Below are 72,089 nucleotides of genomic sequence, written 5' to 3'. Positions count from 1 at the left end.
CAAATCGCCCATGCACGCTCTGCGGACGACAGTTTCTTGGACGAGTAGGCACATGGTTGGAGTACGCCCTCCGTGTATCGTTGCAACAATACAGCCCCCACCGCGACGTCGCTGGCGTCGACTTGGACCACGTATGGTAGGTCTGGATTGGGGTGCGCCAACACTGGTTCCTTAGCGAACAACGCTTTCAGGGACTCGAACGCCTGTTGGCACGTGGTGGTCCATGCCAACTTCAGCCCCGGACGTGGCTTCTCCCTGGTCTGCCGCGTACGCAACAGGTCCGTCAATGGCAGGGCTATCGCTGCAAAGCCCGGGATGAATTCACAATAGAAGTTCGCAAACCCCAGGAAGCTTTGAAGCTATCGTCGCGTCCGTGGCGCTTGCCACAGCTGCACGGCCTCCACCTTATGAGGGTCCATCTCTATGCCACTTGCCGAAACCCAATACCCCAGGTAATCCAACCTTGTCTTGGGAAACTCACATTTCGTGAGTTTCATGTAGAGACGGGCGGCTAGCAGCTTCCGTAGCACCTGGCGTACAAGGGTAACATGCTCCTCCATGGTCTTAGAATAGATCAGGATGTCGTCAAGGTAAACCAGCACCCCACGGTACAGGTGCTTGTGAAGCACCTGGTTTATAAGTTGCATAAAGACCGCTGGGGCTCCCTGGAGCCCGAACGGCATAACCCGGAACTGGAAACTGCCCAACAGACAGTTGAACACCATCTTCCATTCATCCCCGGCTCTGATCCTCACCCGGTAATACGCCTCTCGTAAATCCAATCTCGTGAAGATGCGACCCGTTGACAGGTGTGTCAGGAGGTCCTTCATGAGGGGCAGCGGATACAGGTGTTCCACGCAGACCGCGTTGACACCACGGAAGTCAACACACAGCCGGAGCGTGCCATCCTTCTTTTCTTGGAACAGTATCGGCGCCGCTATCTTGGACCGGGCGGGTTGGATGAATCCCCTTGCGAGATTTTTATCGATGTAACGCCGCAATTCCTGCATCTCGCGGGGTGTCTTTGGCAGCTTGACACCCAGATCAAGCTCGATGGCGCAGTCCGTTGCTCAGTGGGGAGGCAGGACATCACACTCCCTCTCATCTAACACCTCAGCCAGGTCAGCGTATGCCTGTGGAAAGTGGGCTCCCACCACCCCTTCTGCCCCTTGGATTTTTTCGCTGCTTGGCTGGCCAGAAGGGCCCACATATGCGTGTGGTGGCGGTTGTGGCCCTGTCCCCAACCACAGATGTCGACACCCCCCTTCCCACCATATCGTGGGACCCCACTTGTCGAGCCACATCAGCCCCAGGATTACATGGACGGAACGACAATAAACCGTAATGTCTCCCAATGAATCCCCATCTCCAGATGGATAGGGCTCATCACATGGGTCACCGCCCCCCCCCAGAAGGGACCCATCCACCTGCTGAAAACGGAGAGGGGTTGCTAGTCGCCGCACCTCCAGACGCAACCGGGTAACCACCGTCTGGCTGAGTAAGCACCGGGTACTGCCTGAGTCAATCAGTGCCGGGTAGGCCTCTGTGGGTTGACGAGCACTATTGGAACCGTGAAGGGTACCACCGGGACACTCACCATGGGGTCCTCCTCCTGCTCCTCCTGGCTTTCGTAGGGTTCTGGGTCGTTGGCCACGGGTGTCTCCATCCCCATTGACGGTGTCATCATGAGGGTCGCCATCTGGTGGGCAGCTCTCGAACGCTCCACCGACTTCCGTGCTGTGGCTCCCCTGCCAGGGGGGGTGGCTGCAGCCACACGGGGCACCGGCAAGGGGCACTCGGCCACGCGGTGCCCCGGCTGGTCACACCGGAAGCATCTTATGGTTGGCCTTGTGGGCGGCGCAGGTGGTTTTGCTGCTGGTGCCACGGTCTTCCGGTCCTCCTCCTTCGGCTTATCGGGGATCCTGCGGGGCCCAACTGCCCCCTCTAGCTTCCCCCTACACTCACGCAGCCGAACGTCGAGTTCAACAGCGACACGATACCAGTCCAGCAGTCGCTCGGGCACACCACGCACCACGCACGCCCTGTGCAGCGCCCCGTCCAACCCTGCCTGGAAGTGGTGCACCAGCAGGCGTTCTGGCCAGGAGCGTAGCTTGCGAGCCACTCGGCGAAACTCGCTGACATACTCCGCCGCAGGCCTACCTTGTTGTCGCAACCCCACCACCTCTGCCTCAGCCCTATGGGTACGGGCCACGTCCTCAAACTGCGTACGCAGTGCTTCTAGGAACAGTCCAACGTCGGCCAGCTCCCGGGCGTGCTCCCCGTACAGGTCAGCCGCCCACACCGCAACCTCTCCCTGCAGGCTCGCAGTGATGGCCACCACCATGGCCCATTGGGAGGCGTAGGCTGCACCGTACTGGTCTAGATGGTGGATGGTGTGGCTCAGGAACATGGCGAGCTGATCAGGGTGACCATCGTATGTCACCGGCAGGGGCGGAGGACCCCAGAACAACCCTGGGGCCCAGGACCCCCCCTGGGGCCTGGGCTCCCTCGTACCTGGTGCCTGGTACTGCCCGCTCAATGGCCTGGTGGGAGCCCCGGCCGTCGTTGTCCACCTGGCAGGCTCTGCCTGGTCCAATGCCCCAGAGGGTGGTCGTTCGGCTCGAACGGACCCTGAAGCCGTCGGCTGTGATGGTGGGCCACAGAACCTCGGGCTTGCCAGACGAAAACCAGACTGGCCCGTCTGGCCAGGCGTCGGCCCCTGCAGCGACCACTGCTGCGTCTCACGGCTCGGACCCAAAGGCGACCAAGGTGTGGGTTCCTGACACCCAAACTCCCCAAAACGGTCCCGCAACACGTCCAGCCTATAGGCTCCTGGAGCCGTGGAGTAACTCCACTCCTCGCCTTCCTCCTCCGTCAGCCGCCGCTCTCTCCAGGCCACCACCGAGACCCCTGAGTGGGACTTTCCATGGGCCAAGTCCAGGTGCTCCAGCACAGGACTGTACCACCACTCCCCGCTCCAAGCCCGAGGCCCTTCCTCCCTGCCTCCACTGCTAACGGCCGTGCGCACAACTTCCCTGGTCTTCGGCCGCACCACCGGTTGAGGCCCCTCCGCCACAACCGGGTCAGGCGGTGCTGTGGCTGTAGCCTCCACGGCCCCTTCCCCGTCAGCTGCCAAAGCAAGCCCCTGTGGTTCCTCTGCCATGCCCGAAGCGTAGGTAACAGCAGAAGGAAATCCAAGTGAACGCTGACTTACTGTCACGACGTCCTCAGCGATGAAACACGAACACAACGAAGGTACGGGTGACAAGGTTTATTTCTCCAACACAAACCAAACCGTGGAAAAGTCAGCATTGACGGCTTCCAGCCTCAACGCTCTTTTATCATGCAGTTACGCCTTAACCCCACCCCTTCAGAGCAAACCGGCATCCGCCCACTTCCCCATAAAGGCCCCACCCATCACCCTGCACACCCACAACCTACTGTGTGCGTTGCTGTGGCCCGCCGGGCCATTCCTCAGGTATGTCCTGTCCTTCCGCCTCCCCACGCCCCCCTGGCCGTTCCGGTACTGCAACCGCGTTTTCCCCCGAGTCCGTCTGCACGCCCGGCCGGAGGGAGAGGCAGCGCAGGCATGGCCACCACCCAGTCTGTGGCCGCCAGCGGCAGGTCAGTCCTTCCGGCCGCCTCTCTATCATTCTTCACTCGCCCCGGCTCTGGCTGCATTTGAGAGCTCACAGGGTGCCCCGTTGGTGATGTGTCCACCGGCCGCTAGGTGGACGGCTGGCGGTGTTCCCAGAGGCTGGGTGCAGGCGCAGCCCGCGACTCCGGGTCCGGCCGCCTGGGCACCGGGAGTTCAGCCAGAAATGGCGCACTCACCAGCTGCTTGGCGGCCGCCTGGAGCCGCTCTTGCCGGTCGGTTGTGGGCGTGCCTACCAGCTTCTCGGTTGTGGGCGTGCCCGTCAGCTGATCGGTGGGGACTCGGCACCGCTCCCGTTGAGTGGGCGGGGCTGCACCCATCAGCTGCTTGACGGGGACTCGGCGCCGCTCCCGTTGTTTGGGCGGGGCCGCGCCCATCAGCTGATCAGCGGGAGCTCGGTGCCTCTCCTTCCGGTTGGGGGCGGGTGCGGCTGGCGGCCCCAACGCCGGCTGCTCTAGCGCCGCGTGGTCGATGAGCCCCGGCGCGGCCAGCATGGGCGTCAGCTGGCCAGTACCAGGCTGCTGTGGCCCCGGCAAGTCGGCGGGCACTGGCGACGGCTGGAGGCTGCAGGGGGTTGGAGTCGCTCCCCCGTGCTGGTGTGGAGAGCGGCGTAAGCGGCGTTGTGAGCTAGGACGGGGACGGCGAGGCCCGGACGGTTGGCAAGCCGGCGGGGCTTGACACCATCTTTTCCGTTCCAGAATATATCTCTGTTGCGATCGTTCTTTCAAATATGCTGAAATCTTTGCCATTTCCGCCAGGTTGGAAACTTTCAAAGTTCATTCTTGTATAGTAGGCAGTTCCTCCTTCTTCCAATATTGCGCTACTAAAAGTCTTGCTGCCGTTATTAAATTCAACATCAATTTGGTTTCTATAACAGTACAATCTGTAATAATACCCAACAGAAATAACTGTGGAGAAAACCTTATCTTCTTAAATATTTTCTGCATATTCCACCAAATTTTAATCCAAAAAGCTTTAACTTTTTTACAAGTCCACCATATATGATAATATGTTGCATCATCACAGCCACACCTCCAACATTTAGGCTGGCAGTTCGGATACATACTTGCTAATTTTTTAGGGTCTAAATGCCATCTATAAAACATTTTATAAAAATTCTCTCTTAAATTTTGGGCCTGTGTAAATTTTACATTTCTGACCCAAATCTTTTCCCAAGTATCCATTGTTATAACCTCCTGAAAGTTCTGGGCCCACTTTATCATACAATCTTTAACAAGTTCCATTCCTGAGTCAATTTCTACCAATGCATTATATATCCTTCTTATATGTGCTTGACCTTGATCTCTAATTTGATTTACCAAATTTCCATCAGTTATCGAGATACCAACTTTCTGATCTTCTTTCCATCTTGCTTGTAACTGCCCATACTGGAACCAAGTTTGTACAATCTTTTCTTCTTTTAAAATATTATATGGCTTTAATTGCCATACATTCCTTTCTATCCTTAAAATTTCTTTATATGTAATCACATCATGTTTAAATCCCACATTTATATTTTCTATTGCATGTTTAGGTATTGCCCAAATTGGTATTTTATAATTTAACTTATATCTATATATTTTCCATACTCGCAACAGAGCATACCTTAATATATGTGTCTTAAAAACATTATCCACCTTCTTGTCATACAATAAATACGCATGCCAACCAAATAACAAATCATAACCCTCAAGATTTAATAATCTCCCTTGTGTTAAATTAAACCAATCACTAATTGATGATAAAGCAGCAGCCTCATAATATAATTTAAAATTAGGCATTTTAAGACCACCTCTTTCACGTATGTCTTGCATTATCTTAAATTTAACTCGTGGTCTTTTCCCTGCCCAGACAAATTTATTAATAACTTTCTGCCATTCCTCCAAATTTGAGTCCTTTTTAAGTATAGGTATCATTTGAAACAAAAATAAAAATTTTGGCAAAACATTCATTTTCACTGCTGCAATTCTTCCCAATAAGGATAATTGTAATTTTTTCCAACTATCTAGCTCTTTTTGTATTTTTAACCATAACAATTCATAATTATTTTTGTATAATTTTACATTTGAAGCCGAAAGATATACCCCCAAATATTTAATCTTTTTAACTATTTCAAATCCCATTAACTCTTCTAAAACAACCTTTTGTTCTATAGTCATATTTTTAGACAGTATTTTAGTTTTTTGCGTGTTTATCTTAAATTCCATATGACATTATTATCTCCATCAATTCTAAAACTGAGTAAGTCGGTTGACTTACTGTAATAACCAAGTCATCCGCAAACGCTCTCAATCTATAATCTTGATCTCTTATTTTAATTCCCTTAATTTTATTTGAATCTCGTATTTTAATCAATAATATTTCCAATGTTAAAACAAACAGCAAAGGTGACAACGGACATCCCTGTCTTGTACCCTTTGCAATATTACATGTTTCTGTCAGACTACCATTAACTATTATTTGAGCTGTTTGCTTCTGATATATTGCCCTAATAGGTTGTAAAAAATTATCCCCAAACTCCATTTTCTCCAATGCCTTAAATAAAAATTGCCATTCCAATTGATCAAAGGCTTTTTCGGCATCCAAAAAGATCAGCGCTGCAGAAACCTGGTTATTCCAATAAGTCTACAATATGTCTCACATTACTCTTCATTTGTCTACCACTTATAAATCCAGTTTGGTCACTATGAATCATTTGCTGCATTACCTTCATTAAACTATTTGCTAAGATTTTTGCAAATATCTTATAATCATTGCAACTGGGAAGACCATAGCCTTGACTATATGCAAATTTGTTGACAGGGCGATGTCTCTGCTTTTTAGTGTGCTGTCTAGATTTGCCATGGCTTTCCTCCCCAGGAGCAAGCGTCTTTTAATTTCTTGGCTACAGTCCCCATCTGCATGATCTTGGAGCCCAGGAAAATAAAATCTGTCACTACCTCCATTTCTTCCCCATCTATTTGCCAGGAATTGAGAGGGCCGGATGCCATGATCTTGGTTTTCTTAATGTTAAGTTTCAACCCAACTTTTGCACTCTCCTTCTTCACCCGCAACAAGAGGCTCTTTAGTTCTTCTTCGCTTTCTGCCATTAGAGTGGTATCATCTGCATATCTTAGGTTGTTGATATTTCTTCCGGCAATCTTAATTCCAACTTTTGATTCATCTAGCTCTGCCTTTCTCATGATGTGCTCTGCATATAAGTTAAATAGGCAGGGTGACAGTATACAGCCTTGCCGCACTCCTTTCTCAATTTTGAACCAATCAGTGGTTCCATGTCCAGTTCTCACTGTTGCTTCTTGACCCACATATAGGTTTCTCAAGAGACAAATAAGATGGTCTGGTATGCCCATCTCTTTAAGAACTTGCCAGAGTTTGTTATGATCCACACAATCAAAGGCTTTAGCATAGTCAATGAAGCAGAAGTAGATGTTTTTCTGGAACTCCCTAGCTTTCTCCATGATGCAGCGTATGTTGGCAATTTGATCTCTAGTTCCTCTGCCTCTTCGAAATCCTGCCTGTACTTCTGGTAGTTCTCGATCCACATACTGCTGGAGTCTAGCTTGTAGGATTTTAAGCATAACTTTACTAGCATGTGAAATGAGTGCAATGGTGCGATAGTTTGAACATTCTTTGGCACTGCCTTTCTTTGGAATTGGAATGTAAACTGATCTTTTCCAATCCTGTGGTCACTGTTGAGTTTTCCAAATTTGCTGGCAAATTGAGTGTAGCACTTTTACTGCATTGTCTTTTACTGTAAGATTTTGAATATCTCAGCTGGAATACTGTCACCTCCACTAGCATTGTTGTTGCTCACCTTTTCTAAGGCCCACTTCACTTCACATTCTAGGATGTCTGGCGTGAGGTCAGTGACCATCTCATCGTGGTTATCAGGGACGTTAAGCTCGTTCTTGTATAGTTCTTCTTCTTCTCCAATTTCTTGAAAAGATCTCTGGTCCTCCCTATTCTATTGTTTTCTTCTATTTCTTTGCACTGTTCATTTAAGAAGGCATTCTTATCTCTTCTAGCTATTCTCTGGAATTCTGCATTCAATTGGGTGTATCTTTCTTTTTCTCCCTTGCCTTTCACTTCCCTCCTGTCCTCAGCTATTTGCAAAGCTTCCTCAGACAGCCATTTTGCTTTCTTGCATTTCTTTTTCTTTGGGATGGTTTTAGTTGCTACCTGATGTACAATGTTGTAAACCTCTGTCCATAGTTCTTCAGGCACTCTGTCTATCAGATCTAATTCCTTAAATCTATTTGTCACCTCTACTGTATATTCAACAGGGATATGATTTAATTCATACCTGAGTGGCCTAGTGCTTTTCCCTACTTTCTTCAGTTTAAGCCTAAACTTTGCAATGAGAAGCTCATGGTCTGAGCCACAGTCGGCTCCTGGTCTTGTTTTTACTGACTGTATAGAGCTTCTCCATCTTTGGCTGCAGAGCACATAGTCAATCTGATTTCTGTGTTGACCATCTGGTGATGTCCACGTGTAGAGCCGTCTCTTGGGTTGTTGGAAAAGAGTGTTTATTTTAAATCCCATTTATATCCCGCCCTTCTCTGAAGACTCAGGGTGGCTTACAATTTAAAGCACAAATCAATGTGCTTAGCAATAGCCTTCATTCTATGTATATGCCTGCTTATTAGGGCTTTCGGGGGCCCCAAGCGGCATTATTACAAAGTCAGCTTTTTGCTATGACCATCGTATTCTCTTGACAAAATTCTATTAGCCTGTGCCCTGCTTCATTTTGTACTCCAAGGCCAAACTATTCTGGTTATCTTTTGGCTTCCTACTTTAGCATTCCAATCCCCCATGATGATAAGGACATCATTTTTTGGTGTTAGTTCTATAAGTTGCTTTAGGGCTTCATAGAACTGGTCAATTTCATCCTCTTCAGCACTGGTGGTTGGGGCATGGACTTGGACTACTGTGATATTGAATGCTTTGCCTTGGATTCGAACTGAGATCATTCTGTCGTTTTGAGGATTGTATCCCAGTATTGCTTTTCCTACTCTTTTATTGACTATGAAGGCTACTCCATTTCTTCTGAGGGATTCTTGCCCGCAGTAGTATACCTAATGGTCATCTGAATTAAATTCACCCATTCCTGTCCATTTTAGTTCGCTGATACCTAAGATGTCGATGTTCAGTCTTGTCATCTCTTTTTTGACCACGTCCAGCTTTCCTTGATTCATGGATCTTACGTTCCAGGTTCCTATGGAGAAAAAATCTTTACAACATCGGACTTTCCTTTCACCACCAGACACATCCACAGCTGAGCGTCCTTTCGGCTTTGGCCCAGTCGCTTCATTCTTTCTGGTGCTACTAGTACTAGCCCTCTGCTCTTCCCAGTAGCATATTGGACGCCTTCCGACCTGAGGGGCTCATCTTCCAGCGTCATATCGTTTTGCCTTTTGGTACTGTCCATAGGGTTTTCATGGCAAAGATACTGGAGTGGGTTGCCATTTCCTTCTCCAGTGGATCACGTTTTGTCAGAACTCTCTGCTATGACCTGTCCGTCTTGCGTGGCCCTGCACAGCATAGCTCATAGCTTCATTGAATTACGCAAGCCCCTTCGCCACAACAAGGCAGTAATCCATGAAGGGGGGGAAGATATTAAATGTCTTCAAATACAGTACGTTGAGGATTCAGCCAATCAAATGATTACCATAACACCAGCTGCTACTTTCTACCTAAGCCAGATGGAATTGGAAGAAGAAAAAGACGAGACTGGACTAATGACAACTATATTACATCAAACCTCGAAAATTGAGCTATTAAAGCAACACTTCAATGATTACAAAGGGGACACTTTGTTTGCAAAACTGATATTTGGATGGTCTCCCTGATTTTAAATAATGTGTGTAGGAAGAAAGGGAGACACATTTGAGAATTTAAAGGCACCAATATGGAAGCCTGATTGGCACAAAAAGAAGGCGAGAGTTAGATTTAAAAAATTAGATTTGTCTCTTTCTTGAGATTTGTAAGGATAGAGGTTGAAAAATTTCTTTTAATGGACTAAGGGGAATGTTAAGGATTTGTTGTGCAGAGATCTCCTTGTGCTACCAAAGAGTTGCACAGAGAAGGAAGGGTACTGAGAGCAGCAAGAGTCACATAGTAAATACAAGAGTACACTGAGTTGTAAAAGCAAAAAGTAGTTTACTTTTGAGGTGGTGTAAGAACAAAAATGCACAGTCAAAAATAAACAGTCCAGGTCATACACAATAGCAACAGTCCAAGGAGTAATCCAAAATACAAAGTCTTCTTACCGGTCCAGAGGTCAATACACAGTTCACAGTAACAGAGCAAAAACAGTAATAGTAGAGAGCAGTGAATTCAGAGAGAGAGAAGCTACGTTACTAGCTCCCTCTTATGGCCATGAGAACACTTACACACCCATTGGCCAATTAACACCTTAAAGACATAACATCATGGTTAATATATTTTCAACCCAACATTGTAGGCTAACACCATATGCCTAACAGGGAATCTTTAAAAAATATAAACTGATTTTATATTTAGGTTTTAGATCTTTAAGCGAAAACAAAATTAAGATTCTAGAATATAACTCGGAACTATATTATAGAATCTGGAATGATATAATAAAAGACAACATTTTAATAATTGATGAACTATTAAGAGGACATATAGAATATATTAGTTGTAATGATATAGATATAAATTGATTTTATATTTAACTTTTAGGTGTCTAAGGGAAAGGAAAGTAGGCTATTAGAATTGATTTAGATTATAGAATTTGGAAGGATATAACAAAAGATATTTTTCTAATAATTGGTGAATTGTTAAGATGACAAATAGAATTTACTTGTAAAAAATAAGAATGTTTTAAAATGAACAATGTAAGTTTTGTAGACAGAATAATTATTTTTTATTGAAATAGGGAAATGTGGGTTACCCAAACAATAAGTTTTCTTTTATATATCATAGGCTATTCTAGAATATTCTATTGCAATTAGGTAAAACTTAAAAACAGGAGACTGATATGTATAAGTGAAAATATATTGAAAATTCTTTTAATTGACTAGGCCACAATCAGAAATGTATTAATTTGATTAATTTGATTATGTTATAACTAAAGGAATCGGAGAGGGAATCTTTATTGATGCAACTTGAGCTATTTACAAATAACTTGTTATTTGCTATTGTTTACTTTTGATTACCCAACCACCGTATTGCTTCACAAATATCTGAATGTAAAATTAAAAAAAATAATAAAACTTGTACAAAAAAAATTATATGAATTTTCATGCAGATGTTTCTTTTTGAATAAAAAACCAAACATGCACCCTTGCTTACTTGCACTTGCCATGCTGTAACAAAATTGATAGAAAAAAAGGCAATTTACTCCAATATAAATTTATCTATCTAGGGTCATCCAGCAGTGATTTTATGTTATATTTGCTGAGGTTCTTTAGTCATTCAGTCACTTCCAACAATGACCCAGTGGACATTGCTTTGTGAAGACTATCTGTGAGCAACTGCTTTTTAGAATGTGTGTAAACTCATGCTTGAGCATGTTATCATCTAGTCACCTTGTCTTCCATCAGATTTCCTTAGTTATTTCTAAATTCTGGCCTAGTTGGTGGTGTGGTCAAAACCTTATTGTGGTGGAAACTCCAGCTAGAGTAGGGAGAGGTGTGTAGAGGGGAATGAGCTTAGAGTCCTTGCACAGCAGGAAGCAATGTGGATCTTACCTCCCCCAGAATCCCTAAAATGCTTATCTGGCTGTTCCCAATAGAATGCAGTCAGTCTGGCAAGGTTCTTGTAAATAGGCATGCAGCAATAAAGAAGTAACTTTGATCAGCTTACTGCATCATTCTGGATCCTTGTGCCTGACATTTATTGATATGATATGACATATTTGCAAACATTTCAAGAACAAAAACATTTGTATTTGCTAGAACTAAGATCAAGGGTTGACAACTTTTTCAGGCTCTGGACAGTATGGAAAATCTCGTCCAATGATGATAGAGCCAAACCCCACATTTTAAAAAAAATGGCTGAAATTAATGAGATCACTCAATTTATTGAATTTTGGAAATTTCACAAACACTTATACCTCTGTGAAGTGTCCTCTGAGAAGACCAAAACTGCATGCCTTAATATCTGATATCTTGCAAGATCTCACATCAATACACTGATATTTCAGGTATCTTTAAAAAGGTTTTGTGTTCGCAGACACCATTTTGGGGACATGGATACTTTTTTGCCCATGACCACTAGTAAATGTCTTAGAGTAGATCAATTTTTGGAGTTATCTAATGATCTGTTTAAAGTCAAGATTCCCTCAAGTCAAGCTTGACTCCTGTATAGACATATCCATACAATTTTTTGGCAGCAATTTGGAAATGGTTTGACACTATATTTGGGGTTGCCATGGTCTTGCTCACAGCCTTTTGTTAGTCTTCATCCAAGTACTAAGCAGCCCAAGACAGCTTTGTCTTCAGGGTTCATCCAAACTCAGATAGATGCTGAAGAAGCAAGATGCTATTTAGTCTTAAATTATTGGATGAGTCTATACTTGTGAGGTTGAGCATGTCAATTAAGTTATTTACAAGTTCAGGAAACTAAACCAAATATAGACAGATATTTGTGTGGGGATATAAATGAAGACTGCAAGGTTATGATTACAAACTCTACCCCTTTTGTACCTGCATTTTGAAACTGCATATACAGTATATACCCCTTCATGGATTACTGTCTTGTCATGGCGAAGGGGCTTGCGTAATTCAATGAACCTATCAGCTATGCCATGCAGGGCCACCCAAGATGGACAGGTCACAGCAGAGAGTTCTGACAAAATGTGTTCCACTGGAGAAGGAAATGGCAACACACTCCAGTATCTTTGCCATGAAAACCCCATGGACAGTACCAAAAGAAAAAAAGATATGACGCTGGAAGATGAGCCCCTCAGGTCAGAAAGCATCCAATATGCTACTGGGAAGAGCAGAGGGCTAGTACTAGTAGCGCCAGAAAGAATGAAGCGACTGGGCCAAAGCCGAAAAGACGCTCAGCTGTGGATGTATCTGGTGGTGAAAGGAAAGTCCGATGCTGTAAAGATTTTTTCTCCATAGGAACCTGGAATGTAAGATCCATGAATCAAGGACATGGTCGAACAAGAGATGATAAGATTGAACATCGACATCTTAGGAATCAGCAAACTAAAATGGACAGGAATGGGTGAATTTAATTCAGATGACCATCAGGTATACTACAGCGGGCAAGAATCCCTCAGAAGAAATGGAGTAGCTTTCATAGTCAATAAAAGAGTAGGAAAAGCAATACTGGGATACAATCCCCAAAATGACAGAAAGATCTCAGTTTGAATCCAAGGCAAACCATTCAATATCACAGTAGTCCAAGTCTATGCCCCAACCACCAGTGCTGAAGAGGATGAAATTGACCGGTTCTATGAAGCCCAACAGCACCTTATAGAACTAACAACAAAAAATGATGTCCTTATCATCATGGGGGATTGGAATGCTAAAGTAGGAAGCCAAAAGATAACCGGAATAACAGGCAAGTGTGGCCTTGGAGTACAAAATGAAGCAGGGCACAGGCTGATAGAATTTTGTCAAGAGAATACGATGGTCATAGCAAACACTCTTTTCCAACAACCCAAGAGATGGCTCTACACATGAACATCATCACCAAACGGTCAACACAGAAATCAGATTGACTATGTGCTCTGCAGCCAAAGATGGAGAAGCTCTATACAGTCAGTAAAAACAAAACCAGGAGCTGACTGTGGCTCAGACCATGAGATTCTCGTTGCAAAGTTTAGGCTTAAACTGAAGAAAGTAGGGAAAAGCACTAGGCCACTCAGGTATGAATTAAATCATATCCCTGTTGAATATACTGTAGAGGTGACAAATAGATTTAAGGAATTAGATCTGATAGACAGAGTGCCTGAAGAACTATGGACAGAGGTTCGCAACATTGTACAAGAGGTAGCAACTAAAACCTTCTCAAAGAAAAAGAAATGCAAGAAAGCAAAATGGCTGTCTGAGGAAGCTTTTCAAATAGCTGAGGACAGGAGGGAAGCAAAAGGCAAGGGAGAAAAAGAAAGATACACCCAATTGAATGCAGAATTCCAGAGAATAGCTAGAAGAGATAAGAATGCCTTCTTAAATGAACAGTGCAAAGAAATAGAAGAAAACAATACAATAGGGAGGACCAGAGATCTTTTCAAGAAAATTGGAGAGATGAAGGGAACGTTTCATGCAAAAATGGGCATGATAAAGGACCAAAATGGCAGGGACCTAACAGAGGCAGAAGAGATTAAGAAGAGGTGGCAAAATTACACAGAAGAACTATACAAGAACGAGCTTAACGTCCCTGATAACCATGATGAGATGGTCACTGACCTCACGCCAGACATCCTAGAATGTGAAGTGAAGTGGGCCTTAGAAAAGGTGAGCAATAACAAAGCTAGTGGAGGTGACAGTATTCCAGCTGAGCTATTCAAAATCTTAAAAGACGATGCAGTAAAAGTGTTACACTCAATTTGCCAGCAAATTTGGAAAACTCAACAGTGGCCACAGGATTGGAAAAGATCAGTTTACATTCCAATTCCAAAGAAAGGCAGTGCCAAAGAATGTTCAAACTATCGCACCATTGCACTCATTTCACATGCTAGTAAAGTTATGCTTAAAATCCTACAAGCTAGACTCCAGCAGTATGTAGACTGAGAACTACCAGAAGTACAGGGAGGATTTCGAAGAGGCAGAGGAACTGGAGTTCAAATTGCCAACATACGCTGGATCATGGAGAAAGCTAGGGAGTTCCAGAAAAACATCTACTTCTGCTTCATTGACTATGCCAAAACCTTTGATTGTGTGGATCACAACAAACTGTGGCAAGTTCTTAAAGAGATGGGAGTACTAGACCATCTTATTTGTCTCTTGAGAAACCTATAAGCGGGTCAAGAAGCAACAGTGAGAACTGGACAAAGAACCACTGATTGGTTCAAAACTGGGAAAGGAGTCTGGCAAGGCTGTATACTGTCACCCTGCCTATTTAACTTATCTGCAGAGCTCATCATGAGAAAGGCAGGGCTAGATGAATCAAAAGTTGGAATTAAGATTGCCGGGATAAATATCAACAACCTAAGATATGCAGATGATACCACTCTAATGGCAGAAAGTGAAGAGGAACTAAAGGGCCTCTTGTTGTGAATGAAGAAGGAGAGTGCAAAAGTTGGGTTGAAACTAAACAATAAAAAAACCAAGATCATGGCATCCGGCCCTTTCAATTCCTGGCAAATAGATGGGGAAGAAATGGAGTTAGTGACAGATTTTATTTTCCTGGGCTCCAAGATCACTGCAGATGGGGACTGCAGCCAAGAAATTAAAAGACGCTTGCTCCTGAGGAGGAAAGCCATGGCAAACCTAGACAGTACACTAAAAAGCAGAGACATTACCCTGCCAACAAAAGTGTGTATAGTCAAGACTATGGTCTTCCCAGTTGCAATGTATGGCTGTGAAAGTTGGACCATAAGAAAGGCTGAGTGCCAAAGAATTGAAGCCTTTGAACTATGGTGCTGGAGAAGACTCCTGCGAGTCCCTTGGCCTGCAAGGTGATCAAACCGGTCAGTCCTAGAGGAGATCAACCCTAACTGCTCTTTAGAAGGCCAGATCCTGAAGTTGAAACTCAAATACCTTGGCCAACTTATGAGAAGTAAGGACTCACTGGAGAAGAGCCTAATGCTGGGAAAGGTTGAGGGCAAGAGAGGAAGGGGACGACAGAGAATGAGGTGGCTGGATGGAGTCACTGAAGCAGTAGGCATGAGCCTAAATGGACTCCAGAAGCTGGTAGAGGACAGGAAGGCGTGGAGGAACATTGTCCATGGGGTCGCGATGGGTCAGACACGACTTCGCAACTAACAACAACAAATACAGTATATAAGGTCCAGAGCATCCTTCACTATGTTGAGATATTTGTTTCATTATTTTAACCAAACTGTCAGATTCTATGAAAGTTTCTGCAAATTTGCTCCTCACTTGCTGCTCTGCTTTATATCTAGCAGAGAGAATAAGATCCTTGTCAGATCTGCCATCATACCACTTCAGTTTCACTTTGCATTGATAGCATCCTGCCATAAAAGTAGGGGAGCAATGGGGAGAATGCTAAGGAGGGAAGACAGGAACCAGAACTGCCAACCACAAACAATGGTTGAGTGATCCAAGGACACAAGCATGAGAACAGAATGCAAATACCCACCAAAGAGGTGCCAAACTTTAGGACTGTCACCAAAACACATAATTTGAATACTATTGGACATTGACCAGATGACCAAGGGGGGGAGGACCTGGGAGAAGGGAAAATCTCTGGGTTTATGCAGAAATATTCAGATCTGGCTTTGCTTATGCTGTAACCACCTGGCTTTAGTAAAAGTATACTTTTTCTCTACAAATGGAGCCAAGGGTCTTTCTTTCCTAACTGCCCAAGCTGGGACAGGGCTGACATTAAGCCAGATCTGCAATAACATTCCACCCGGAGACTCACATCTACCGTAGGGACCATACACAGTATGTCCATCCATGAAAGTAAGCAAGAGGAGATGGAGAACTGGGAAGAGGCTGCTTCAAGGAGACAGAGACCCTGGGGGACCACCCAAAGCCCCAGTGGTCCATAGGTATCGGGAATATGGAAGAATGAGAAGAGAAGCCCTTTGGGATGACTTTCTCCTGGGGGAGCTAAGGAAACTGACCATGATCACCACCAGCCCAGGAAGAGTGGAGGGTGACAGAAGGTGAACCGGTCCCCCATGATGTTATATTCGAGCAAGCTTCCTGAGAGATGCCTTTGACTGGCTCTGGGCCTGAGAAACCCAGGAATAGCCAGCACCCTCACAGCTCAGCCGGCTGAAACAGTGACTGCAGCCACCATGGCTCCATTCCCTATGCCACCAGCCTGGGCTGCCCCTCCACAGAGGAGAGAACACAGGCCACCGGACCTGGCGGTGAAATTCAACAGCGACCCAAAACAGCTGGCATTCTTCCTGACCCAGGTGTGGACCTATATGCAGGAGTATGGGACTGACCTGCTGAACAATCCGGCTAAAGTGAGGATTGTCACCATGGCTTTGGAGGGCAAAGCAGCAGAGTTGATTGTGGTCCTCCATGATGACAATGCGGCACTTGCATAACTTTGATAGATTCATGGTGGCCCTGAGGAAGTGGTTCGAAGACACCCCCCTTGCTGACTGAAAGGCCAGAACATTAATCAAGGCCATAAGGCAGGGCAGGCAACCCATCGCTGCCTACATTCAAGAATTCCAGAGCCTGGCATGTAAGTTAGTCAACTGGCCACAGGACATGCTAATCAAGTGTTTCCAAGACAGCTTGAGCAACAAAATCTTCTACCCATGTCTCTCCAGAGGGACACCATGAACCCTTCATGGGTGGTACGTCCTGGCTGATGATATAGAGATTGACCTAGCCAGATACCATGGCTACGCTAGTTGAGAACAGCAACAACCCTTTCTTGTGGAAAAGAAGGAGTTCCAAAGCTGGGGAAGAGAGAACAGAGCCCGTGCTGCTGCTCCACCAGCTGCTTTCACTGTGGCAAACAAGGTCATAGGGCAGCCGACTGGCAAGCACTGTGACCAATGCCCAGTCCCATGCAGTGAGGAAGCAAGGGTCCCACAAAGCCACAAGAGACCACCCTTAAGGGAGCAAAATTTGTTGAGTTCACTCCACTGCCCGGCGATGGTGAGGGAACTCCGACCAAACTCCCCAACCCTGGGACAGAGAGCGACAATGGACAGACGACCCCTTGGTAAGTTGCCCAATAATACCTGTAACAATATAAACCCATGGCATTCTGCCAGCTAGATGGCTCAGTAGCAGGGGGGCTCCTGCAACGTTCATCACAGAACCAGTAAAAATGAAGATGGGGCCCCATGAAGAAACCATCAGTTTTATAGTAGCACCAGGCATGGACAGACCCATAGTGCTAGGCTTACAGTAGCATGGCTACTAAAGTGGAACCCCTCTGTAAATTGGAGGAGACAAATGTTAAAAACCAGGCAGACCCCAGTCAAGGAAGGACTGAAAGTGAAGGTGACCTTGCTCATTAGGAAAGTGAAAGAGGAATTTGTCACGGAAGCACGTGAACAAAGGCAGATCCTCAAATCCCCAAAGAGTATTGGGACTTGCAGGAAGTTTTCAGTGAAAGGGACTCAGACACACTTCCCCCTCATTGCCCCACAGATTGCTCCATAGAGATAGCATCAGGCATGAAATTGCCTAAGCCAATACTGTACTCCATGACCCCAAGGGAATTATATGAACTCCAAGCCTTTATAGACAAGAACCTGGCATGGGGTTTCATTCAACTAGCAAAGTCGTGTATGGCAGCACCCATACTGTTTCAGGAGAAAAAAGACAGGTCCCTTTGCCTGTGTGTAGATTACTGCTGGCTAAATGCCATCTGCATTGAAAACATCTATCCCATTCTGCTAATGAAGGACATGCTAACCCACCTAGCCAAGGGAAGGATTTTTACCAAATTAGACCTAAGAGAAGTGCATCACTGAGTATGCATCAAGGAAGGGGATGAGTAGAAAACAGACTTCAATTGCCACTAGAATGTTTCCAGTTCTGAGTACCGCCCTATGGGCTACAAGGAGTGCCTGCAGTCTTCATGCAATTAAAGAGGTCCTGTATGAGCATTTATATAAAGGGGTCCTAGTTTACCTGGTTGATGTTTTGATTTACACTGATACCATAAAAGAACATGTGATACTGGTTAGAACAGTACTGAAAAAACTGCACCACCCAGCTATACACAAAACTCTCTAAGTGCTGGGGACTTCCGGGTGGCAAGGCTCCGTCGATGGCGGCCGTTTCGACCGTCAGCCCCATTGTTTTCCATTGAACTGCGAAAACAGTGATAATCAGCTGTTTTGCAATTCGGAAACCACCCCTTGGGAGAAGAGGGGAGGGGGAGCATTCAGGTAGGGGTAGAGCTCCCCTAGACCCCTAGAATTGTTATTCTGGGGGTTGAAGGGTGAGAGCTACCCCGGAGCCTGAATTAGCTCCGGACTCGGGGACTCCTCTGTTCCAAGGCTTTGGAACAGAGCAGGACGCTGCAACCATCCCTGCAATCAACATTGTATTTTGGATTACTTGGATGCAGGCAGAGCTGTGCAGGAGAATTTTGAAACAGCAAGTATATGATCTTTAACTCCAGTTTATACTAAAAGGAAGGAAGAAAGATGGTGCAGGAGTGAATTGTCAGTGAAAAATAAAAGGACAAGGAATATATCATAAAATATAAAGACTGAGAAGGAAGAAATTGTGGTTTTTTTTAAGTCACTCTGCGCAAAATATTTGAAATTGGTTTAAAAGTGAATTTAAGGATTTGGATATTTAATAGGGGAGAAACAAAGTTGCAAGCTGAGTGGAAAAGTGAAAGTGCACAACGAAAATTAATTGGGTGTTAAAATGGCTTCTAAACCAGCTAAAGCTTCTGTTCCTAGAAGTGCTGGTGCGTCACCAGTTCAGCATTCTTCACTACAGGCATTGATGCCACCCCCCGTGGCACCTGCACCCGCATTAACATTAAAAGATTTACAAGATGCTTTAAAAAATCAATCTCAGCAAATATCTGAACTTATCAATGAGAAGAATAAAGAAATATGAGAGGACATTTTAGTGGCTTTTCAGGGGCTGGCAGTTTGCATTGAGCGTTTGGATGAACGTGTGGAAGAGGTGTATCAAAATAATTTGCGATTGGATGCTAAAATGTCAGAAGCTGAGAATAAAATGGACAAAACTGAGGACAAGGTGGTTATGATACAATATAGAGATATGGAGTTTGCTTTGAGAATAAGAGGATTGAAAGAGGACCCAAAGGAAAATTTGAAAGTGTTACTGGCAGAAGCTCTGGAACCGATTTTGGGGTGCCAAGCGGAAGAAATTATAGTGGATATAGATAAAATATTTCGTGTTAACTCTTGGATTGCCAGGCAAAGAAAATTACCTAGAGATGTGGTTGTTTATTTTACAAAGAGATCGATCAGAAATGTGATTATTCAAGCTTTTTATAATAATAGATTTAAAGTGGCTGATCAAGAAGTTTTAATCTTGAAAGAAATTCCACCAAGAATTTTAAGGAAAAGGAAAGAAATTACTTTTTTGGCAGATGAATTAAAGAAAAGCCAGCTTCAGTTCAGATGGGAGATACCTGTTGTGACTCAGGGCCAGCCTGTGGTTTCGGCAGCCGGCTCAGACGTGTCGGATGACTCAGATGAGGGGGAGGAGGACCGTGTGGGAGACGAACCGGTTGATGATGGCGTGGAGGCTTGGCAGAGTTCCCAGCCGGGGCCCTCTTCTCAGCTGCGTGAGCCCGATAGTGCGGAAGATGATGACCCACAGCTGGCCCTGTTCAAGGACGCCCGACGCAGGAGGCAGTCGAGCAGGAACAAACAAAGAAAGAATGTGGGACTCCTCGGGAGGAGGCACAGGGAGACCACGCCCTGAGCTCTCTATAAAAGGAGTGTTTGGGGAGGGGCTGGTTGCTGAAAGCAACTTTTCCGCTTGAGAAGACAAGCTCTAGTGTTTTTGTTAACTGCGTAATTAAATCTTGGCAGAAGCCTTTTAGCCTTGGACGCTCTCCAGTCTCTTCTTTTTGAATAGGGGTTTGCTAGAAGAGGGCTGGTTCAGAACAATACCAGTAGGCTTGGTGGTGAATTATTCAGGTACGAGATATCGTCTCAATACAGTTTTGAAGGCACGAGATTTTTATTCTAATATACTGAAAGCAGGTTCTCCGCCATCCCCAGAATTTAAAGGAAGGAAGGAAGATGGAGCGTGACAGACACAAATGGAGAGTATACAGGGAGATGAAGAAGTTATCTCGCAGATGGTTAAAGAACTTCAGCAAACTTTGGAAATGGTGCAGCCCCAGGCATCGTCAGAAGAGGTTAAGGAACAAAGAATGATGCGGGCTGCAACCAGACGAATGAGACAAGAACAAGAAGAACAGAAATGTACAATTATATCTCAAGAATCTACTTATAGTGAAGCAGTGGGAGGAGCGAAACCGAAGAGGCAGGTGCTTGTGGTTTTGCAAGACGCGCTCTGAAAGCTTCAGGTCGCAAAAGTTGGCGACAAAGTTTCTAACCTGGAATGTTAATGGATTAAACTCCCCGCAAAAGAGAAAGAAAGTATTTCAGTATTTGAAACAATTTAAAAATGATGTTGTGTGCTTACAGGAAACGCATATTCGTGTATCAGACCAAAAATATTTGATAAATTCCAGACTGGGTGTACAGTTTAGTGCGTCTGCTTCAGATAAGAAAAATGGAGTAGTTATTTATGTAAAAAAGAATTTAATAGCCAATCTAATTGAAGCTGATAAACAAGGAAGATATGTTATAATTGAACTTTTAATAGAAGGCAAGAAAATACTTTTAGTTGGACTATATGCACCTAATCAACAACAAGGAGAATTTTATAATTTTTTACATAATAAAATAATTCAATGGGATTATAAATCGTGTATTTTGATGGGAGACTGGAATGGCATGCTGGACACACAGAAAGATAAAAAAGGTCTTTTTAAAAGTACTCCAAATCATGCCAGATTGCCTAAATCTTTTTTTTGAGATGAAAGATGATTTGGAATTGAGAGACGTTTGGAGAGAACGAAATTTTGAAGAAAAAGATTTTACTTTTTTTCTGATTGACATCAATCTTTTTCTAGAATTGATTTTGTATTAACTACTAATGATTTTTTTATAGGGTTAAGAAGATCAAGATATGTCCAAGAACTTTATCAGATCATAGTCCAGTATGGTTGGAATTGGATAAGGAGAGGAAAGATAGGAGGTCTTGGAGATTAAATGAAAAATTGTTTAGAAATTTCAAGAAAATGTGGATGAATGTAAAAAACAGATGAAAGAATTTTTTAATATAAATATGTATACGGGTACTCCTATTGAAATGGTTTGGGATGCAAGTAAAGCCTATATGAGAGGAGTGTTAATATATTTGAATAATAAATATAGATGTAGATTGGAATATAAGCGTAAAGAGTTAGAGGAGGAAATCAAGAGGAAAGAGAAGGCTCTAATTTTGAACCCATCTGATAAGAGGGCGAAGGAAGCAATTACTTTGTTAAGAGGTCAGTTTAATATGTTGATGGCAGATCAAGTGGCATCTAACTTACGGTATGTTAAACACAATACTTTTTGTAATGCTAATAAGCCAGGTAGGTGGCTAGCTTATTTGTTAAAGAAAAAACAAAGGTCACGTAACATAGATAAGATAGAATACAAGGGAAAAGAGGTGTTTCAGCAGAATTATATTAAAAAGGCTTTTGTTGAATTTTATTCTAAGTTATATGCTGGGGATAGAATTCAAGGTTTAGATATAGATAGATATTTACAAGAAGTGAATATCCCTGTACTTACACAAGAGCAAAGGGAAGGGATGAATCAATTGATAAATGCTGAAGAAATTATTTTAGCAATCAAACAACTTAAAGTGGGTAAAGCACCAGGAACAGATGGTTTGACTGCCATTTATTATAAAAATTTACAGTTAGAAATGGTGGAACCTCTAAAAGAATTATTTAGAACAATTCAATCTGGAGGACAAGTGCCTCCATCGTGGAAAACAGCTTTTATATCGTTGATTCCAAAGGAAGATCAAGATCTTACCCAAACCAAAAATTACAGACCAATATCGCTTTTAAATACTGATTATAAGATATTTGCTAAACTTTTAGCAAATAGATTAATGAAGGTTATGCAGCAAATGATTCATAGTGACCAAACTGGATTTATAAGTGGTAGACAAATGAAAAATAATGTGAGACATATTGTAGATTTATTGGAATTTTTGGAGAGAAATAACCAGGTCTCTGCAGCGCTGATCTTTTTGGATGCTGAAAAGGCCTTTGATCAATTGAATTGGCAATTTTTATTTAAAGTATTAGAGAAGATGGAGATTGGGGATGAGTTTTTACAACCTATTAGAGCAATATATCAGAAGCAAACAGCTCAAATAATAGTTAATGGTAGTTTGACAGAAGCATGTAATATTGAAAAGGGTACAAGACAGGGGTGCCCGTTGTCACCTTTGTTGTTTGTTTTAACACTGGAAATATTATTGATTAAGATACATGATTCAAATAAAATTAAGGGAATTAACATAAGAGATCAAGATTATAGATTGAGAGCGTTTGCGGATGACTTGGTTATTACATTAAGTCAACCGACTCAGTCGGTTGTAGACCTGATGGAGATAATATTGTTATATGGAAAAGTTTCTGGATTTAAGATAAATACGCAAAAAACTAAAATATTGCCTAAAAATATGACCACAGAACAAAAGGTAGTCCTAGAAAAATTAACAGGATTTGAAATAGTTAAAAAGATTAAATATTTAGGGGTATATCTTTCAGTTTCAAATGCAAAATTATATAAAAATAATTATGAATTGTTATGGTTAAAAATACAAAAAGAGTTAGATAGTTGGAAAAAATTACAATTGTTTTTATTGGGAAGAATTGCAGCAGTGAAAATGAATGTGGGGCTCCCACATTGGGAGCTGTATTACCATGCCTCTGCCTTGGCTTGGATTAGGGACTGGGTTGTGTTATCTAGAAGGAGGGTGTTAACTATTGAAGGATATAATTTAATGCAGGGATGGCATGCCTATCTCTGGCCAAGGAAGGATAGTCAATATAAAGTTTTCTCTAATCATTACAGGTGAAACTCGAAAAATTAGAATATCATGCAAAAGTTCATTTATTTCAGTAATGCAACTTAAAAGGGGAAACTAATATATGAGATAGACTCATTACATTCAAAGCAAGATAGTTCAAGCCGTGATTTGTCATAATTGAGATGATTATGGCTTACAGCTCATGAAAACCCCAAATCCACAATCTCAGAAAATTAGAATATTGTGAAAAGGTGCAATATTCTAGGCTCAAAGTGTCCCACTCTAATCAGCTAATTAAGCCATAACACCTGCAAAGGCTTCCTGAGCCTTTAAATGGTCTCTCAGTCTGGTTCAGTAGGAATCACAATCATGGGGAAGACTGCTGACCTGACAGTTGTGCAGAAAACCGTCATTGAAAACCTCCATAAGGAGGGAAAGCCTCAAAAGGTAATTGCAAAAGAAGTTGGATGTTCCCCAAGTGCTGTATCAAAGCACATTAATAGAAAGTTATGTGGAAGGGAAAAGTGTGGAAGAAAAAGGTGCACAAGCAGCAGGGATTACCGCAGCCTGGAGAGGATTGTCAGGAAAAGGCCATTCAAAAGTGTTGGGGACTTTCACAAGGAGTGGACTGAGGCTGGAGTCAGTACATCAAGAGCCACCACACACAGACGGATCCTGGACATGGGCTTCAAATGTCGTATTCCTCTTGTTAAGCCTCTCCTGAACAACAAACAACGTCAGAAGCGTCTTGCCTGGGCTAAAGAAAAACAGACCTGGTCTGTTGCTCAGTGGTCCAAAGTCCTCTTTTCTGATGAGAGCAACTTTTGCATCTCATTTGGAAACCAAGGACCCAGAGTCTGCAGGAAGAATGGAGAGGCACACACTGCAAGATGCTTGAAGTCCAGTGTGAATTTTCCACAGTCTGTGTTGATTTGGGGAGCCATGTCATCTGCTGGTGTTGGTCCACTGTGCTTCATTAAGTCCAGGGTCAACGCAGCCGTCTACCAGGAGATTTTGGAGCACTTCATGCTTCCTTCCGCAGACGAGCTTTATGGGGATGCTGACTTCATTTTCCAGCAGCACGTGGCACCTGCCCACACTGCCAAAAGCACCAAAACCTGGTTCAATGACCGTGCGATTACTGTGCTTGATTGGCCAGCAAACTCACCTGACCTGAACTCCATAGAGAATCTATGGGGCATTGCCAAGAGAAAGATGAGAGACATGAGACCGAACAATGCAGAAGAGCTGAAGGCCGCTATTGAAGCATCCTGGTCTTCCATAACACCTCAGCAGTGCCACAGGCTGATAGCCTCCATGCCACGCCGCATTGAGGCAGTAATTGCTGCAAAAGGGGCCCAAACCAAGTACTGAGTACATATGCATGCTTATACTTTTCAGAGGTCCGATATTGTTCTATGTACACTCCTTGTTTTATTGATTGCATGTAATATTCTAATTTTCTGAGATTGTGGATTTGGGGTTTTCATGAACTGTATGCCATAATCATCACAATTATGACAAATCACGGCTTGAACTATCTTGCTTTGCATGTAATGAGTCCATCTCATATATTAGTTTCCCCTTTTAAGTTGCATTACTGAAATAAATGAACTTTTGCACGATATTCTAATTTTTCGAGTTTCACTTGTATGTGTTTCCTGTAAGCAAATAATATCGTTTTTAAATTGCTTTAGATATTGAAATACTTTCTTTCTCTTATGTCGTGAATTTAGACCATTAACATTCCAGGTTAGAAGCTTTGTCGCCATCTTTTGCGACCTGAAGCTTTTGGAGCGCCTCTTCCAAAATCACCTGCACTCTCTTTGGCCTCGCTTCTCCCACTGCTTCACTGTAAGTAGGTTTTTGAGATGCCGGCATAACTCTCTGCTGTTCTAGCTCTTGTCTCATTCGTCTAGCTGCAGCGTGTGTCATTCTTTGGTCTCTGACCTCCTCCGTTGATACTGAAATCTGATCCACTCCTGTAACCTGGCTGGTTTACTCTTTTGGAAGCTGTAACTTATTCGACGTTACACAATCTAGACAGAAATTATAGGTATAAAGATCTCATAGATCTGAGAGGAGTTACATTCTGGGGGTATAGAGTTGGATTGGTGGTCGTATTCTTGTATTCTCAAATGAGCTCAAGGTTTAATAGGGATAAGCAGGAATTTGGAATCAATATAATCCCACAAGAATTAGACAATATTGGGACTTCCGCTGGCGGCGCGGCGCCGAAGACAGCCTCCCCTGGCTGCCCGCGGCTCAGCTGTTTGTTTTTTCGCCCGAAACAGCGCCGATCAGCTGTTCGGGCGAAATTGAAGCCCCCTCCTCGGGAGAAGAGGAGGGGGTGAGGCCCCAGGTAGGGGTAGAGTTCTCCGAGGCCGCCTGAGCTTCGAGCTTGGGCGGCTGAAGGATCGAACTCCCCCGAAGCCTGGGTTGCTCCCAGCTGGCCGTCGTCTCTGCTCCGAATTTCCTGGAGCAGAGCCAGGCGTCTGCGAACCATCCCTGCCTGAAGAAAGGACTATGATTTAAAGGAGCAGGCAGAGCGGTACAAGAGGAAAAGGTGAAGAGATGAAGAGGATTATTTTATTTTACTCTCAAGCTTGATGGACTATGCTTAAAACTTAAAGTGAAAGTGCGTCACAATTGTAAGTAAAAGATGGCGGCTAAACCTCCCCCTAGAACTTTTCGGAGTGCTGGAAATTCTCCGGTGCAACAACAATCATTACTGCAGGCGTTGCATTCTCCTGATGTATTGACATCGAAGGATCTTGAAAAACATACCCAGTTAATTTTGGAGTCAATGGGTGTTAAATTTGCACAGATGGAGGAGAAATTGGAGAAATTGGAGCAGAGAATGGAAGAAAGGATGGAGCAGAAACTTAGAGAGATGAAGGTAGACATTTTGTCCTCAGTGCATAAAGTAGCTAAATGTGTGGAGGTGCTGGATGATCAAGTGGAAGACTTGACTCAAAAGAATGCTATATTAGAAGCAAAAGTATTGGAAATTGAAGATTTAAAAGACAAAATGGATAGCGAACAGAGTTTGGCTCAATTTTACCAGATGCAGTTTGCTGTTAGAATTAGAGGCCTAAAAGAGAATATTAAGGAAGATTTAAAGCAGCTGGTTTCTGAGGCTTTTGAGGGGGTATTGAACCATCCAGCATCTGAAATAAAACAAGGTATGGACAAAGTGTTTCGTGTGAATTCCTGGATTGCTAAGCAGAGAAAGTTGCCTAGAGATGTGGTGGTTTATTTTGTAAAAAGGGAAATTAGAGATGAAGTTATACAAGCTGCCTATGATACTAAAGTTGTGATTGCTGGTCAAGAAGTTTTGGTTCTAAAAGAAATTCCTCCAAAGATTTTAAAGAGAAGGAAGGACTTTATATTTCTTGTGCAAGAGCTCAAGCAAAGAGATATAAGGTTCAGATGGGAGATCCCAGCTGGGTTGAGCTTCATGTATGATGGCAAAAGGTACTGTTTGGGTACTGTGAAGCAAGCGCATGATTTTTACAACAATGTTTTAAAAGCAACCCCATCAACACTTCTGGAAGCTGCAGAGGGATCTGGAGAAGGAGAACATCAAGAGGATGAAGATGGACAGATAGACGAGAAGGGTACAGGAGGAGATCAAGCTGCAACTCTTTTGGATGATCCTAGAGAACAGAGGGTGACGCGTGCTGCCTTAAAACGCTCAAAAAAGATTAAAAAATAAGACCAGTAGAAATCTATGGAACTTCCACAATATACTTATAGTCAAGTGGTAGCTGTGTTTTTAAGAGTTTTGGGATGATATCTATGGTAACAGAATGTTCAATTTGGAATTAATGGACAATTTACTACAGAGGAAGAGGAAGAAAATTTTGTGGGTTAATGCGGGTTAATTTGTGTAAGAACTATCTATTATAGCCTATTTTGGCTAGAGAGGTTAATAGGGATTGGTGCTTGTGATGTGTAAGTGAGAATATGTCTAGGTAATAGTGAATTGTGGAAGAACATAGATGGGAATGATGCTAGTTTTCTTTTATTTTAGTTCTTTATACATATTTAGTATTGTTAAGGATTGGTTTACTCTATATAAGCTAGAGAGTGATGGATTTTAGAGTTTATAATTGTTAGTATATGATTGTTTATGATTGCTTTTTAGATATATACCTTGTATTTTGCTCTGGGAAGTCGGGGGGGGGGGGAGGGGGGGAGGAGGGGAAGTAGAGGGGTGGGAGGCAGGGGAGGGAGGAGGGAGAGGGGGAGGGGGGGAGGTAGGGAGGGGAGGAGGGAGGGGGAAGGGGGGTTTTTCAAAGGAAAATTGTATTTTAAAACTTTTCAATAAAAAAAAAAAAAAAAAAAAAAAAAAAGAATTAGACAATATTTTATGGGGAAGTGATGCTAAATTTTTATCTAAGACCTATAATCTACTTTTGTTCCATGGGATGGAAGGGGGAACAATAAATGATGTAATGATTGCCTGGGGGAGAAATATTGGTCGCACTATAGAATTAGAGGAGTGGGAACAAATTTGGAAGAAAAATATAAAATTAACGTTAGCAACGGCATTTAAAGAAAATATGTACAAAATGTTGTATAGATGGTACTTAGCTCCCGCACGAATTTCAAAAATTTTCCCCAATGCAAATGACAAATGTTGGAAATGTGATTCTGCCAGGGGCACTTTCTACCATCAATGGTGGACTTGTCCAAAGGTTAGGCGTTACTGGACCAATATAAAAAATTGGTTATTTCAAATAACAGGATATGATTTTCAATTGGACCCAGCTATTTTCCTCTTGGGGATGAAGCCACAAGAAGTACCCAAAAATGTTTGGTATCTAGTAATACATATTACAACAGCGGCGCGTATGACTTATGCACAATATTGGAAGACGAAGGAAATCCCAACGGACTATCAAGTAATAGAGAAAGTATTACTATGCGCAGAGTCAGATCGAATGACATATATTCTCAAAGGGAAAAGTGAATCACTTTTTAATAAAATTTGGACTCCTGGTATTCATGGTTACAAAATAGAATATTCAATTTCAACAGGGGAAATACCAGATGATTGTGTATTATTATTTGAGGTATAGAATCTGGAAATATATACAATTATAGATTTCTAATATTTGGTAATTAAAGGTTACTTAGCCTGGGATGTACGAGAAAAAGAAATTAGGGGTAGTATTACACTCCCTGGTCTTGTTTAATGTTGTTGTTTTTGTTTTTTGGTGTATAGGGTGTTTAAGTGTTTTTCTATTTGACGCACTTTTCAGTACTTTGTAATAATGTTCTTGTTGTTTTTATTTAAAACTTGTTTAATAAAGTATATTTTTAAAAAAAAAGATCCTGAGAAGGTGCGAGCAGTGCTAGAGTAGGGGACCCCATGCACCCAGAAATAACTCCAAATCTTCCTGGGGTTTGCAATTTTTTACCCACAATTCATCCCATTGTTCACCCAAATAGTACTGCCTTTCACTAACCTTCTAAAGACCAAGGGAGAGGGGAAACCCAAGCTGAGCCAACCCCTAAAATGGAGAAGAGTTAGTTTAATGTCATCCTCCAGCTCGAATATCCAAATAAAGTGCAGGATTTCTATCAGAACCCACTTCAATCCACATCTTAAGAAAGAAAGACACTTGGAGATGAGGTTATCCAAGCAGGAACTTTTACTAAGACATAGATGATAGAGGGTATAATAGACAAAATCTGAGGAATCCCTTCACAGATCGATATTTTTAAATGTCCCCAAGCAAGCCCCACACCACAGTTCATTCGGTCAGTTCCAGATCAGCCAAGTTCCAGGTGGTAAGCCCCTCGTGGGAAAAGGAGAAACATTAGTCCATTCATAGCAGAATTATTCCCCTCCCCTCACATTCCATCCGGAGAAACAACCCAGATTCCAGAGGGATTTATTCACCCCTTTCTTAGTTGCCCGTAAGATGAGAGGGAAAATGCCTCTCATTGATCTTATTGTGATGGATTGCAGGCAGGCGGAATAAACAAAAAGTTACATCTAAGGAAAGGAAGTGAAAGCAATAAAAAACCCATGCTTGTTCCCTCTCCTCCTTGGGAATGGCAGAATCCAGGGGGGTGGGGTGAGATTTGGGTTTGCACAGAAAAGATAGTTAGAAATGAAACATAAATGGATTCTGACATTGATTTCTTTCATTTCTGAAAAATCTTACTAGTTTATTGAATACATGGCATGGTATAGGCTAAGGAAAACTAACTCTAAAATCCCAAGGAATCTAACATGTCATTTTTATGTAAGTCACTTAAGAACTATTTTAACTTAAATTGTATTTTAATTCCATTTTAAATTGTATTTTAATTCCATTTTAAATTGTATTTTATCAAATTCCATTTCGGATTGTTTTTATTTAGTTTCGGTGACGGTTTGTTGCTGGAACTTTGTACTTTGATATGGCCCAAGGGCTAATCAATAAAGTTGTTGTTGTTGACTTTAAAAAGATTTTTCAAATACATCTCTAATAGTTTGCTCCTCCATCTTCTTAACTCCCTCTTTAGTCAAAGAGTAGCTTTTATGTAAGTCACTTAAGAACTGCTGGCCAATCAGGAATCATTAAAATCAGAGGGTTTTAGACACCCACAGCAAAGCAGACCAAGCTACAAATGACTAAAAGTAATAAACTAGAACCACAACTTTTTACCCTTATATTTCTCCATTTTTTTTAAAGATAGTCCATTATTTTAGCTTGCCTTAGCAGCCTTCTTCATTGTTTAACAATGAAGAAATCCCCAAAATGGCACAGATCTTCAAAAAGTAATAACAGGCTGTGCCTAAAGAGAGCCTGTCTTAGTTTAATAAAGATTAACAGTCCTTAAAAATAATTAAGAAATGAAAGGCACAGCTTACTGTCCATTTGAAAAATAAATTCCAAAATTGCTGCTTCTTCAACAAGGAACTGATTGCAGCCCCACCCTCAGCTATCAGCATGCAGGCTGCTTCAAGCACAGTTCCTGAAGCTACTTGCAGACCTTTGTTCTATTGGAGGATCTTGTGGGATGATTCTAGGACTTTCCCTACCCCAGGATAGTCATATAAACTAAAGGAATACCAGTTCCTTCTGTTGGTAAGTTGAAAAAGTGACAGCCATGGAAAAACCCTTCAGTGATCTTTCCCTGGGCATGTCATTTAGTTGGCCATCTTCACCAAGTTGGCCAACTATGAGGGTAACTTGGAGTGATTTAAATTTAATGAGTTAATTGGAGTTAGTTGGAACTTTATTGGTCTAACACAGGCATGTCAAACTTGTGATGTCACATGACATTGTGCGACATATCATGACTTTTTCCCCATTGCCGGCATTGCCAGTTTGACATTCCTAGTCTAAATGAAAGTGAACTTTAAAAGAGGATGTTAAAAAAAGATGTATTAGAACTTTTTGATCTTAGAAATGTTTTTAAAGAAAAGTTTAGTGTTTTAAAATAAGATAATCTTTTTTTTAAAAAAACAAAAACAATTTTATTAGTTTTTCAATTTACAAACTATATATCTAGAAAGCATCATGGTACCTGGGTAGTCATCAATTGAATAACAGAGTTTTCAATACATAGTTCGGGTTACATTATCATAGCTTCCTTCTCTATTTCCCTCAACATTCAATACAACTTATTTAAAATAACAGATTTATAACAATAGCATGGTCAATTAAAAAAGATTTTGTCAGTCCAATTTCAATGAAGTACTGTATATCTATATCCTGTTATTAGATTTTATCCAATTTTGATGTTAATTGTAGTATCCAAGTTTACCCTTTGACATCCCAAATAGTATTCAGAACCCAAAATTCCCTTATTTTATTACACCAAAGATTGTATCATGTAACATACACCCAATAGTTAAATAGCTAACTTCTACCTAATAAACATTGTTTGTTTTATATCCTGATATGTCACAAGTTACCAATCAGAGAGCCTATATTTATCAATCTACTTCTACTTATACATAACCAAAATTTTAACATCAAACATAGGATCCATAAACCAATTTTCCATTATGTCAATATATAAATTTATAATAGTTGGAATAAGCCTAATAAGTACTTAAACACATTTTAATTCTCTCACACGAATATTTTCTATTTCAGATCCTAATAAGTCACTAATTACTAACAAAATGACCTATAATAGTTCTCTAGGAATTCATTTTTTAAAATCTAACTCTAGGTTTCTTTTTTTTGCCAGTTGGGTTTCCAGACCAAGGACTTTAAATTGCCAAGTAGGTCTTCCTTTGCTCGCATGCATATTATTTGCACTAGAGGAGGCCATCCAACCATCAGCAATGTACAAAGGTTGAACCATTTATAGTCATTATATTGTTGCCATGTTAATTCCACTCTCTTTATTTGCTCTGACATCTCTGTCTGCAGTTCAGTCTGGATTCTTCTTCCATCTGGGTTGATTTGTTTTAAGGAGAAAATCTTATCCAGTATTATAGTTAGTAGTTGACTGTCCAGGCTTTCCACAGGTTGTCTTAGTTGGTCTTCGGCGTCCTCTATGGTGGCATCACTATCTTGCCTGTAGTGTACTTCTGAAATTATAGGCTCTTTAGAAAGGGTCAAAAGTTGAATATTAAGTTTTTCCCTAGTTTGTTGTTGATCTTTAGGATTGTTTGTCATAGTAGTAGTTCCTTGTACTTTAATAATTGTAGGTTCTTTGAGTAAAGTCAGGTTTTGGATAATAGTTTTTTCAGTATTTTGTTGTTGTTGCTTATATTCCTCTGCCTCAATAGTAGTATCTTCCAAGTTTGTTATACTCTGAAGTGTAAATTCTTTAGTTGCAGTCTGGGTTTCAGTTTGTAAATTAAAGTTGGCATATAAATTATTTAATCGGGAGATAGAAATCTCAGTGACTCTATAGATTGTTTCAAATATAAGATTATAGTCAAGCGAGGTTTGCGGGTGATCATTCTCCATTTTGTAGTAATTATAAATAGTCCTTAGTGGAGGCTATTTTTCAAACAAAAATCAATAAGTGTCTACCTCCACAAGTCTAAGCCAAATTCATCCCCAGCTGTTTCAGGTTTTTATCTTAATGCTAAGGTCAGTCCAAAATGTAAGCAAGCTTGTTTGCCAATGGTATTCACTTGCTGTAACAGATTTTTCTTTTTTATCTCCTTTTTTAGATTGATAGGTAGAATAGTCCATTTCTATTAATATTGGAATTTTGGGCCAAAGGTAGAAAGGCAGTAAGTCCAATTAATCAGTATCATGTAGTTCAAGGCTTTTTCTTTTCTCTCCCAATGTAGACAAAGGAGGGTGGGAGAAGTGGTCTCCTACGCAGATCTCAAAAAGAAGCTAACCGGGCACTTCCAGCCCAAGATGTCTGAGATGGCGTGGTGGTTCAAATTCGACCAAAGAGTGCAGCTACCCAGGGAGACAGTTTCGGAGTTCATAGCGGGCCTAAGGCAGGCTGCACCCTATGAAAATTCTCAAATTTAGAAGAACGACTAAGAGACCAGCTCGTCTGCGGCCTACGGGACAGAACGCTTCAGCAGAGACTATTTGCCTGGCCTAATTTAACATTTTCTGAAGCACAGGACGAGGTGATGGCCGACAAAGCTGCCGGGGGTGCAGTGCAGACAGTTCAGCCCGCCAAATCGTCAAGAGTCGAAGAAACGGTCCATCTTGAGGATGCCAAATGCACCGGAGAATGGTCAGAAGAAGAAGAACCTGGAATCAACCGACTCCAAAAGCAACCCAACGCGCAACACCGCAACAGCCACCAGCGAGAGGACAGTTACAAGGCAGTTCTCTTACCGAGATGTAAGGGGTGCAGCGGAAACCATCTTCGCGCCAATTGCAGATTTCATTCAGCCACGTGTAGAGCTTGCAGAAGGACAGGCCACATCGTGGTGGTTTGCAGAGCCCACCTGAGAGACCGGCCACCCAAACACCAGTCACAAGAACCAACTAGGAGAGGTACTGGGGCCCAGGGTCCAGTTAGTGTGGGATTCTTCAGAGGCCGTAGAAGCGTATGCTGCACCGGGGCTCGACGCCCCCTCAAACCCAAACTTAAGCTCATGGTAGAGTTACAAGGAGTTCCATGTAAGATGGAATTGGACTCCAGCTCTGCAGTCTCAATCATTTCTCAAGACACTTTTAACTTCATGTGTAGGCACAGTAACAATTGGGCCAAACTAAGACCCTCAGATATAATCCTAACGGATTTTCAAAATACTCATATTCAAGTTAAGGGAGAAGCCACCTTGTTGGTCAAGTTTAAAGGGTTTTTGGGGCACCTGGATATAATAGTAGTAGGGGGCCAGAGAACGAGTCTCATTGGACTCGATTGGTTTGATGCCTTAGGTATTCAGATTACTGGCATAAACCAGACACAAACTGCAGACCTCACATCAGTGTGCGAGGAATACGTGGATGTTTTTGATTCAACCCTAGGGACATACACAGGCCTGCCTATCTCATTTATAGGTCTCCGGGTGGGCCGCTATTGCAGATCTGGCTTAATGTCAGCCCTGTCCCAGCTTGATCACTTAGGAAAGAAAGACCCTTGACTCCATTTGCAGAGAAAAGGTATGCTTTTACTAAGGTCAAGTGGTTATAGCATAAGCAAAGCCAGATCTGAATATTCCCACACAAATTCAATATATTTCCCTTCTCCCAGGTTTTCCCAAGTCCTCCCCACCTTTGGTCATTTGGTCAGTATCCAATAGCATTCAAACTAGTTGTTTTGGTAACATTTCTGGTTTTGCCTCCACTTTGGTGGATGTTTGCAGTCCATTCTCACGGCTGTGTCCTTGGATCTCTTAACCGTTGTCTCCAATTGGCACCACTGGTTCCTGTCATCCCCCCTCCCTGTATTCCTTTGCCTTGCTCAGTGGGGAGGAGGCCCCTCTTTTATGGCAAGATGCCAGCAATGTGAAGTGAAGCTGAAGCGACTTGATGGCAGATCTGACACGTCCCTCAATACCTGTTTTTGGCATCAGGCCTGCGGATCTCAGGGGACTGGTTAGATCTTGAGGTAGCTCCACTGCTGATTGAATCTCATGTGTGTATGTATGTTCATATGATTGTGTTTGACATGTTTATTGCTTTTACAATTTATTTTAGCTATACACCGCCCAGAGTCATTTCTTGTAAGATGGGTAGCCATATAAATGTGATAGATAAATAAATAAAGTAAATATAGTCCTATTTATTTTACATGCCGGAATCAGAAAACTGAGGCAGCTCTATAAGTCACCCTTCTCTGGTGCACTGTTTTCTCCCTCTGTGGGCAATCAACCTCATTACCACCATCAGACAATAGTCCATGAGGCAGGTTTTCTGTGACAGCTGCCACATCCCAGCTTTTGAGCTGGGTTGGCTTCTCTGTAGGTTTGAGTTTTCAAAATACCATGTGCACTTGGAATGTTCCAAGCAGGGTAGGGGGTATCTGCCCTGCTGGATAGGGTCACAATTCATCCCGAGTGGTGGTAGGAAGGATGAGACTGCTAGGCAGAAGGAAAGAGGAAGGGCTCGCTAGTAAGCAGCAAAGCCTGCCTCTTTTCATCTGATCTGGGGGCTTCCAGATGATGTAGCAGTTTGGGTCTCTGTTAACTTTGGCATCAACATGGTTGTGTGTGTGTGTGTGTGAGAGAGAGAGAGTGAGTGAGAGAGAGAGAGAGAGAGAGAGAGAGAGAAGACAATGACATTAAAAGTATGTACAGGTGAAACTCGAAAAATTAGAATATCATGCAAAAGTTCATTTATTTCAGTAATGCAACTTAAAAGAAGAAACTAATATATGAGATAGACTCATTACATGCAAAGCAAGATAGTTCAAGCCGTGATTTGTCATAATTGTGATGATTATGGCATACAGCTCATGAAAACCCCAAATCCACAATCTCAGAAAATTAGAATATTGTGAAAAGGTGCAATATTCTAGGCTCAAAGTGTCCCACTCTAATCAGCTAATTAAGCCATAACACCTGCAAAGGCTTCCTGAGCCTTTAAATGGTCTCTCAGTCTGGTTCAGTAGGAATCACAATCATGGGGAAGACTGCTGACCTGACGGTTGTGCAGAAAACCATCATTGACACCCTCCATAAAAAGGGAAAGCCTCAAAAGGTAATTGCAAAAGAAGTTGGATGTTCCCCAAGTGCTGTATCAAAGCACATTAATAAAAAGTTATGTGGAAGGGAAAAGTGTGGAAGAAAAAGGTGCACAAGCAGCAGGGATGACCGCAGCCTGGAGAGGATTGTCAGGAAAAGGCCATTCAAAAGTGTTGGGGACTTTCACAAGGAGTGGACTGAGGCTGGAGTCAGTGCATCAAGAGCCACCACACACAGACGGATCCTGGACATGGGCTTCAAATGTCGTATTCCTCTTGTCAAGCCTCTCCTGAACAACAAACAACGTCAGAAGGGTCTTGCCTGGGCTAAAGAAAAACAGACCTGGTCTGTTGCTCAGTGGTCCAAAGTCCTCTTTTCTGATGAGAGCAACGTTTGCATCTCATTTGGAAACCAAGGACCCAGAGTCTGGAGGAAGAATGGAGAGGCACACGCTGCAAGATGCTTGAAGTCCAGTGTGAACTGTCCACAGTCTGTGTTGATTTGGGGAGCCATGTCATCTGCTGGTGTTGGTCCACTGTGCTTCATTAAGTCCAGGGTCAACGTAGCCGTCTACCAGGAGATTTTGGAGAACTTCATGCTTCCTTCCACAGACGAGCTTTATGGGGATACTGACTTCATTTTCCAGCAGCACGTGGCACCTGCCCACACTGCCAAAAACACCGAAACCTGGTTCAATGACCGTGGGATTATTTTTTTATTTTTTTTATTTTATTTTAATTCCATTTATATCCCGCCCTTCTCCGAAGACTCAGGGCGGCTTACAAGCTTAGCAGTAGCCTTCATTCTATGTATATGCCTGCTTATTAGGGCTTTCATACACCCCCCAAGCGGCATTATTACAAAGTCAGCTTAATTGCCCCCAACAATCTGGGTCCTCATTTTACCTACCTTGGGAGGATGGAAGGCTGAGTCAACCTTGAGCCTGGTGGGATGCGAACCTGCAATAATTGCAGGCAGCTGGTGTTACTTAAGGAGGCATTAGCCCACTGCTCCACCAAGGCTCCTACTGTGCTTGATTGGCCAGCAAACTCGCCTGACCTGAACCCCATAGAGAATCTATGGGGCATTGCCAAGAGAAAGATTAGAGACATGAGACCGAACAATGCAGAAGAGCTGAAGGCCACTATTGAAGCATCCTGGTCTTCCATAACACCTCAGCAGTGCCACAGGCTGATAGCTTCCATGCCACGCCGCATTGAGGCAGTAATTGCTGCAAAAGGGGCCCAAACCAAGTAGTGAGTACATATGCATGCTTATACTTTTCAGAGGTCCGATATTGTTCTATGTACATTCCTTGTTTTATTGATTGCATGTAATATTCTAATTTTCTGAGATTGTGGATTTGGGGTTTTCATGAGCTGTACGCCATAATCATCACAATTATGACAAATCACGGCTTGAACTATCTTGCTTTGCATGTAATGAGTCTATCTCATATATTAGTTTCCCCTTTTAAGTTGCATTACTGAAATAAATGAACTTTTGCACGATATTCTAATTTTTAGAGTTTCACCTGTATGTGACACGGAAAGTTTGCAAAGGAAGTTCTCGGGCATTTTCCAATGGATTCCTACCAGATCACCTTGATCCAGTTTCAACATGCCCCACAAAGAAGAGGGGGTCAACCTATTTTCCAAATCACCTAAAGGCAAGACAAGAATCAATGTATGGAAACTAATCAAGGAGAGAAGCAACCGAGAACTTAGGATAAATTTCCTAACAGTGAGAACAATTAACCAGTGGAATGGCTTGCCTTCAGAAGTTGTGGGTGCTTACGGATTAGGCAAGCATTATTTAACATTTGGAACAAAATTAGAACTCACAACTATACTAAAGTACCAGTCTGGCTATCCACTCTCGAAGCGATTGTCTATCCAAATCTATTCGACTTGGGCAACATAATTTCATATAAGGATATCATGAATGATGAGGGGGAATTGAAGTCTAGAAATGAATTAGATTTACAAGGAATAAAACTAGATTGGTGGGCCTATTTACAGATTCAATCAAGATTCGGGAAAGATAAAAAAGAATGGGGGATAAACACCCAGGAAACGGCCTTGGACAAAATATTATTGGGCCCAGATAATAAACAGATAGGGACGCGGTGGCTCAGTGGGTTAGGACGCTGAACTTGTCGATCAGAAGGTCGGCAGTTTGGCGGGTCGAATCCCGAGTGCCGCGTAACAGAGTGAGCGCCTGTTACTCGTCCCAGCTTCTGCCCACCTAGCAGTTCGAAAGCACGTAAAAATGCAAGTAGACAAATAGGGACCACTACGGTGGGAAGGTAACAGCGTTCCGTGCGCCTTTGGCGTCTAGTCATGCCGGCCACATGACCACGGAGACATCCTCGGACAAGCGCTGGCTCTTCGGCTATGAAACGGAGATGAGCACCGGCCCCTAGAGTCAGAAACGACTAGCACGCATGTGCGGGGGAACCTTTACCTTTACCTTTTTAATAAACAGATAAAGAAATTATATAATTTGCTTCTGGGATATAAGTTGTTCGAGGAACAAGTGAAGGACCCTATGCTGACTTGGGCTAAAAATTTGGGTCATGGCATTGATCTTGATACATGGCAAACGCTCTGGGACAGAAATAAAAGAATAACACTGGCTTCATCTTACAAAGAAAACCTATTCAAAATGTTCTACCGATGGCATCTTCCCCCAGCACGTTTAGCCAAAATGTATAAGACAGTATCTCCCAAATGTTGGAAATGCTCCGAAGAATTAGGTACATATTTTCATACGTGGTGGTCCTGTAGCAAGTCACAAAGATTTTGGCAAATGATTTGGACATGGCTAAAATAAATATTAAGACAAGAAGTTGAGTTTAGTCCAGAATTTTTCCTATTGGGCATAACAAAAGAGAAATACCCCAAAGACGATTTGTATCTGATGATTCATATTATTACAGCAGCAAGAATGTCATTTGCCCAGAATTGGAAAAGGAGTGAAATTCCAGTAGAAAACGAGGTAATAAGGAAAATTTGGGAATGCGCAGAAATGGATAAATTAACTTTGGAAATTAAAAATAAAGACCAATCAGGTTACTACAAAATTTGGAATAAATTTTATTTTTGGCGGGAACAAAAGGAAGGTCTCTATTAGAATTTATAGATTGGTTGATTGCTCTAAGTATTGTATTATATATAATCGATATGTATCTTAAGTGTATTTTATGTGTATATATACATATATGAATATTGTAGACAAGAAGGTATGTCAGTCCGTTTGTACCGTGTCCAATGTTTTAAATAATAAATTTAATAAAAAAAGAAGTTGTGGGTGCTTCATCACTGGAGGCTTTTAAGAAGAGACTGGGCAACTACTTGTCTGGAATGGTATAGGGTCTCCTGCTTGAGCAGGGGATTGGACTAGAAGACCTCCAAGGTCCTTTCCAACTCTGTTATTCTGTGGCAGACTGGTATCAAGTTGAAACCTGTATTATGAGGACATGTCTATAACCTGGTGCCAGGGGAAGAAGGAAGTGTGTGTGTGTGTGTGTGTGTGTGTGTGAAAGATAGAGAGAGAGAGAGAGATAGGGAGAGAGAGAGAGAGAGAGAGAGAGAGAGAGAGAGAGAGAGAGAGAGCTTGTATATGTTCAGAGACCCTCTCCCGATTGTATCATAGACCTTGTAAGGCTGAATTCTGCTCCACAAAGGAGGTCCTGAGGCAGATTTGCACTGTAGGAAGACTGCAGTTGGGGAATGTTAAAGGGTACTTTTCCTCTTTTCTGACAACTCTAGAGAAATGTTCATACGTGCTTAGTGCTGCATTTCTTTTCTGATGCAATTGGCCATTTCAGATGTGGAGATGATGCCAGGCCTGGCTTTGCCAATATGAACACCCTGGAAGGGCCTCCACTTTGCCTTTGATGGTTCCTGTTGTTTCCTGCATCAGAGCATCTATAAGGCTAACTTCCAAGGCTGCTATTTGGCCAAAACCATCTTCCAGAATTGAAGGGAAGGGGGGAAAACCACCCAGGGAATGGATGCAGCAGGGGATACAATTATGAAATAAAAGTGGAGGTGGAGGAAGAAGCCTCTGCACTGAAAGGGCCTCAAAGGATGGGGTTTTTGCTGTCCATGAAAAAGAGGCTGCCATACTTTATGTCAGCCTGTGAGATGGTATTTGCTTGAATTGGAAGGGCTTGGAATGTCTTTATTATGTCAGTTTAAATAGTTTGATGCCATCTTTCTTCCAGAAAGTGCTTTCTAACACAACACTAAGGCAGAAAAATAGATCCCAGCTGCGTTCACACAACATGCTAAACCTGGTTATGAAATTAATTGATTTTCTGTCTTTACATAATACACAGAACTGTAAGGACCAGCTTCAAAACGTCATCCCAATAAAGCAGGACTCTTGGAATGCTTTCATTCCAAAAGGAACTTTTATTAGGAGAAGCTGACAGCAGGCATAGAAGGCAGGATCTGAGGGTTTCCCACTCAGATCAATAAGTTAAAGGAGCATCAAGCAAACTGCACCCCAATAGTTCATCTGGTCAGTTCAAACAAGCCAATCTCTAGGTGTTAAGTCCGCTGTGGGAATGGAGCTGATAACGGAGTCCATTCCCACATCTGTGAAGACATTGTTGGGTCTTTGCACCTTTCTATTCTGCAGCGAGAGATAAGCCAGATGGCCGGAGGCACATTCCTTTCTCACCCCAGGTTGACATCAAGGGGAAATAGTTCAAAGACCAAGTGGACAGAAAAAGCAGAGAGGATACATTGTAGCTAAGCAAAAGAGAAATAAGGCATTCCATAGAGCCCCCTCCCCCTCAGGAGAATGACAGAACCCACAGAAAAAAGCTGTAAACGGACAGAACCAAACCCCCCCCAACAAGGAAATGGGTTCTGACAAGAACCAACAATTGCTCAGTTTGGTGTAGCCCAACACTCCTAAACAAGTCTGTTGGAAACATAGTGACTGCATCTGTACAACAGAAAAAGAACTATATGTGGTTAAGGGATTTTTTTAGTGGTAGGTTGGGTGAGAGTGGTGTGGTGACCTAGAGCAGGGTTTTTCAACCAGTGGTACACGTACCACATGGGGTACATTGGCACCTGGCAGGTGGTACGCGACCATCCTAGCCGGGGAGGGAAATAAGCTGAACCAGCAGCAGCACCGCACAAGCCTGAGCGAGAGATGGCTGGAGCTGCAGGGCTGTCAGGGCTCAGCAGAAGTGCCAGGATCAGCACCGGATTCCAGTTCTTTCCTTCGCAGGGAAGGGGGCAGGAGGGGGGGGATGAGGCTTCACGTTCCTCAAATTTGGGGCAAAGCAAAGCAACAGGAACCAGAAGTTGCCAATTGCCTGGCCGACAGTGGCGGGCTTGGCTGCGCTCCGCTGGAAGTGCAAGGCAGAGGTGCCCTGAAAACAGACCAGAGGAAAAGCAGAGCAGAAGGGAAATCTGAAACCACCACACCCCCCAAAAAACCCCCACCTCTGGACAGCCTTTTCCCCTCGTTTCTGAATTTATTTATTTTTATTTATTTATTTAATTGATTTTATATACCACCCTATTCCCGAAGGACTCAGGGCGGTTTACAGGGCCTGATGGTCCCCTGTGACGGGCGAGGGGGACAGCAAAAAGCCTGCTATGTGGGCTTCGACCTGTACTTCATTTTGGACAAGTAAGTGGCTGGGCGTCGCGGCGGTTGTGCAGGATGAGTCTGGGCTGCACTGGGCGCTTCATTTTGGGAAGGAGTGCAGCAGCCCTGGCAGTTTTTCAAAACTCCACAGCAGTTTTTTCCCCTTGCTTTGGGTGCGAATTTGGGGAAAAAACGCCTAGCGGATGCTGCGTTCCTCTTTCCTCTGGAGGAGGTCGAAGGAAAAAGTTTGGCTTCTTCACTGGTTTCTCTTTTTGCAATGTTGCTTTTTTTTGGGGGGGGGAGTTTAGCAAAGAGCAGCTGTCAGCTGTGGCCTGTTTGGTTAGCCAGCCGTACCAACAGGCTGAAAAATAGCTTTTATCCGTGGGCTGTTAGGCTTTTAAATGGGACATAATCTTATGCAGAATTGACTTGGGAGGCCGGTGTGTGGTGTTGTTGGTTCACATGGTGTGGTAGGAGGGAGGGTTTGTTGTCACTGTGTGTTGGGGGGAGAGAGCACGGGGGGAGGCTCAGCTAATCTCAATGTACACATGTTGTACTTTGACAATAAAGGTTTATTATTACTTACAAACACCCATTTCCAAAGTAAATCCCTTACTCGGCTTCCCGCATGGGATGCAATTCCCACGGAGCAGCCTTTTAAGACAGAGGGGGGGGAACCTTGGCTCTTTTATGACTTGTAGACTTCAACTCCCAGAATTCCTGAGCCAGCCATGCTGAGGGGAAAGGGAGAGGTTTCCAAGCTGAGCCATGGCTGGCTCAGGAATTCTGGGAGTTGAAGTCCACAAGTCATAAAAGAGCCAAGGTTCCCCAACCCTGGTTTAAGATCTCTAACCTCCAGAGTCAATTTGAAATTTGCTCCATGGCTGTGATGAATTATTGATTCAATCAATAATTCGAAGTTAGCATCTACATGTCCATGAAAAAGAAATATCTTTGGGAAATATTAAACAGGCAGGAACAATAGGGAAAGAGGTAGAAAACCTAGCCCCAGAAACCAACTATTACAAATACGAAAGGCTGCTCCAAAAGAAGCATCCATTTCCCTTCTCTTAGAAAAGTCAACCTGAAAAATAAAAGTACCAGAGAAGAGGGTTTTTTCTCTCTCTCTCTCCTCTCTCTTCCTCCCCTGCCAGGCTCAGTTAATAGCCTCTGGCAGACAGCCAAGAAACATGAAGCAAAAGAAACAATGTAGTGATAAGCGCTAGCCTTGAACAAACTAAAAGAAAGCTGTTGGTCAAGTTTTTGACACCTTGCTAGGTGACTGGTGGTACTCAGATATTGCCATATCCTAAAAGTGGTACAATGGGTAAAAATGTTGAAAAGCCCTGGCCTAGAGGTGAAGACACTCACCTCCCACTTGGAAGGTTGAGAGTTCAATCCTAGGTAGCAGCAGATGTTTCTCTCCTAGGGCACAAAGAAAAAATATCTGCTGGAAACTCTGCATGGCGTCAGGAAGAGCATCCAGCCAGTAAATGTTCAGCTCCACCCAGTTGCCCCAAATCTACCCCAAATTAAGGGATTATAGGGTGGTAAAAAGGGGTTTTTTATAGTAGGTTGACTGATTTCTGTCCTTTAATTTTAGAAATCATGGCACTGTGCAAATCCAGTGAATGGATGCAATCAGGAATTAGTGAAGTATTTTATGGGAAGGCAGTCCTGCTGTGTGTATGCATTTACTATATGCATCCAGAACACTTATTCTCACAAACATCTTTTGGATGATGGTCAGGAATGAGGGGCAGCATCATATAGGGGAGGAATGCTCAGGCTTGGCCCTTGAAGTACTCCAGTTTCTTCTAGCATGCTTTTAACACAGGGAGGAGATCAAGCACATCACCTTTGTGTGTGAATTGAATCTGTGTGGTGGGACCAATGTCATATTGTGATCTTGTGAACATTATCTTTCTATCTTCCAATGCAAAACAGAAGACAAAATGAGAACCAGTGGCTCTCTTCTTTCCAAGCTGTAGGCACACTCTGGCCATGTTAAAAATCCTTTTTGAGTTCTACAGTGGCTCTCTTCACTCCTTGGCTGTGTTTGCTTATAGTACAACAATGCTGATTTTAGACTGTCAGATCATAGTTATTTGCTATGTTTGGGGTCATGCCAAATAAAGCAACAAAGAAAATTTAGGGTGGGGGTGGGGGAGTGAGAGACAAATAAAAAGAAAGAGGCCTAGTATTGTGTGCGTACAGAAAAATATAAAGAAATATTCTGCTTTCTTAATGGAGGGGAGATGAGAGTTTTCTCTGAAGTGGGAAAAACAGCAGAGGGGACTAATATGTGCTCTTCCAGCTTTTGTTGGAGAAGCAGTCCCCAATATTGGTCTGTGGGCCATGGCTGATAGGAAGTGGAGTTCAACAGCTTCTAGAAACTCCACATTATCTACCTGAGATATAGAGAAATTATGGACATTTGTCTGGTTACTGCTTACAATGTGTTTTTCAAGGAATCCATAGCTAACAGCCTTGAAGGTCTTTCTGATTACAGAACCTGAACTTCCACCCATCAATCCAGGAATTCATATTTTCACAGGAAACTTTGCAGCAGGGATACTAGTTTTCCAGCTCAGAGGGTGTAGAAGCTCAAAGCTTTAAAATGATACTAATGAATTGGATTGCATCCTGATTCAGAACTAAAGTAGGAAAACCTAGATTAATTTCTCAGTATATTCAAAATTCATTATCAGTTTCCTTTCTAAAGATATTCTCAAATTTGTCAACCTCCACTTTTTGCATACCCAATAATGCTATTGGGTTCAGAGTTTTAAAAGGGGATTCAGAGTTGTCATTAATGTTGAGATAAGTCAGGGACTTCCGGGTAGCAAGGTTCCGTCGATGGCGGTCATTTTTTACCGTCAGCCCCACTGTTCCATTTAAACCACGAAAACAGTGACAATCAGCTGTTTTGCGGTTTGGGAATCCCCCCTTCGGGAGAAGAGGAGGGGTGAGTATTCAGGCAAGAGGTAGAGCTCCCCTAGACCCCCAGAACTTAATCTGAGGGTTGAAGGGTGAGAGCTCCCTCGGAGCCTGAATTAACTCCAGACTCGGGACTCTTCTGTTTCAAGGCTTTGGAACAGAACAGGATGCTGCAACCATCCCTGCTTTCAACATTGTATTTTGGATTATTTGGATGCAGGCAGAGCTGAGCAGGAAAATACAGAAACAGCAAGTATATGATCTTTGTTCTGTACCAGCCTGCTACCGGCCCTGCAGAAAAGGCAGGGACAACCCCTTTTACAAGAAGGCAAGAGGCTGGAATTAAGCCTGCCAAATTTATTACCACAAAAACAAACGGAACAAGACAAACCAAGAAACAGGAGCTTTAAGAAACATGAACTATCCAAGCGGTTGCCTTCAGCAAACCAGCCCTCCCCACACATTCCCCTTATATAGAGTTCAGGGCGTGGCTTCTCTCTGCCTCCTTCCAAGAAGCCCCATTGCCTTCCTCTGTTTACTCCTAATTGACTGCCTCCTGCGTCGGGCGTCCTTGAACAGGGCCAGCTGTGGGTCATCTTCATCCACGCTGTCAGGCTCACACAGCTGGGTCTCCGTGGTGACCAAGTGGGAGGGGCCTGGCTGAGGGCTCTCATCAGCAAGATCTTCAACCCCCTCAGCAAGGTCTTCAACACCCCCCTCCTCCTCCTCTGAGTCATCCGACCCAACTGCCAAACCCACAGGCTGACCCTGAATCACAACAATCTTTAACTCCGGTTTAACTTAAAAGAAGGGGAGGAAGATGGTGCCAGAATAAGTTCTGAGAGAAAGCGTGAAGTACAAAAGAACAAGGAAAATAAAATAAAAGCAAGGGGGAAGACAGAAAGTGGATTTTTAAAAGTTGTAAAAGACTTTGTTTAAAACATTTGAAGTTGGTTCAAAGATGATTTAAGAGACTTGGCTATTTGACAGTAAAGCAACAAAGTTGCAATTAGTGCGGAAAAGTGAAAGTGAGAAACGAAAGTTAATTGGGTGTTAAAATGGCTTCCAAACCACCCAGATTCTCTGCTTCTAAAAGTGCGGGGGCTTCACCAGTTCAACAATCTGGTCTTCAATCACTGATGCCACCCCCTGCAGCATCTGCACCCACATTAACATTGAAAGATTTACAAGATGCTTTAAAACTCCAATCTGAGCAAATATCTGAGCAAGTGGCAGTGCTTATTAATGAGAAAAATAAAGAAATATGAGAGGATATTTTGCTGGCACTTCAAGGACTGACAGTCTGTATTGAGAATCTGGATGATCGTGTGGAAGAAGTTAATCAAAATAATTTGATATTGGAAGCCAAAGTTAGTGAAGCTGAGAATAAAATGGAAAAAATCGATAATGAGATGGTGATGATACAATAAAAGGACATGGAGTTTGCTTTGAGGATCAGAAGTCTGAAAGAAAATCCACAAGAAAATTTGGAGGAAATAGTGGCAAAAGCTGTGGTGCCTATTTTGGGTTGGCGAGTTGAAGATGTTATATTGGAAATAGATAAAATATTTTGCGTCAACTCTTGGATTGCTAGGCAAAGAAAATTGCCAAGGGATGTGGTTGTTTATTTTACAAAGAGAACAATCAGAAATGCGATTATTCAAGCTTTTTATAACAACAGATTTAAAGTGGCTGATCAAGAGGTTTTAATTCTGAAAGAAATTCCACCAAAAATTTTTAAAAAAAGGAAAGAATTTGTTTTTCTGGCAGATGAATTAAAAAAATGACAGATTCAGTTTAGATGGGAGATACCAACCGGGATGGTGGTGAATTATGTTGGCACAAGGTATCGTCTTAATACAGTTCTTAAGGCCCAAGACTTTTATTGCAATATACTGAAGGCAGGCTCACCACCATCCCCAGAAATTAAAAGGAGAGAGGAAAAAGAAGTGCGACAGACACAATTGGAAGGTACACAGCGAGATGAAGAAATCACCTCGCTGATTTCAAAAGAAGTACAGCAAACTTTGGAAATTGCGCAGTCCTTGGTCCCATTAGAAGATCCAAGGGCTCAAAGAGTGACAAGAGCTGAGACTAGATACAAGGAGCAACAACAACAACAACAGAAACAATATTCTACAATTACAACTCAAGAATCTACTAACACAGAAGCAGTGGGAGGAGCAAGACCAAAGAAGCAGATGTTTGTGAATCTGCAAGATACGCTCTGAAAGCTTCAAGTCGCAAAAGATGGCGACAAAGTTCCTGACATGGAATGTTAATGGTTTAAATTCACCGCAAAAGAGAAAGAAAATATTTCAGTACCTGAAACAATTTAAAAATGATATTATATGCTTGCAGGAAACGCATATTCGTGTAGCTGATCAAAAATATTTGATAAACTCTAGATTGGGTATACAGTTTATTGCATCTGCTCCAGAAAAGAAAAATGGTGTAGTTATTTATGTGAAGAAGAATCTGACAGCCAATCTAACTGAAGCAGATAAACAAGGAAGATATGTTATAATTGAACTCTTAATAGAAGGAAAGAAAATACTTTTAATTGGACTATATGCACCTAACCAACAGCAAGGAGAATTTTATAAACTTTTACATAATAAAATAATTCAATGGGATTATAAATCGTGTATTTTGATGGGAGACTGGAATGGCGTGCTGGACACACAGAAAGATAAAAAAGGTCTTTTTAAAAGTACTCCAAATCATGCCAGATTGCCTAAATCTTTTTTTTTTTTTGAGATGAAAGATGATTTGGAATTGAGAGACATTTGGAGAGAACGAAATTTGGAAGAAAAAGATTTTACTTTTTTTTCTGATTGACATCAATCTTTTTCTAGAATTGATTTTGTATTAACTACTAATGATTTTTTTCTAGGGTTAAGAAGATCAAGATATGTCCAAGAACCTTATCAGACCACAGTCCAGTATGGATGGAATTGGACAAGGAGAAGGGAGATAGGAGATCTTGGAGGTTAAATGAAAACTTGTTTAGATATGAAGAAAATTTGGAAGAATGTAAAAAACAAATGAAAGAATTTTTTGTTATAAATATGCATAAGGGTACACCCATTGAAATGGTCTGGGATGCAAGTAAAGCTTAAAGAGAGGAGTGTTAATATATTTGAATAATAAATATAGACGTAGATTGGAATATAAGCGTAAAGAATTAGAGGAGGAAATAAAGATGAAAGAGAAGGCTTTTATTTTGGATGCATCTAATAAAAGGTTGAAAGAAGCAATTAATTTGCTAAGAGGGCAGTTTGATATGCTGATGGTAGATCAGGTGGCAACCAATTTACGATATGTCAAACATAATACTTTTTATAATGCTAATAAGCCAGGTAGATGGTTAGCTTATTTGTTAAGGAAAAAACACAAATCACGTAACATAGGTAAGATAGAATATAAGGGTAAAGAGGTGTTTCAGCAAAATCTTATTAAAAAGGCTTTTAGTGAATTTTATTCTAAATTATATGCAAGGGATATAACTCAAGGTTTAGATATAGACAGGTATTTACAAGAAGTGAATATCCCTATACTTACACAGGAGCAGAGGGAAGGGATGAACCAACCGATAACTGCTGAAGAAATTATTTTAGCAATTAAACAATTAAAAGTGGGTAAATCACCTGGAACAGCCATTTATTATAAAAATTTACAATTAGAGTTGGTGGAACCTTTAAAAGAATTATTTAGGACAATTCAATCTGGAGGGGAAGTGCCTCCATCATGGAGAACAGCATTCATATCATTGATTCCAAAGGAAGATCAAGATCTTACCCAACCCAAAAATTATAGACCTATATCGCTCTTAAATACAGACTATAAGATATTTGCAAAGATCTTAGCAAATAGATTAATGAAGGTTATGCAGCAAATGATTTATAGTGATCAAACAGGATTTATAAGTGGTAGACAAATGAAGAGTAATGTGAGACATATTGTAAACCTATTAGAATATTTGGAAAGAAATAATCAAGTCCCCGCAGCGCTTATTTTCTTGAATGCTGAAAAGGCGTTTGATCAATTGAATTGGCAATTTTTATTTAACGTTTTAGAGAAGATGGAGTTTGGCGATAAGTTTTTACAACCTATTAGGGCACTATATCAGAAGCAAACAGCTCAAATAATAATTAATGGTAGTTTAACAGAAGCTTGTAAAATTGAAAAGGGTACAAGACAGGGATGTCCGTTGTCACCATTGCTGTTAGTTTTAACATTGGAAATATTATTGATTAAGATACGTGACTCAAATAAAATAAACGGAATTAAAAATAAAGATCAAGATTATAGATTGAGAGCGTTTGCAGATGACTTGGTTATTACATTAGCTCAACCGACTCATTCGGTTATAGATTTAATGGAAATAATTTTGCAATATGGGCAAGTTTCTGGATTTAAGGTTAATAGACAAAAAACTAAAATTTTGTCTAAAAATATGACTATGGAACAAAAGGTAGCTTTAGAAAAATTAACAGGATTTGAGATAGCTAAAAAGATTAAATATTTGGGGGTATACCTTACAGACTCAAATGTGAAATTATATAAAAATAATGATGAATTGTTATGGTTAAAAAAACAAAAAGAATTAGATAGTTGGAGGAAACTACAATTGTCTTTATTGGGAAGAATTGCAGCAGTTAAAATGAATGTTTTACCAAAATTTTTATTTTTGTTTCAAATGATACCTATACTTAAAAAAGATTCAAATTTGGAAGAATGGCAGAAAGGCATTAACAAATTTATTTGGGCAGGGAAAAGACCAAGAGTAAAACTCAAGATAATGCAAGATATACGTGAAAAAGGTGGTCTTAAATTCCCCAACTTTAAATTATATTATGAAGCTGCGGTTTTGTCATCAATTAGTAATTGGTATAATTTAACAGAAGGAAGATTGTTGAATATTGAGGGACATGATTTATTATATGGCTGGCATGCATATTTATTGTATGATAAAAAGGTGGATTAGAGATCAAACTCAAGCGCATATACAGGTGAAACTCGAAAAATTAGAATATCGTGCAAAAGTTCATTTATTTCAGTAATGCAACTTAAAAGGGGAAACTAATATATGAGATAGACTCATTACATGCAAAGCAAGATAGTTCAAGCTGTGATTTGTCATAATTGTGATGATTATGGCGTACAGCTCATGAAAACCCCAAATCCACAATCTCAGAAAATTAGAATATTACATGCAATCAATAAAACAAGGAGTGTACATAGAACAATATCGGACCTCTGAAAAGTATAAGCATGCATATGTACTCAGTACTTGGTTTGGGCCCCTTTTGCAGCAATTACTGCCTCAATGCGGCGTGGCATGGAAGCTATCAGCCTGTGGCACTGCTGAGATGTTATGGAAGACCAGGATGCTTCAATAGCGGCCTTCAGCTCTTCTGCATTGTTCGGTCTCATGTCTCTAATCTTTCTCTTGGCAATGCCCCATAGATTCTCTATGGGGTTCAGGTCAGGCGAGTTTGCTGGCCAATCAAGCACAGTAATCCCACGGTCATTGAACCAGGTTTTGGTGCTTTTGGCAGTGTGGGCAGGTGCCAAGTCCTGCTGGAAAATGAAGTCAGCATCCCCATAAAGCTCGTCTGTGGAAGGAAGCATGAAGTGCTCCAAAATCTCCTGGTAGACGGCTGCGTTGACCCTGGACTTAATGAAGTATAGTGGACCAACACCGGAAGATGACATGGCTCCCCAAATCAACACAGACTGTGGAAACTTCACACTGGACTTCAAGCATCTTGCAGCGTGTGCCTCTCCATTCTTCCTCCAGACTCTGGGTCCTTGGTTTCCAAATGAGATGCAAAAGTTGCTCTCATCAGAAAAGAGGACTTTGGACCACTGAGCAACAGACCAGGTCTGTTTTTCTTTAGCCCAGGTAAGACGCTTCTGACATTGTTTGTTGTTCAGGAGCGGCTTGACAAGAGGAATACGACATTTGAAGCCCATGTCCAGGATCCGTCTGTGTGTGGTGGCTCTTGATGCACTGACTCCAGCCTCAGTCCACTCCTTGTGAAAGTCCCCAACACTTTAGAATGGCCTTTTCCTGACAATCCTCTCCAGGCTGCGGTCATCCCTGCTGCTTGTGCACCTTTTTCTTCCACACTTTTCCCTTCCACATAACTTTCTATTAATGTGCTTTGATACAGCACTTGGGGAACATCCAACTTCTTTTGCAATTACTTTTTGAGGCTTTCCCTTCTTATGGAGGGTGTCAATGATAGTTTTCTGCACAACTATCAGGTCAGCAGTCTTCCCCATGATCGTGATTCCTACTGAACCAGACTGAGAGACCATTTAAAGGCTCAGGAAGCCTTTGCAGGTGTTATGGCTTAATTAGCTGATTAGAGTGGGACACTTTGAGTCTAGAATATTGCACCTTTTCACAATATTCTAATTTTCTGAGATTGTGGATTTGGGGTTTTCATGAGCTGTAAGCCATAATCATCTCAATTATGACAAATCACGGCTTGAACTACCTTGCTTTGCATGTAATGAGTCTATCTCATATATTAGTTTCCCCTTTTAAGTTGCATTACTGAAATAAATGAACTTTTGCACGATATTCTAATTTTTTGAGTTTCACCTGTACTGTAAGAAGGATTTATAATGCATTGATAGAAATATATTCAGAAACGGAACTTGTCAAAGATTGTATGATAAAATGGGCCCAGAATATTCAAGAGCCAATAACGATGGATGTTTGGGGAAAAATTTGGGTTAGAAATGGAAAATTTACTCAGGCTCAAAATTTAAGAGAGAATTTTTATAAAAAGTTTTATAAGTGGCACTTAGATCCTAAAAAATTAGTATTTATCCAAATTATCAGCCTAAATGCTGGAGGTGTGGTTGTGAGGATGCAACTTATTACCACATGTGGTGGACTTGTAAAAAAGTTAAAGTTTTTTGGATTAAAATTTGGTGGAATATGCAGATGATATTTAAGAAAAAGATAAGGTTTACCCCACAGTTTTTCTTATTGGGTATTATTACTGATTGTACTGTTATAGAAATTAAATTGATGTTGAATTTAATAACGGCAGCAAGACTTTTGGTTTCGCAATATTGGAAGAAGGAGGAACTGCCTACTATAGAAGAGTGGACTTTAAAAGTTTCAAACTTGGCAGAAATGCCAAAAATTTCAGCATACCTGAAAGAACAATCACAACAGAGATATATTTTGGAATGGAGAAGATGTATTGAATATATTCAGAATAAATATGGGACTAAAAAAATTCATCTAGCATATAAATGAATATTAGAATTATAAGATGTACTATTATTTACTTATGTATAAGGGGAGTTAAAGTGCAATAGGATTTAAAGTGTATTCACAGTTGGTTAGAATATTTTACTTTAAGCTTGTTAGAGGCAATACCCTGTTTTCAGCTCTGGGAAGTCGGGGGGGAGGGGGGGATATGGGGGGAGGGGGAGGGATGGAGTATACTTAAAATGTACTGTAAACTTTTCAATAAAAAAATGTTGAGATAAGTCCATCATTGAGAAATAAATGTTACAGACCAGAGTTGTGAACCCTGAGCAGCCCTTGAATATTAAGAAGTGGACTCCACATTGCTTCCAAACATTCCCACCAAATTGTCATTTTTAATAGACAAGACAAAAATTATTAAAGTCACAAGACATAAGTTTCAGCTAAATTTAATTCTTTTAAATGTATTTAAGTTTACATTAAAACAAAAATATTTTTTGTCTTGGTCCTGCCTGTTTTGGGGAATGTGCCCATCTTAGGGCATCAATGTTATTTTCAGCCAAAACAAGCAGTGCACTCCCAACATGTGTGGAAGAGAAGACAAAGACCATGTGAGAAAGAAACAAAACATAATGAGGGGTCCTCGGTGCTTTCTGAGCTTGCTTGTTTTCTTGCAGACATTTCATTACCTAAACTAGGTAACATCATCAGTGCTAGAATTTAATGAAGAAGTATAATAAAATACAGCATATTTATTTTATTTATTTATTTTATTGGATTTATATACCGCCCTTTCCCGAAGGACTAATAGGGGTTGGACTAGATAGGGGTTGGACTAGATGGCTTCCCAAGTCCCTTCAAACTCTTAAATTCTATCATTGTAACTTCTCAGTACTGTTCTACTATCAGCTCTTGTGTTGTGCTTCTATCCAATAAGGGATTTGTTGTTCCCTTACATCACCCTTCCAATTAGTCATGGTCATCTTTTAGCTGCTTCCTAAGGAGTCAGCAGTTCTCTGGGCAGAGATGCACAGAGATGGCTTCATGGTTCTGAAGTGCAGCGCAAAGAGTCTGCTGAAATGTGGGAAAGATAGAAAATCACAGCAATAGGTTTAAAGCGCCATGGAATAAGAGGGGAACTGCCCCCTCATTCTTACTGAGGGCAATGAACTATTCCAATCACATTGAACTATTCATATTGTTAACTAGGTGTACTATGTGTCTGAGAGACTTTAGATGACTTTGGGCTTACCAGCATTGTTAAACCATGTGAAATGGAGCTAGGTGGCAGAAAACCAGTGGCTGAGAGCAGCACGGTGGACCCTGAGCAACAGCTGTGCAAAGCTAAGTGGCAGAGGAGCGGAGTGCCCAGAGCAGTGACTGAGAGCAGTGCAGTCGACCAGCAGCAGCTGAGAACAGTGTGGCAGACCAACTGAATAGCAGTGGAACAGAGCTAAGTTTGATAGCAGGCTGGAGTGCCCACAGCAGTGGTTGAGAGCAGCACAGCAGACCAGCAGCGGCTGAGAGCAGCGCAGTAGAGCAGCTGAACAGCGACTAAGCATCCAAATCAGTACCTAAAAACCCCAGCAGTGACCAGGCAACTGAAGGGCAAGAAGGCAGAGAGGAAAAAGATAAGTACATAACACTTGTGGACAGGGAGGAAAGGGATAAACTTTCAAGGTAGGGTGTAGAGGGTTAACAGCTAAGCATCTCTCAAAGAGCAAGACCAATGGAAACATGTCACTTTTAGAAGAAAACAGCAACCAAGAGCAAAGCCCCTACTATCTACCCTAGTATCCAGTGAAGCCCCTCTGGAACTGGACAATCACTTTCATAGCCTCCCCCTGGAAAAAATATGCAGACACCTACTGTATACAAGAGCAGGCATCAATAGTTTCTAAAAATGAGACACAACCCAGCATTCCTATGACAGGAATAATCGCATTCCAGTCTCCTCTAGGAAAAAACAGGTGAACACTGGTGATAGGAGATTCAATTCTTTGGGGAACAGAAACTATAGCTTGCAGACTGAACAGTCAATCTAGGGAGGTTAGTTGTCTCACTGGAGGAAGAATCAAAGATGTAACTGAGAACTTTACTAAAATAATCACCCCCACAGATTACTTCCCCTTTCTTCTTCTACATATGGGGACCAATGACACAACAATGAATCTAAAAACCATAACAAAAGATTATGAACAGCTAGGGAGGAAAGTTAAAGAATTAGGAGAACAAGTGGTGTTTTCACATATACTTCCAACAAAAGGCCAACATCCAATGAGGGAGCAAGAATTTTAGAAATGAACCACTGGCTTAAAAACTGGTGTTGTCAACAGAACTTTGGCTTCCTATGCTGTGCAGGTTCTGAGGTGTTGCTTGATAAAAAATACAGGAAACCAGAAGTTGCCTTCAAGCTTTACATTTTTATTCAGCTGAACAAAGACAGGCTTCTCTAAAAGAGAGAAAAGCCCCGAATGTCAGAAAATCCCTATTTTTATACCTTTTTCATTACATAAGCAATTCACCCAGCAAAGCTGATACACATAAGATAAGGACATTGCCCTGTAAGGCTGGCACACTGTAGATAAGAAGGGAAAAATCAGAAGTAGCTAAAAATGTTCCCTTTGGGGTGTTTTCCTAAGACACCATATGTTCCCAGTTGGGTTAGGACATTGGGTGTTTTCTTTGCTGTCCTTTCATGACCCTGAATCCATGATTCTGCAAGTGCCCAAAGACAGCGGGGCCATCTGCACATATTCACAATTGATACTTCCTATGCTGTCTCCTAATTCTGGGTCAACAGAATTAATTACCTGCTTTCAGCGGCTCTTATATTGGGGTATTCTAGACAGAGCATCTGCCAAAGACTTCTTCCCCCCAGGGAGGTATTTGAGAGTGAAATTAAAGTGGTTGTAGTACTGGGCCCACCTAACTTGATGGGTTTTCAGTGCCTCTAAGTTTTTATCATCAGTTGATACCTCAAAATGCACTTTGCTCCCTTCCAAGAAATGGCGCCAAGTTAGTAAAGCCCATCTCACCACAAAATCCTCCTTCCCTTACACAGCCCATCATCTGGGTCAACACCTAGAACATGGTCTGCATTACCTACATGTAGGGCTACTGGCAAGTGATGGTGTAAAGCTCACAAGAATTGGAAATAATATATTCTGAAAATGAATGGACTCAAATGCCTATACACTAACGCTCAAAGTTTAGGGAACAAACATGGTGAACTTGAAGTATTAGTACATGAAGGCAGATATGATATAGTTGTCATTACTGAAACTTGGTGGGATGAAACTCATGACTGAAATGTACTGCTGGAAGGATACAAACTATTCAAAAGAAACAGACCTAACAAAAGAGGAGGTGGAGTTGCATTATATATAAAAGATCACTACATCTCTACAGAAATCCACAAAACCAAGGATGAAACCTCCTAGAATCCGTATGGGTCAATATCAAAGGAAAAAAGAATGACATCGCCATAGGCATATACTATAGGCCACCCAACCAAGCAGACTAAATAGATGAACTTTTTGCTAAACAACTAACAAATGTATGTAGGAAATACACCACAGTAGTAATGGGAGACTTTAACTACCCTGATATCAAATGGGAGACAAGCTCTGCAGCAAATGGGTGTTAGAACAGGTTCCTACCCAACTTTGCTGACAACTTTGTCATCGAAAGGGTAGAGGAGGGAACTAGAGGGAAAGCTATACTAGATCTAATTCTTACTAATAGAGAAGAAGTGATGGAGCTAATATTGCTGGACGCTCACACTGACCACGTCATATTGGAATTCAATATAATGCAAGCACAAGCAATAGAACATAACACAGCCAGTGTCTTAAACTTTAAAAGAGCTGATTTTAAGCAACTCAGAAAGAGCCTAAGAAAAATTCCATGCATGAAAATCTTAAAGGGGAAAACAACTCAAGAAGCATGGGAAACTCTGAAAGATATGATTATAAAAGCCCAGTCCAGCACAATACCACTGAAAAAGAAAAACAAGAAATGCAAGAATAAATCAACATGGTTGCACAAAGATCTCTCTGATAAACTGAAAGAAAAAAGGATAAGTACAAAAAAATGGAATGAGGACGCATCACTGAGGCACAATACCAGCATATAGCCTGAATCTGCAAAGACAAAGTCAGGAAAGCAAAGGCTCAAAATGAACAAATACTTGCAACAAAAGTCAAATATAATTTTAAAAAGTTTATTTAACATATAAATAACAAGAAAAAAGTCAAGGAAACAGTAGGTCCACTATAGCCCAACCTACCAAAAACCTAAATGTAAAAGACAGAGTAGAACTAAAAATTAAAATAAGCAAGAAAATGGTAAGAGAACAACTATCTGATCTTAACAAATATAAATCACCAGGATCTGATGGATTACATCCCAGAGTTCTGAAGGAGCTGGCAGATGTTATCTCAGGACCATTGAACCATATCTTTCAAAAATACTGGAGCATCGGGGAAGTACCTGAGGATTGGAAAAGGGCAGATGTGGTTCCCATCTTCAAGAAAGGAAAAAACCAGACCCAGGAAACTACAGACCAATCAGTCTAACATCAATAACTGGGAAGATCTTGGAAAAGATAATCAAAAAACAAAAAGATCTGTGAACAACTAGAAGCAAACAAAGTTATAACCAGTAGCCAGCATGGATTTGTCAAAAACAGATCATTTCATTCTTTGATAAAATGACTAAATTAGTAGACCAGTGAAACGCTGTGAACATGGTATACTTAGACTTCAGAAAGGCATTCAAGAAAGTAGACCACAATCTCCTGCTTGGTAAGCAAGAAAAAGGTGGAATAGACAACATCACCACCAGATGGATTAGCAGCTGGCTGACAAACCATACTCAGTGAGTAGTCCTCAATGGTACTACATCCACATGGAGAGAGGTAAGCAGTGGGGTACCACAAGGCTCCGTCTTAGGCCCAGTACTCTTCAATATCTTCATTAATGACTTAGATGAGGGAATAGAATGGGAACTCATCAAATTTGCAAATAACACTAAACTGGCAGGAATAGCCAACACCCCAGAAGACAAGCTCAGGATCCAAAAACATCTTGACAAACTTGAACAATGGGCCCTATCCAACAAAATGAGTTTGAATGTGGAGACAAGCAAAGTTTTACATTTAGGTAGGAAAAATCAAACTAAAATGGACAGAAATAGGTGAATTTAATTCAGACAACCATCAGGTATACTACTGTGGGCAAGAATCCCTCAGAAGAAATGGAGTAGCCTTCATAGTCAATAAAAGAGTAGGAAAAGCAATACTGGGATACAATCCCCCAAATGACAGAATGATCTCAGTTTGAATCCAAGGCAAACCATTCAATATCACAGTAGTTCAAGTCTATGCCCCAACCACCGGTGCTGAAGAGGATGAAATTGACCAGTTCTATGAAGCCCTACAGCACCTTATAGAACTAACACCAAAAAATGATGTCCTTATCATCATGGGGGATTGGAATGCTAAAGTAGGAAGCCAAAAGATAACCGGAATAACAGGCAAGTTTGGCCTTGGAGTACAAAATGAAGCAGGGCACAGGCTGATAGAATTTTGTCAAGAGAATACGATGGTCATAGCAAACACTCTTTTCCAACAACCCAAGAGACAGCTCTACACATGGACATCACCAGACGGTCAACACAGAAATCAGATTGACTATGTGCTCTGCAGCCAAAGATGGAGAAGCTCTATACAGTCAGTAAAAACAAAACCAGGAGCTGACTGTGGCTCAGACCATGAGATTCTCGTTGCAAAGTTTAGGCTTAAACTGAAGAAAGTAAGGAAAAGCACTAGGCCACTCAGGTATGAATTAAATCATATCCCTGTTGAATATACAGTAGAGGTGACAAATAGATTTAAGGAATTAGATCTGATAGACAGAGTGCCTGAAGAACTATGGACAGAGGTTTGCAACATTGTATAAGAGGTAGCAACTAAAACCATCCCAAAGAAAAACAAATGCAAGAAAGCAAAATGGCTGTCTGAGGAAGCTTTTCAAATAGCTGAGGAAAGGAGGGAAGCGAAAGGCAAGGGAGAAAAACATAGATATGCCCAATTGAATGCAGAATTCCAGAGAATAGCTAGAAGAGATAAGAATGCCTTCTTAAATGAACAGTTTAAAGAAATAGAAGAAAACAATAGAATAGGGAGGAGCAGAGATCTCTTCAAGAAAATTGGAGAGATGAAGGGAACATTTCATGCAAAATGGGCATGATAAAGGACCAAAATGACAGGGACCTAACAGAGGCAGAAGAGATTAAGAAGAGGTGGAAAAATTACACAGAAGAACTATACAAGAATGGCTTAACGTCCCTGATAACCACAATGAGGTGGTCACTGACCTCGAGCCAGACATCCTAGAATGTGAAGTGAAGTGGGCCTTAGAAAAGCTGAGCAACAACAAAGCTAATGGAGGTGACAGTATTCCAGCTGAGATATTCAAAATCTTAAAAGACGCAGTAAAAGTGCTACACTCAATTTGCCAGCAAATTTGGAAAACTCAACAGTGGCCACAGGACTGGAAAAGAGCAGTTTACATTCCAATTCCAAAGAAAGGCAGTGCCAAAGAATGTTCAAACTATCGCACCATTGCACTCATTTCACATGCTAGTAAAGTTATGCTTAAAATCCTACAAGCTAGACTCCAGCAGTATGTGGATCAAGAACTACCAGAAGTACAGGCAGGATTTTGAAGAGGCAGAGGAACTAGAGATCAAATTGCCAACATACGCTGGATCATGGAGAAAGCTAGGGAGTTCCAGAAAAACATCTACTTCTGCTTCATTGACTATGCCAAAGCCTTTGATTGTGTGGATCACAACAAACAGTGGCAAGTTCTTAAAGAGATGGGAGTACCAGACCATCTTATTTGTCTCTTGAGTAACCTATATGCGGGTCAAGAAGCAACAGTGAGAACTGGACACGGAACCACTGATTGGTTCAAAATTGGGAAAGGAGTCCGGCAAGGCTGTATACTGTCGCCCTGCCTATTTAACTTATATACAGAGCTCATCATGAGAAAGCCAGGGCTAGATGAATCAAAAGTTGGAATTAAGATTGCCGGGAGAAATATCAACAACCTAAGATATGCAGATGATACCACTCTAATGGCAGAAAGTGTAGAAGAACTAAAGAGCCTCTTGTTGTGGGTGAAGAAGGAGAGTTCAGAATTTGGCTTGAAACTGAACATTAAGAAAACCAAGATCATGGCATCTGGCCCTCTCAATTCCTGGCAAATAGATGGGGAAGAAATGGTGGTAGTGACAGATTTTATTTTCCTGGGCTCCAAGATCACTGCAGATGGGGAGTGTAGCCAAGAAATTAAAAGATGCTTGCTCCTGGGGAGGAAAGCCATGGCAAATCTAGACAGCACACTAAAAAGCAGAGACATCACCCTGTCAACAAATTTGCATATAGTCAAGGCTATGGTCTTCCCAGTTGCAATGTATGGCTGTGAAAGTTGGACCATAAAAAAGGCTGAGCGCCAAAGAATTGAGGCCTTTGAACTATGGTGCTGGAGAAGACTCTTGCAAGTCCCTTGGACTGCAAGGCGATCAAACCGGTCAGTCCTAGAGGAGATCAACCCTGACTGCTCTTTAGAAGGCCAGATCCTGAAGTTGAAATTCAAATACTTTGGCCACCTAATGAGAAGGATGGACTCACTGGAGAAGAGCCTAATGCTGAGAAAGATTGAGGGCAATAGAAGAAGGGGACAACAGAGAATGAGGTGGCTGGATGGAGTTACTGAAGCAGTAGGCGTGAGCTTAAATGGACTCCAGAAGCTGGTAGAGGACAGGAAGGCCTGGAGGAATATTGTCCATGGGGTCGCGATGGGTCGGACACGACTTTGCAGCTAACAACAACAACAGGAAAAATCAAAGGTTTAAGTACAGATTAGGCAAGACCTGGCTCATAAACAGTAACTGTGAGAGGGACCTTGGAGTCCTAATGGATGATCACTTGACTATGAGCCAGCAGTGTGCAGCAGCAGCCAAAAATACAATCCTGGGTTGTATAAACAGAGGCGTAGAATCAAGATGACACACAGAATTAGTACTGCTTTATAAAACCCTAGTGAGACTACACCTGGAATACTGCTCCCAATTTTGGTAACCATACTAGAAAAAAGATGTTGAGACCTTGGAAAAAGTTCAGAGAAGAGCAATTAAGATGATCCAAGGCCTGGAGACTAAAACATATGAAGAATGGCTGCAGGATTTGGGTTTGGCTAGTCTAAAGAAAAGAAGAAATAAGTGTGACATGATAGCAGTATTCTCCAAAGTACCAGAGGGCAGAACAAGAAACAATGGTTGGAAACTGACCAAAGAGAGAAGCAACCTGGAATTAAGGAGAAACTTCCTAACAGTGAGGACAATTAACCAGTGGCACAGCTTGCCTTCAGAAAACGTGGGCGCTCCATCACTGGAGGTTTTTAAGAAGAGACTGCACAGTCAGTTGTCTGAAATGGTATAGGGTCTCCTGCTTGAGCAGAAAGTTGGACTAGATGAGCTCTATTCTGATTGACCAAGATTTATTTCCAAATCCTGGTCTGGTGAGTCTGCTGCTACGCCAGGGTTTTTAAAGTAGAGGTGCAACATCTATGGCAGAGTTTCCTAACCTTGGCAAGTTTAGGATGCATGATCTTTAACTCTGAATGGTGAATTCTGGGAGTTGAAGTCCATGTATCTTGAAGTTGTCAAGGCTGGGAAACCCTGATCTATAACCGCTCCAAGCCTTGTCTGCATTCTCTCAGAGGCCTCAAAATGGTCATTTTTAATGTGATCCAAAAGTTAAATCAAAATATAGCTTTGAATAAAATTAAATATAACTGAACTACATTTTGGTTTTGTCCTGGCCTATCTGCTACTTTTTGGACTGTGATCCCTGTACCTCATTCAAAGGCTGAGGATGTTCTCCAGCATAGGAAAAGTTGTGAGCCTCTGCAAAAGATTTTCTGATTTTCTTATTTGCCTATCTGGCACCCCTACTTTCCTTAGATGCTGGTCTTCTTCTTCTTCTTCTTCTTCTTCTTCTTCTTCTTCTTCTTCTTCTTCTTCTTCTTCTTCTTCTTCTTCTTCTTCTTCTTCTTCTTCTTCTTCTTCTTCTTCTTCTTCTTCTTCTTCTTCTTCTTCTTCTTCTTCTTCTTCTTCTTCTTCTTCTTCTTCTTCTTCTTCTTCTTCTTCTTCTTCTTCTTCTTCTTCTTCTTCTTCTTCTTCTTCTTCTTCTTTCTTCTAACAGAGCACCCACAGCTCCCTCACATAAGGAAGGTGCATTTAAATTGGCAGCCATCAGTCTACATGTTTTGTATCCTCTTGTCCTATCTCTGTCAAATTTTCATTGCAATGCGGCGTGCCAACCATCTGTCTTAGAGATTACAAGTTAGTCTGAAGAATCTTTTTGGGGATCCTAATTACATGCCATTCTTCTCAATACTAGAATTAAAACGCCATTCCAGCAACCTTAAATAGCAGGTCAAGGCAGATGGGTGCTTCTGCCAAAATGGTCTTTGTGGACTGTTTACCTGCCACATTGCCCACAGGGAAGTGAACTCACTCCTGGCTGAGAGATGCCTTTGAAGTGGATTCTGAGCCCTGGTGGCTCTCTATAATTAGGCAATCTACTTTCTCACCACAAGACTAAACAACCATGAACAAAACTATGGGTTTAGGGTCTTGTAATGGGAGGTTGGAAAAGAGGTTTAGAACCAAAGAAAACAACTGGCCTTGAGATCCAAAAACAAATCACTGCAAAGCTGCAATTTCTGCTTTCTTTCTCCTCTTCTTCTTTACAAAATATGACATCCCAGTTAGAGGTTCTGATAGTTGTGATAGAATCCTTAATATCTCTGGGGGAACCTCATCCTAGAACCATAGGTGTGACAAAACCAGGGTGGTGTTTTGTGGAGAATCAGACCTGGTGGTGATACAAGGATGTCCAACACACAGTGAAATCTAAGAAACCTGCCCTCAAAGACTGGTTACAATCCAAGACCAATACCGACCTAGCCCGCTACCACCAGTTTAAGTCCACTGCCAAACAGGCCTTCAGAACTGCAAAATTCAAAAACCTCCACAATCTTTATGAATGCCTAGACCAATGTGAAGGTGTTAATGAGGTGTACAACTTGCCGAGATCCTGTCACCGTACTACAGAAGACATCAGCCACATAATGCATGTCAAGAATAAAGAAGGACAGCTTCTACAAATACCAACAGACATTCTCAGATGTTGGCATGATCACTTTGTAAGCCGCATGTAAGCTTGTAAGCCGCCCTGAGTCTTCGGAGAAGGGCGGGATATAAATGGAATTTTAAAAAAAACTTTGATGGAACATGCAATGAGGAGTTTCCACACCCCCGGTCCCTGTAGCCAACCCAGTCTAGGATGTGGTGCCTCCATCGTGCCCACTGAGGTTGTGGCTGCCATTCACACCATGAAAAATGGAAAAGCGACTGGACCAGATGACATGCCAGCCAAAATCTGGAAGGAGATGGGACATCAGGATTCCTGGAAAGACTTTTTAACAAGCGCATAGAAGAATACGAGATCCCAACTGCCTGGCAGACCAGTGTCACAGTGCCCATCTGGAAAGACAAAGGGAATGTCACTGCTTGCACCAGTTACCAACTAATCCACCTCCTGTGTCACGCAATGAAAATCCTTGAACATGTGATTGATGCCCACCTGTGGGGCATCATTACCATCTCACCAAACTAGTGCAGATTTGTAAAAGGTCATGGAATGATGGATGTGATCTATGCTGCCCAGCTGCTGACAGAAAGACATAGGGAAGAGGAGAACATTTGATTGGGTCCTGCACAAACTCTGCTCTCATGGTGTCCCAGAGGCCTATGTTTACTGGGTGCAGCTCTTCTACAAAAATGTGACCAGCTCTGTCCAAGTGCACCAGTGGCATCACTGAACCATTTTACATCTGAGTGGGTGTACACCAAGGATCTTCCTTGTTGCCACTCCTGTTCATCCTGTGCATGGACACAGTGATTGTGGACCTGCAAATGCCATGGACCTTGATCTATGCCTACGTTGTTATGCTGGCTTGCAAGACCTGGGATGGAATCGAGCGACTGGTCAACCAATGGAAGACATGGCTCAATTAATTTGGACTGTGACTTAATTTGGTGAAAACTGAATACCTGGAATGTGGCTTGCAGACAGATGGTATGATCAAAGTTCATGGCACCCTGCTTGTAAAGGCCTCTGATTTTCATTACATTGGCTCCCACATAACAACTGATGGTGACACACTTCTGAATGCCTGGGCACAAGTCAACGCCACCTGGTTGAAGTGGTGTCAGGTCACTGGCTTCCTCTGCAACTGGAAGATCCCACTGCACCTTAAATCAAAGTTCTACCGCATGGTTATATGCCCAGTGGCACTTTATGGGGCAGAATGCTGGCCAATGATGAAGAGACATAAACAGGCACTGCACATAATGGAAATTCAAATGATCAGAAAGTCATTGGGAGTCATGTGGCTGGATCATATTATGAACAAAAACATCTGGAAGGCCTTCAAAGTCACCCCAATTTCAGACAAAATGAGAGAAGCGAGGCTGCGATGGTATGGACATGTGGTCAGAGCTGATGTGGAATCTGTTGTGAGGTGGGCACTTGCACTCAGCCCAGATGGCTGGTGGCCCCAAAGATGACCAAAAAAGTGATGGATAGACTGCCTGCATGAAGACATGTGAGCCATAGGTGTGTGCCCTGGTGATGCCTCAGACAAAGTGGCAGGTGAAATGCAAAACTGCGGACCCCGTGATATGACAGGAATAATGCAAAGAACAAGAATATATGTAATGTAGTGTATATGCATGTGCATGTGTTATGTGTCATGGTTCCGACAGACAGAGAGGAATAAAGCAGAACTCCAAGGCTTGAAAATTCCTCAAAGAACATGTTTATTAGTTACAAAGTATTGGCATGGTCAAAAGTGAAACCAAGTCATAATACACAAGTAACAATTGCCAAACTACAAAGTTAAATGTCCCACCCATAAAACCACACAAGCAGCTACGTTCCCCAATATACTTATTTGGCAGACTTTTTATGCAACGCCCAGTCTCTGGTCCCAGGAGCAGCAGATGACCTTGGTTCCCATGGGACAGAAGATTATTTTGACTAACAAGGCACCTGGGCAACGCCCTCCCTCCATTCTATGTGGCAACCTAGAATGAGAAGAAAAAAATGGCTGCAGCCATGCTCATTGTAGAGTTGACAGTTGGCCCCTCTCAAAACGAAAGAGTCTCCTGTTTGGGAAACAAAAAGCAGGTTAAGTATTTCCTCGAGGCTTGTGAGGATATTTATCGTAAAACTTTTTTTTATTAACCTGTCTGCTTTCACATTTGTACATTTCACCCACATAGCTTCTTTTTTAAAAAAACAGGTTTTATTAGTTTTTCAATTTACAACCTATATATTTAGAAAGCATCATGATACCTGGGTAGTCATCAATTGAGTAACAGAGTTTTCAATATATAGTTCAGGTTACATTATCATAACATCCTTCTCTATTTCCCTCAACATTCAATACAACCGATTTAAACTAACAAATTTCTAGGAATAGCATGGTCAATTAGAGAAGATTTTGTCAATCCAATTTTGATAGGGTATAGCTATATCCTGTTATTAAATTTTATCTAATTTTGATATTAATTATAGTTTCCAAGTTTAACCTTTAACATCCCAAGTAGTATTCACAATCCAAAGTTCCCTTATCTTATTACACCAAAGATTATATCTTCTAACATACACCAATAGTTAAATAGCTAGCTTCTACCTAATAAACATTGTTTATTTCATATCCTAATAAAGCACAAGTTACCAATCGGAAAGTCTATATTTATCAATCTACTTCTACTTATACATAACCAAAATTTTAGCATCAAACATAGGATCCATAAGCCAGATTTCCATTATATCAATATATAAGTTTATAGTATTTGGAATAAGCTTAATAAATACTTAAACACATTTTAATTCTATTTCACGAATATTCTCTATTTCAGGTCCTAATAAGTAAATAATTACTAACAAAATGACCTACGATAATTCTCTAGGACAGGGCTTTTCAACCTTTTCACCCATTGTACCACTTTTAGGATATGGCAACATCCGAGTACCACCAGTCGCCTAGCAAGGTGTCAAAAACTTGATGACCAAAAAAAAAGGAAAAAAAGTGATGAAGTACAGGTAGTCCTCGACTTACAACAGTTCGTATAGTGACTGTTCGAAGTTACAATGGCACTGAAAAAAGTGCCCCCCAAGCCACAGCCGAGCAAGATACCTGCCTGCCTACCCGGTGGCACTCTTCCTCCTGTTCAAGGTTTTCATTGTTGTGAACATTATTGTTGAGGATTGGCAGCGGGGGTGGGGTGGGGGGTGTTTCGTTTTTATTCCCCCCCTGTCTGTTGGGTGGTTGCAGCAGGTTTTGGTCACGTCACATGGCCCTGGGACACTGTGACCGCCATAAATATGAATCAGTTGCCAAGCATCTGAATGTAAATCACAAGATCCTGGAGATGCTGCAACATTCCAGCTGATCGTTGCTTCTTCTGGGCTCAGCAGAAGTGTCAGGATCAGCGCCGAGCTCCAGCTGGAGCCTGGTGCTGATCCTGGCACTTCCGCTGAGCCCTGACAGCCCCAAAGAAGCGCCAATCAGCTGGAAAGCGGTGCTGATCCTGGCACTTCGACTGAGCCCTGAGAGCCCTGAAGAAGCACTGATCCTGGTGCTTCCACTGAGCCCTGACAGCCCTGCAGCTCCAGCCATCTCTCGCTCAGGCTTGTGCGGTGCTGCCAGCTCATTCCCCTCCCCCACTACCACTTTTCTAGGATGGTCACGTACCACCTGCCAGGTGCCAATGTATCACATACAACCCATACCACTGGTTGACTGTCTAAGCTTTCCACAGGTTTTCTTGGTTGGTCTTCGGCGTCTTCTATGTTGGCATCACTATCTTGCATGTAGTGTACTTCTTAAAGAGGGTCAGAAGTTGAGTATTAAGTTTTTCCCTAGTTTGTTGTTGGTCTTTTAAGATTGTCTGTCATAGTAGTAGTTCCTTGCATTTTAAAAATTGTAGGTTCTCTGAGTAAAGTCAGGTTTTGGATATTAGTTTTTTCAGTACTTTGTTGTTGCTTATATTCCTCTGTCTCAATAGTAGTATCTTCCAATTTTGTTATATTCTGAAGTGTAAGTTCTTTAGTTGCAGTCTGGGTTTCTATTTGTGACATAAGGTTGGCATGTAAATTATTAAATCTGGAGATAGACATCTCAGTGACTCTATAGATTGTTTCAAGTATAAGGTTATAGTCAAGCGAGGTTTGTGGCTGATCTTTCTCCATTTTGTAGTATTTATAAATAGTCCTTAGTGGAGGCTATTTTTCGAACAAAAATCAGTAAGTGTCCACCTCCACAAGTCTAAGCCAGATTCATCTCCAGCTGTTTCAGGTTTTTATCTCAAAGCCAAGGTTAGTCCAAAATGTAAGCACTTGCTGTAACAGGCTTAGCCACTAGATGTCCCCAGAGTACTTCAAATCCTTTTCAGACAGAGTCTTTTTGTTTATTTCTTTTTTTTTACACTAATAGGTAGAATAATCCATTTCTGTAAATATAGGAACTTTGGGCCAAACGTAAAAAGGCAGTAAGTCCAATTAATCAGTATCATTTAGTACAGGGCTTTTTCTTTTCTCTCCCAATGTAGACAAAGGCTGCTATTAAGGAGGGTGGAGGAAAAAAACCAGAAATCCCTTCCCTGTCTCCTCACAAGGGGAAGCAAATTCGGAAAGCTTTTGACAGGCAAAGTAGATGATTAGGAAAAGAAGAAGGCAATTCTCACCCAGTTTTCAAGTGCTTTCAAGTGCTTTGTTGTGCTTTTGGCTTCTCCAGGTAACAGCTAAACAAAGGGCCATGGGAGTGGCCGATCCTTTTTTCTTCAGTTCGGAGAGTAGCTCCAGGCTGACAGGAGGGCCACCACCCTTCTACTGCCAACTGGAGAGACCTCTCCCCCGCTCATTGCCCCTCCAGGGTGACTTTTGACCCCTTTACAGGGGCCCCCGATGATGAAATCCAGACAACGCGAGGACCGCTCCCTCGCGTGTCTGGCTGCACTGAAATCTGGAACTGGAAGCTTCACCTACGAAATATTGTTACTTCCCTTTGTACAACCTAGAATCAAGAATTCATTTTATTTCATAATGTGTCTCCCCCTCTACCACTACTGGACCCGGCAGCTTCTTTGAAATAGGACTTAAAAAGAATTCAGACACAGGTTTCAACAGGCTACAATGAAACACAGGGTGGACTTTTCCCAACAGTCATGGAAGTGTCAATTCCACTGTAACAGGGTTTATGATTTTTGTGATGGGAAAAGGACCAAGGAACTTTGGCCCCGATTTTCTGCTGGGTAGCTTTAACCTTAAATATTTTGTTGAAAGATAAACCAATTGCCCAACATAAAAGGGTTTTTGAGGGGAGCATCTTTTATCTGCCTGCTCCTTGTAAACTTTAGTAGTCTTGGTCAAAGCTTTCTTCACATTCACCCAACCCCCCTGGAAAGATGTCACCCATTGATCCAAAGTCTGGGAAGTAGGAGGCTCCTGGGGGTACTCAGGCACAGGCATAAAATCCCAACCCATTACTATTTTAAATGGGTTGAGTCCAGTGCTACTGTGTACAGTATTGTTGTAGGCTACCTCCGTGAAAGGGAGTAGGTCAGCCCAATTAGTTTGCTGGTAATTAACATAGCATCTGAGGTACTGTTCCACCATTGCATTAGCTTTTTCAACTGCTCCATTCGTGCTCAGATGAAAAGCCGACAAAAGCCCCTGAGCTGACCCAATCAGTTTAACGAACTCTCTCCAGAACTTTGCAGTAAACTGGACCCCCCTGTCAGAAATAATCTGCTTCAGGGCTCCATGGAGCCGATATATGTGTTTCAAAAACATCTTGGTTAGCTTCTGGGCAGAGGGAAGTCCTGAGCAAGCGATAAAATGCACTTGTTTTGAAAATAGATCAATTACAGTCAATATTATGGTGTTTGCCTTGCTCTCAGGCACCTCCACTATAAAATCCATGTCTATTTCCTCCCAAGGCTGGGAAGGGTCAGCCACTTGTTGCAGCAATCCTGGGGGCTTCCCAGGATGTCTTTTTGTTTTTTAATATATAAAAATAGTATTTTTGGTAGTATATTCATTTTCACTGTAGCAATTCTTCCTAACATCGACAGTTGCAGCAAGGAAAGCACCCAATGTCCCAGCCCACCTGGTAACATACGGTCTCTTTAGGGAAACACCCAAAAGGGAACATTTTTAGCTACTTTGCTTTCTCCTGTCTTATCTACACTGTGGCAGCCTTTCTGGGTGAAGTCTTTATCTTATGTGTGTCAGCTTTGCTGGGTGAATTGATTATGTAATCAAAAAGTATAAAAATAGGAATTTTTAGTCATTCGGGGCTTCTCCCTTTTAGAGGAGCCTGTCTTGGTCAGCTGAATAAAAATGTAAAGCTTAAAGGCAACCTCTGGTTTCCTGAGTTTATCAAGCAACACCTCAGACCCTGCACAACATTTTTGGCGAGCCAGGCAGGAGTCGAACCTACAATCTTCTGCTGCTCTTGATATGAACTTGTGGGTTGTGGCAACCGCGGAACCACCTTTTCCTGATTTAGTTTCTGCTCCACCACCCTATAAGGGGAAATACCCGCTCACCGGGCAGTTAGTCAGTCGAAGGGGGAACACTAATAAGGTCCTGTTTCATACCCCCCCTTCTCCACATCTGACCTTTATGCATGGAAGAACCTATTAGGTTCTTACACTGCAGCCCCGCACAAATATTCTGAATTGGTTCTGTCCATTATTTGAACTCATAACCCTAACTGGGCAGACCTTCAAGCCATGCTGGATGTCTATTTAACAACAGAGGAAAGGCGTCTGGTAGGAAATGCTGCTAAAAAATTAGCTGAAGAAAGGAAAGTCCTTTGTCCTGAAACTGACCCTAGATGGGTTATTGATACTTATGAAAGCAGAAACTATGGATATTTAAAAGGTTTCCGAGACATTATTGTCACTGCATTGCAGACTGCCCTCCCTAAAGAGAAAAATTTGGGCAAAATTTATGATGTTCATCAGTTGCCAGCTGAAAGCCCCAGTGACTTCTTTGACCACCTCTACCAAGCCTGGTGAACATGCTCTTTATTGGGGAGAGCGCCTCAGGTATTAGGTGCAAATTACAGAAGCTGGAAGGGGCTTCAGCTGACAATAGAAAAATTGTTGGCAGTAGCTTATAAGACCTACATAAAACAACCAGAAATGACAGCCGGGGTGGTGGTGGCTAAAAAGGATGAAAAACAAAGCATTGTCTTGCTGGCTCAAGCACTGCAATGGGCACCCCTAGTGGGAGGGTGAAGAAGTGGGACTTGCGGAAGAGGATGGGTGAGGAGCGGTAGGGCCCCCTTGGGAGAGATGTGGGATGATGCCACCCAGATTCCAGGCAGCCCCAGACTGCCACTGCAGTCTTTTGCCCTAAGACAGGACCAGTGTTGTATATGTAAATGTAAACTGGAATGTCCTTTACGTTCCCTTCCTAACTGTCCTATAGGGTGGTGTTTTACAATCGCACTTGAGATATTAGGGGAGGGTGAGGGGCTGGGGGTCCTTTGTTTCCATGCCCTTATGGATGATTCTCCCTCTGCACTCCTGGTAAAGTTCAACGTCGGAGGGAACCCAATACCCATTTTGATTGATACAGGGGCATCACGTTCAGTATTAAATAAGACCTTTGGAAACCCTTCCGCACAAATGTTCCAGGTCGTTGGAGCCAGTGGCCAATCTATGTCAGCTGCAATACTCAACCCTTTGGAATGCTTTATGGGTGATATTTGCCTTACTCATCAATTTATTTACCTTCCAGACTGTCATATGCCCCTTTTAGGGGATGATTTGCTTGCTAAGTTACAAGCAACCATTTTTGCTCTAATGGCTAAGCCCTTGTATCAGGCCACCACAGGCTCAGACAAAGAACCCTTTGCATGGACCAAGAATTGCTAGGTGGCATTTGCTAACATTAACCATTCACTTTGTCTGTGGCAGAAAGCAAAGGGGTGGCTGCTGGAGTCCTTACTCAGGCTCTAGGTACTTGGTCTCACCCAGTAGCCTGTTTCTCCAAACAACTTGATCCTGTTGCTCAAGGATGGCCGGGATGCCTTTGGGCTGCAGCGGCTGCTGTCCTCTTTTTGGAGGTTGCTGAACAATTAAATTTAGGGCTCCTATCACAGTGGAAAGGGACACGGTAGCTCAGTGGGTTAGGACACTGAGCTTGTCGATAAGATGGTCGGCAGTTTGGCAGGTTGAATCCCAAGTGCCGCGTAACAGAGTGAGTGCCTGTTACTCGTCCCAGCTTCTGCCAACCTAGCAGTTCGAAAGCCGATAAAAATGCAAGTAGAAAAATAGGGACCACTACGGTGGGAAGGTAACAGCGTTCCGTGCTCCTTTGGCATCTTGTCATGTCAGCCACATGACCACGGAGACGTCCTCGGACAAGCGCTGGCTGTTCGGCTTTGAAACGGAGATGAGCACCAGCCCCTAGAGTTGGTAATGACTAGCATGCATGTGCGGGGGAACCTTTACCTTTACTTTATCACAGTGGAAACACCTCATTCCATCCAGGACTTGTTAGCATCCGGGGGGGGCATTGGCTCAGTGGTGGGATTCAGCCAGTTCGCACCACTTCGGCAGACCCGGTAGCTAATTTTTTGTTGCCCAGGCCCAGAATGGACTTCCGGAAGCAGCAGCCACACAGAGAACCAGTTGTTCACATATTTGAATCCCACCACTGCATTGGCTCATAGCCTCCCGTCTGGAGCAATATCAGATTGCTCTCCTTGACAGCCCACAAGTTCATATTCAGAGCAGTGGCAGGTTCAATCCAGCAACCTTTCTTCCACAACTTGAACAGGAGGGTGATCATGATTGTGTGCAAACTATTACAGAAGTGTTTTCTGGCTGGCCGGATTTAACTGACCAGCCGCTAGAGGATGCGGACAGGGACCTGTATACAGATGGCAGCAGTCTTTTGAGACAGGGAGGAAGGCTAGCTGGCTATGCCATGGTCACACTGGATCAGGTAGTGGAAACAGCAGCTCTCCCTGCAGGTACCTCGGCTCAAAAAGCTGAACTCATTGCTTTGATGAGGGCCTTGGAATTGTCAGAAGGTGCAGTTGTTAATATTTTTACAGATAGTAAATTTGCTTTTAGTGTTCTACATGTACATGGGGCCTTGTGGAAAGAATGTGGTTTACTCATTGCTCAAGGTAACCCTGTAAAATATGGACAGGACATTTTAAGGCTACTGGATGCTGTTTTGCTCCTGTGCAAGGTGGCTGTCATTCATGTGAGGGCTCATGGTGAGGATGATACTAAACATGGAAAGGGAAATGCCTTGGCCGACCACACTGCAAAGTCTGCCACTTCAGGTCCCCTGTCCCCTTGGTATGTGGGTGTGCTTGTAACCTTCACATTTGCCTGTGCCAGCTCCGACATATACTTCACAGGATAGGCACAGAGCTTATAAACTGGATGCTGTTTATTATGGATGTTGGCTGGAGAAGGACAGGAAATCCCTTCTCCCAGAACATGAATTATGGGCCCTCTTATGAAAGTTGCATGCCAGCACTCATTGAGGTTATAAGGCCATGGCTGAGTTTCTTATAAAGGACTACATTTGTCCTAGGATCTATAACAAGGCCCTCACAATGGTCAAGCAACGTGTGATTTGTTGATGCAATGATCCTGTGAAAACTGTTAAGTTCCCCTTGGGGAGGCTTAGGGCTGGCCATGCTCCTGCTCGTTTTTGGTAGGTAGATTTTACTGAGTTGCCAAGGACACAGGGTTTTAGGTACTTGTTGTTTTTGTGGATGCTTTCTCTGGATAGAATGAGGCCTTTTCCCTGCCGTACTAACAAGGCACGTGAGGTGGTCAAAGCCCTCCTGAAGGAAATTATTCCACATTTTTCCTTCCCATACCAAGGCATTGGCTCTGACAATGGACCCCACTTTATCTCTAATATTACCCAGCAGGTGTGTCAGGCCCTAGGTATTGCTTAGCAGCTTCATTCGGCCTACAAGCCCCTATCTTAGGCATGTGTGGAAAAGGCCTGTCCCCCTTTGAGATCATGTATGGCTGACCCTTTCTTTACCATTCTTTATCCACTTCCCTCCCTGTTTTTGGAGACCAGGCCCTCAGGGAATATATGCTCTCCCTTGTTAATAATGTTTCTTCCATTTCTGATTCTGGCACTTTAGCTGAATGCTGGAAAGGCCCCTTCATTGTTTTTCTCACTACTCACACAGCAGTCAAGGTTTCTGGGATTCGTACTTGGATTCATCACACTTGCCTTCACTCTTCTTCCCCACCACTCGATCCTGGGGACCACTTAGTGGCTTTGACTTTAGCCCCTGGTGCTGGGAATGACCTTGGGCTGAAGCTTTTGTTTCATGGACAGTGTTGACCTGAATGCTGGGATATTTTGGTTGCTGTGATGCCTGTGCCTGCCGGGCTTCTTCTCAGGCTATTTTCTCTCACTGGCTCCCTACCTACTTATGTCATGGATGTTGCTCCTCTCTGCCTTGGTTTCTATCTTGTACTTTGTTTGAATTGTTCATTTCTTCTTTTCTGTTACTCTATGTCAGTGGTGCCAAACCTATGGCATGCATGCCAGAGGTGGCACTCAGAGCCCTCTCTGTTGGCACGCACACCACCATCGCCAGCAGCAGGTCCATCAGGCCACCACCGCTTCCCAGAGCA

This window comes from Vipera berus (genome assembly GCF_964194415.1).
Source record: "Vipera berus genome assembly, chromosome: W".
Taxonomy (NCBI): domain Eukaryota; kingdom Metazoa; phylum Chordata; class Lepidosauria; order Squamata; family Viperidae; genus Vipera; species Vipera berus.
This window is presented reverse-complemented; position numbering follows the sequence as displayed.